Source organism: Oncorhynchus mykiss, chromosome 16 (assembly GCF_013265735.2).
Source record: "Oncorhynchus mykiss isolate Arlee chromosome 16, USDA_OmykA_1.1, whole genome shotgun sequence".
Taxonomy (NCBI): domain Eukaryota; kingdom Metazoa; phylum Chordata; class Actinopteri; order Salmoniformes; family Salmonidae; genus Oncorhynchus; species Oncorhynchus mykiss.
The window spans coordinates 13,825,488-13,886,435 of record NC_048580.1 but is presented as its reverse complement, the minus strand read 5'-3'; the positions used below and the strand labels follow the sequence as shown (position 1 = coordinate 13,886,435).

General features: G+C 42.6%; 1 protein-coding gene across 2 annotated transcripts; it reads right to left on the bottom strand.

Annotated features, from left to right (window-relative positions):
- Positions 1–5,910: 5,910 nt before the first annotated feature.
- On the bottom strand, positions 5,911–38,835 carry LOC110491402 (probable E3 ubiquitin-protein ligase HECTD2). 2 transcript variants are annotated; one of them, XM_021564816.2, is made up of 21 exons: positions 38,313–38,835; positions 37,514–37,631; positions 36,009–36,159; positions 35,831–35,933; positions 33,020–33,109; positions 32,860–32,924; positions 32,654–32,702; positions 30,990–31,099; positions 30,570–30,718; positions 29,881–30,004; positions 29,501–29,597; positions 28,924–29,031; positions 27,019–27,151; positions 26,478–26,566; positions 22,830–22,988; positions 16,673–16,747; positions 16,460–16,547; positions 16,208–16,314; positions 7,852–7,967; positions 7,500–7,643; positions 5,911–7,330 (listed from the first exon to the last, which is right to left on the bottom strand). In XM_021564816.2, exons 1-21 carry the CDS (start codon positions 38,406–38,408, stop codon positions 7,210–7,212), a joined length of 2,292 nt encoding a protein of 763 aa, XP_021420491.1. In that variant the 5' UTR covers positions 38,409–38,835; the 3' UTR covers positions 5,911–7,209. The 2 variants fall into 2 exon arrangements, with proteins under 2 accessions (XP_021420491.1, XP_021420492.1); XM_021564817.2 differs by having other exon boundaries at positions 32,654–32,699.
- Positions 38,836–60,948: the final 22,113 nt, after the last annotated feature.

The window sequence follows — 60,948 nt, the reverse complement described above, 5'->3', positions numbered from 1 at the left end:
AGAGTTTCCTACTGCCTGAGCTATGTTGTTGATGTAAATTGAGAAGAGCGTGGGGCCTAGGATCGAGCCTTGGGGTACTCCTTTGGTGACAAGCAGTGGCTGAGACAGCAGATTGTCTGACTTTATACACTGCACTCTTTGAGAGAGGTAGTTAGCACACCAGGCCAAAGACCCCTCAGAGAGACCAATACTCCTTAGCCGGCCCACAAGAATTGAATGGTCTACCGTATCAAAAGCTTTGGCCAAGTCAATAAAAATATCAGCACAACATTGCTTATAATCAAGGGCAATGGTGATATCATTGAGGACCTTTAAGGTTGCAGTGACACATTCATAACCTGAGCGGAAACAAGATTGTATACCAGAGAGAATACTATAGACATCAAGAAAGCCAATTAGTTGATTATTGACAAGTTTTTCCAACACTTTTTATAAACAGGGCAAAATAGAAATAGGCCTATAACAGTTAGGATAATCTTGATCTCCCCTTTAAATAAAGGACGAACCGTGACTGCCTTCCAAGCAATGGAACCTCCCCAGAGAGGAGAGACAGGTTAAAAAGGTCAGAGATATGCTTGGCTATGATAGGAGCAGCCACCTTAAAGAAGAAAGGGTCTAAGCCATCTGACCCAGATGTTTTTTGGGGGTCAAGTTTAAATCATTCTTAGGGATAGGCCCCCTTTTTCTCCACTTCCTGTCTGAATATGCCCAAAGTAAACTGCCTGTAGCTCAGGTCCTGAAGCCAGGATATGCAAATAATTGGTACCATTGGAAAGAAAACACTTTGAAGTTTGTAGAAATGTTTAAACAATGTAGTAAAATATGACACAATAGATGTGGTAGGAGAAAATCCAAAGAAAAAAACAACCATCCTCTTAGAAATGCAAGAGAAAGTTCACATTGAAAATGTGCTCCCTGGGTGCAATTCCCATGGCTTCCACACGGTGTCAGCAGTCTATGTTCAAGGTTTCAGGCTTGTAACTTCAAAAACGAATAAGATATATCAAGAAGGACACAGTTTTGGAAATTCATGTTTGCCCGAGCCATGAAGTCATTATCCACCTGCTAAAATCGTTTTCATATTGAACATAGTTATTGAATATTATAGTTTTATTACATTTTAGGGTATCTGAGGAGTAAATAGAAACGTATTTTGACTTGTTGAAACAAAGTTTAGGGGTAGATTTTCAGATTCCTTTCTCTGCAAGTTGAACGAGTGGATTACTCAAATCGATGGCGCCAACTAAACTGACTTTTTGCGATATAAAGAAGGATTGTATCTAACAAAACGACACTACATGTTAAAGCTGGGACCCTTTGGATGACAAATCAGAGGAAGATTTTCAAAAAGTAAGTGAATATTTAATCGTTATATGTGAATGTGTGAAACTGTGCCGGTGGAAAAATATTTTGATGTGGGGCACCGTCCTCAAAAAATCGTGTGTCATGTTTTCGCTGTAATAGCTACTGTAAATCGGACAGTGCAGTTAGACTAACAAGAATTTAAGCTTTCAGCCAGTATCAGACACTTCTATGTACCTAAATGTTTAAAATCCATAATATTTATGATTATTTATTTGAATTGCGCGCCCTCCAGTTTCACCTGAAGTTGGGACACCGATCCTTAAGAAGTTTTTAAGGAGCTCCTTTAGCACCTCGGACTCAGCGACCACCTGCAGGGAGAAACTTTGTAGTGAAACAGGGAAAAAGAGGGAGGAGCATCGGGGATACTTGCATTAGAAGGGGTGGAAGATGAGGAAATGTTGGACAGGCAAGGAGGCATGGTTGAGCAAATAAGAATCCTGACTTAATGAAGTGGTGATTAATTAAAGAGCTCAGCCATTTGCTTCTTGTCAGTAACAACCACACTGGTCCTGGAGCCTCAGGCCGAGGGTGACTGACAGTTATTTTGTGTTTCTTCCATTTGAGAATAATCACACCAACTGTTGTCACCTTCTCACCAAGCTGCTTGGCGATGGTCTTGTAGCCCATTCCGGCCTTGTGTAGGTCTACAATCTTGTCCCTGACATCCTTGGAGAGTTTGGAATCTGATTGATTGATTGCTTCTGTGGACAGGTGTCTTTTATACAGGTAACAAACTGAGATTAGGAGCACTCCCTTTAAGAGTGTGCTCCTAATCTCAGCTCGTTACCTGTATAAAATACACCTGGGAGCCAGAAATCTTTCTGATTGAGAGGGGGTCAAATACTTATTTCCCTCATTAAAATGGAAATCAATTTATAACATTTTTTACATGTGTTTTTCTGGATTTTTGTTTTGTTATTCTGTCTCTCACTGTTCAAATAAACCTACCATTAAAATTATAGACTGATCATTTCTTTGTCAGTGGGCAAACATACTAAATCAGCAGGGGATCAAATACTTATTTCCCTCATTAAAATGGAAATCAATTTATAACATTTTTGACATGCGTTTTTCTGGATTTTTTTGTTGTTATTCTGTCTCTCACTGTTCAAGTAAACCTACCATTAAAATTATAGACTGATCATTTCTTTGTCAGTGGGCAAACATACTAAATCAGCAGGGGATCAAATACTTTTTCCCCTCACTGTATATGCTCGGCCTCTAACTGTGCAGCTCTGAGCTGAGGTTAACTCAATCATTTAATGCTGGGACATTGATCGCAAGATATTAGCTCTTTGTCTCTCAGCCTGTTAATATTAGGGTTATGTTGGACACATGTAACTTCTAGTATTCCGAGTGGTGACGCAAGGCTCGCTAGTTTGACTAGAACCATCGGATTCGCTTATGGGTCTATAGCATTCACATGATAATGGAGTCCGATATTCAGTTTAATATTCATTGCATAGTCTTATTACGGGTTTGGGTGTGAGGTACTGTATATAATATAGCCTGTATGATAAATGACACTTCACTACAATGGAATCTGTGAACGCCATGTACAGTGCAAAACAACATTCAGAACCTTTTTTATTTAGATAGTGACACATTAATGCGTGTGCAGTACTAGAGCATTAGATTAAGCAAAATAAACATGTGTCACCAATACTCTGTATAACCTTGACATTGACCCTGAAATGTTTACCTTGCACTACATTTTTAAAAATGTATTTTATTTAACCTTTATGTATCTAGGCAAGTCAGTTAAGGACAAAGTCTTATTTTCCAATGACGCCCTCCCCTAACCCGGTCGACGCTGGGCCAATTTTGCACCGCCATATGGGACTCCCAATCACGGCCGGTTGTGATACAGCCCGGGATCCAACCAGGGTCTGTAGTGACACCTCTTGCACTGCCTTAGACCCCTGTGCCACTCGGGAGGCAATAACCTATGGATGAAAAGTGAAAACATTCATAATTTCCCTCCTATTATGCTGGTCATAGGCTGGGGGAGTGTGACAACACGTTCACAGCCATGTAGTTAAGTCAATAAAATGTAAAAGGGAAGAAGTTGCTATTGTGAAGAACTGGGACATAGCAGGCTATACAGTAGAACTACAGTACAAGACAATAAGGAATGAAAACAGATACTTGTGGATATGACTTAGAGTTATGAATTTGGTTTCATGATAAGTAAATTTTTTGCATGATGTGGAGTGGTTTCAGTGAACTTCGGACATAAGGTTCTTATACTCTTCTCTACCTGAGAGCAATCAGTTAATCTACAATTCGTTGCACTTAGCAATGGTGTAGTGCTGTAGGTTTGCCAACCTGTGCTAGTCTCGGAAATCCCAGACCTGGAACATTGGCACATTGTGGGAGGTAACCCGTCTGTCTAGAGAGACTAAACCTGTGCCAGTAAAAAATGGGTTATGACAGTGGTTCCCAACCTTTTTCGGCTACTATACCACCAACTGAATTTTGCTCTGCCCGGAGTACCCCTGAAGTACCCCCTCATGTGCATTTTACCAGTAAGCCTATGATCTCATGAGTCTTCTCAAGTGGATAGGCCAAATACCTCCAGGGGTCCTAATACCCCTGGTTGGGAACCACTGGGTAATGTGAGCCAAGGAGTCACAGCTGAGGTATTCAGGCAGCTGTCATGAGTGGACATACCTAGGCCCTGTTGTGACCTCGCTTGCAAGTACTGGTACTCAGATGTAGGATCTTAATTAGATCACTCTTTTGTTGCTGAGAATTTTCCTGCACTGCAGGAAATGCAGATGAGCTTCATCAGTTACATAAATTCACCGAAAACACACACTAGCACACAGTTATATTAACAGTATTCCGCTTTTCATGTAGCCTCGTTTTGACCAGATAATAACCTAACCACAGCTCAAGCAACATTATGGACAAAAAGTTTGGAATAATTTTGCTGCGACACTGCAGGTCATATTAAAATCCTATGCCTGTACGTGTTTTCAACCAGTCCACGCTCAGGTACATTGGATTTATATCAATATTACGTTCAGTTCTCAGAGTACAGCAAAGGCACACAAAAATGGGAGCACCTTTTTACTCTGCTTGTCGACACTCTACCGTTCTAAGTCGAGTCCTCTGCTGTAGCAACCCAACCTGTCCAACCCTGTTCATCAATCAGCAGTGGCCTGGCATGCCTCTAAGGCATTCTGAATGCGATAACTGTCTTTTTTCCAGTTGCAATCCAAACTATGAATGTACACATTGTCACTTCGGAAACCGGGCGGTTGGTGATCTGATGAATGGCGGTAACCTTTATAAAGTGTTTTTAACACGCCTCCGATGGCATGTGGTGAGGTGTTATATGGCCTTGATCAGACAAATATGAAGGTGGCCCCTGGCTATTGAGTTCTCTGGTCTACCTTTGGCCTGATTCTTGATCTGGACCAACCTTGAGGTGTGAGACAGAGGAGGGCTGTCAGTCACTCGGGGCCAAACTGGACACACATAGCTGTCTGATTGTAGGAAGGTCAAATAGATTACTGAGAGACTCAACCTTCTGATCAGCCATGTGATGTGATTGCGTCATCTAGAAAAGTCTCTATGGTTTATCATGTGAGTATGGTTGCTGACTGACTGGCTACCTGATAACCTTTATGATAGGAGTCCATTCTCAGCTGGCTACAGTGCAACGTTGTACATAGACTAGAGAAAGACTACAGAGACTGTCTATACATAGATGCTTTTAGAGGTTCCTAGCAGCAGCTGGGTCCAGATTTAAATTTAAACCCAGATTTAAATGGAAGGCTAGTAGTCATTTTATTTTAGCTGGGGGACCCCTCCTGTGATTGGGGGACTGGTCTATATTTTCACAAGCTTGGCTACTGCTTAAAACTTTCCCAATTTAAAGCATTAGCTCATCACGTCAACTATGCTAAAAGGCTTCTCCGGAAGAACATAGTGCACATGTTTAAAATCAGTAACAGGCCACATGATTAGTAGGTTTTCTAGAATGCAGGATAACTTAAACACAGGAGGTTGGTGGCACCTTAATTGGGGAGGATGGGCTCGTGGTAATGTCTGGAGAGGAATCAGTGGAATGGTATCAAATACATTAAACACATGGTTTCCATGTGTTTGATGCCATTCCATGCATTCCATTCCAGCCATTATTGTGAGCCGTCCTCCCCTCAGCAGCCTCCACTGAACTTAACTGTGACTAAATCCCCATGTCCAACATATACATTTAATGATGAGGTGTAAATAGTTATCTATGCAGTATACTTTAAATAACTTCCATTACATCACAGTTGGTGGTATGCATTGCAACTTCACTTCCTCACTGTTGGGGAGAACTATAAACGGTTGACCTGGGCTCATAAATCCAAACAACCGATTGCTCCTGTTAGAGAAGCACAGGCAGACTTTCTTTAGTGTAAGTGTCCATTACCTGAGGAGAAAGAGTGATGAGGGAGGACTCAATGTAAGGCAAGATCGTCTAAGCCTGGTAACCTTTGGTTAATTGGACACCACATGCAACAGGAGCGACACATGCAACAGATCTGTTTCAACAAAGACCTTATTTTTATTTTCAAGATTTTAGAAGAATCATACAGTCCATGAAATGTGGACATCCTGAGCGAGCTAACTACCACACAAGTGTCACCACTTTACAAAAGAGATCCCTTTACAACAGCATTAAATCACATGACATAGTTCCCGATACTGTACATTTCATGAATCCATCTCATCGTTCTAACCTGCAGGTGTGCGAAGTCCACCGAACTCATACTTGCCTTGATATCAATCGTGATCTCATTGGTGTTTTGTAACTATTTCATACCTCTCCATACAATATGCCAACTGTACCAAGAGAAGTAATCTGTACCGAGAGGCATCACCGACAATGTGGGAGGGAGTAAGCAAACAAGGTACACAGTAAGTTCCCACATCAATAATAGTCATATACCAGCACAACTACTGTATTTATTTATCCTTTATTTAACTAGGCAAGTCAGTTAAGAACAAATTCTTATTTACAACGACAGCCTAGGAACGGTGGTTTAATTGCCTTGTTCAGGGGCAGAACGACAGATTGTTACCTTGTCAGCTTGGGGATTCAATCTAGCAACCTTTCGGTTACTGGACCAACACTAACCACTAGGCTACCTGCCGCCCCAACATGATAAACTTTACCGAAGCTTGATTCCCTTTCATGCTCTACATGAAAACATCCAGAAAGGGTCGTCTAAAAACTCTGCTCCCGAACAACATAACAGAAACGTCTTCCAAATTTTTTCAAAACTTCTGAGACCTCTGAAAACAAAATATATTAGTATAAATACCAACAAGATAATATCTGTGTTTATAATTTACCATTAGACTCGGAATGATTTAAACCTTAGGCCTGAAAAGGCCTTTGTCAAAGAGAGGCGGTACAGGAACTCTGTTCAGGAGGAGAGATGGGCTCTGTCACTTTAAGAGCTGACACCACACTACTGGCAGACTGTTTGTCTAACTATTTTATCACAGACCAACCCAGCCCTGTTCTGACCTACATTCAACCTCTTACTTTAATCAACAACTCCATTGCTTAATGGACAGGGCAGAACATTTTCCATGTCCATGTTGATATCCAAAAGGCAAGTTATTTATAGCACAAACGGGGGAGCTTTGAAGGCTATACTTGTAATGTAACTTTTCACGCAATATTCTACAGAAACAGATTGATTAATTAAGTATATTGTTAAGAAATACTGAAGCTGAGAGATTACTGGTAGCATATCTGAACATGTTCAAATATACACACCCTACTGACCACGAACCAAAGATAAATGGCAGTTTAACCATTGTCGTTATCTGAGTTCACTCCAGTCCAAATCCCTCCGCATTTGAAATGGCAATAGTTAACTTCTGCTTCAGTTCTTTTTTGTTTTTGTATGGTGGCAGGCAGATCTGGTTGAAACATGTGTGAGATATAGGCAACCTGGAAGGAAGAAAAGGTCAACGATAAATTCACGTTTGTTCACAGTTGCTGTTCTGTATAAATCAAATGTGACAATAGCAACTGAATAAAGGAGGTCTGCTTTTAGTACATTTCACCATGTTTACAATGAATAAGAAAGAACACAGTGAGGACATCTGCAGTATCTCACCATTCGGTGGAGGTATCAATCTTGGAGATCTTGAAGTTGAGGTCGGCCATTCCTCCCACGGGGACGCGGTCACTTCCTGTTGAGAAGTGGAGCAGCCTTTTCTGGAACTTCAGAGGGAAGCCCAGCACCACGTCCCAGAACGCCCTGACCACGTAGACGGAGCAACACATTAGATTATTTACTTTAAGGTTAGGGTTAGGCACAATCATTAGAACCTACTTTAATTAAATGCACCATCTGGGATATTTCCTGCTGTTCAATGGTCATTTAGAAACTCAGGATTTTGGCTTTAATATCTATAAGACATCAGGCCTTTTACACAATGAATTATATAATGATGGGTTTACAGTACCTGATGGTGGGGTCAGTCTTGCTGTAGCCCTCGTACTGGGCTGCCTTCTGCAGAGAGCTCATGTCCAGGTTGGGACTGCCACACACCAGGATCTCCACCTCCTCGGGCCTCAGTAACTACAACGAGAGGGACATGACACAGAGTCACTATCGCAATAATCTGAAAAACTGTAAAACTGCAGGATATGAAACTACAGGACACAATGGGATTCCAATGAAACTGCAGGACTTCACAAGACAACCAGTGCTAGTACCATAGGAGTTTGTCCATTAAAACCTGCCTACTGCATGACACAAGACAAGGAGTGACTATGTTGGTCTGAATCATGAATCCCTGTTCATTGACCCAATATTGCACTAAAATGTGCACTTAAGCAGAGCAGTGCATGACTATGGTAGTGTCATGCATGGATTGTTGTGTCACACACTGTCTAAAGTATTAATCAGACAAATTATACAAGCATTATCAAGTTGCAAACTCGATACATTTGGCCTCATTTTGCAAACTAAATAGACATAGTTGCATATTTTCTCTGTATTACTCTGTCCTTGACCACTTTTCAGTCCCATACACTCTTCCCAGCTAGCACATTTGGTTCCTTGGAATGTTGTGGGAATGTACGTTTTTGGCTTTCCATTGGTTCTGGGAACGAAGCCATAAGTGTCCTGACCGGTAAAGCTGAGGTTCTGAGAACTTTTACTATGGTTCCCTGGATGTTTTCCTGGGAGGTTTTATTAAAGTAAAGAAATAACATTCTGAGAACATGTTTCAATAAGACTTTTAAAAACACTGCTAGCTAGCATTAACTGTTTTGAACTCTAAGCACAGATAGGTCACATGGAAATTAATTAGCATTAATCATGCAAACACATACATTTAAAAAAGAATTGTGGCATGGTATCTGTGAGATTTGAACCTTCTGTTCACTAATCATGGAATAGTCCACTGCACCACCAGGATGTTGCTAGAATGCCTTGTTTTTTTTTACTCATACAAAGCTATTCATGTTAGTCTATTCAAACAGACCCCATTTTAAAGGAAACAATCACTTATTAAGATCAGGTGTGGCCAATTAGTGGGCGTGGCCAACACACCTGAACACACTTAACATGGGAAGAGGCATTGCTCTGATTTCTTGATATCTCAGATATCAGGTCCTAGTTTTGTGGCACCTGGAATAATGTCCAGTTGTGTGGCCAGGTGCGGCAAAGAAGCACATAGGCAAATTGCAGTTGGTCCAAAACAGAGCAGCACGTATTTCACTTAGATGTACACAGAGGGCAAATATCAATGACATGCACGTAAATCTCTCCTGGCTCAAAGTTGAGGAGAGATTGACTGTATCACTATTGGTCTTTGTGCGAGGTGTTGATGTGTAGAAGATACCGAACTGTCTGTTCAAGCAGTTGGCACACAGTTTTGACACTCATCAGTACCACACGAGACATGCAACCAGAGGTCTCTTCACAGTCCCCAGGTCCAGAACAGAGGCTGGGAAACACACAGTATTAAATAGAGCCATGGCTAAATGAAACTCTCTGCCACCCCAGGTAACTCAAACTAGAAATAAAAACAGATAAAAAAATCCAGATAAAAGAACACCTTACAACACGACGGGGACTGTGATGAGACACGGACCATTTTTATGCATTTTGTATTGTATTATGTATTGTTTTATTCATGTGATACGTGGTTGGGATACGACTGTGATATGTGGTTGTCTCGTCTGTCTATCTTAAGATGAATGCACTAGCTGAAGGTCGCTCTGGATGGGAAATTCTGCTGAATGGCTCAATTTTAATGTAAATGTAGTGCTATGTATATTTATGTATATTATTTATTTTGTTTGTTGTGTTGTTTCCTGTTTCAATCCCAGGAACAGTAGCCGCTGCCTCGAATCCTAATAAATACTAAAAGATAGAGGATAGCGAGAGTTTTGTTGATGCTGAGAATGGAATGTGTATGTTTTAAAATGATATTCTTAAAACTTTCTTTGAATGTTACTAAGGTTTTCTTGTGTTTTTTATGGAAAGTTTTCTTAACGTTCAGAGAACATGAATTAAAATAGAACCTGCAGAAAACATTATGCTGAAGTACTGAAATTCCGACAGAAAAATATTGTTTCTTAATGTTCTCTGAACGTTCTGAGAACATGACTTTAAATAGAACCATGAGGAAACCTGCAGAAAACATAGTACTAAAATTCCCACCGAAGAAACATATGGTTCTCAGAACGTTATGTGCTAGCTGGGTATCCTGCACCATTCCCAGAACATTGTGGCAAGGTTATATGCCAAATAACTATAGGACAACCACGCTCTCACCAAGCGCAAAGAAACATGTGGTTCTCAGAAAGTTGTGTGCTAGCTGGGTTATCACATCATGACTCCACATTATCCAAACACACCAAGACAGCAGTGTCAGGCAGTGCACGCTCTGCAGGACTGCCTCACAGCAGCACAGTTTCACCTTGTTCATGAAGTGCAAACAGAAATGCAACCCGATGACTAGCTAGAGCAAGCCAAGCCAATGGCAAGATCCAGCTGAGGTATAGAGTTACTGAAGAATCTGGGACAGACCAAACTGTGGTCTGCTACACCTTCTTTCCCCTCTCTCCCCCATTTTCCCTCTCTCCCCTCACCCCACTAGACAGCCAGTGAGTTATTGCTGTCACAGCAGTGTTGCATAATTAATGCAAGCGTAGACAACCATTGCGTAACTGTATCAAGGAGCTGGTTTGAAAGCCGATTGCATTCACTGGCGTGGGGCCATATGGCGGCTAAAGCTGACTTTTCCTACATGTACAGTACATGTTTCTGTCCCACTTTCACTGACCAGCATGAAAATACATGTACAATATGAGCCTGTTCATATGAGCATGCACTGCATTTGAAAGCTAAGAGGAAAAATCTAATAGATTGTACTAACAGAACTAAAAATAGAAGCAGTACTGAATATATCTAACTACTGGCAAGTTCTATGTTGGTGCTGGTGCAACAAGACCATATTAAGTAGCAAGTCCTACCAAGATTGAAAGAGGGATTTTTGTTTTAGTCTCAGTGCAAAAACAAAAAGCTCAGGAACATTTGTAATTTGAGACCCCATCAAGTTTAGTCATTGCGACAAATGACTGATTCTGATATTGCGCTGCATTGCATTCTGTTGAAAATTATATTCCTGTTACATTCTGATGGGTTCTGAGTTCTAAATTGAAAATATGAAGTTTCCTTATTCATGTCACTGAGGGAGAGAGGGGAATTTAGACCGTTTACATTCTGTCAGAATATGTTATTTTTGGACATCAGGGATCCTATGGGGAGGAGTGAGGAATTTGGGGCCGAGGTCAGATGAAGTAAGGAAGAACAGATATCACTAAGGTTCTATTAGCAATAGAGATGTATTGGCTGTTCAGATGTGTAGGAGACTCAGCATAGGAGAAAGGGTTAAATACCAGTACTTGTGTGAATATGTTTTTGGTCTTATGCAGCTGTAGGACCAAGCGGGTGAATAAACTTGGTTTGAGCTTTACTAAGCGTCCAGGTTTTTTTATTCGGTTTATTTAGAACCAAACAATGCATATTAGATTCCTATTTTTGTGTTTCTTTTCAATCTCCATTATCCAAAATGGATAGACTCAGCATGCATGCTAAAATTGCTGCACCAGGAAAATAATTGAATGAATGTTTAACTGTGGTTTGTGGTCGGTTCAGCTGTGGCATAAATACCAACTCTGGCATTCAGTGACACGTACAGCAAACAGATCATTGAACAGTCAAATATTTGTTTTTGCAAGTGCAGCAGAGTCCTTGCCCAGACAGATACCAATGACCGCAATAAAACAATGAGGGAAATTTCCATCGCTGTCAGCTCGTCTGAAAGTTCACTACACTACAGTTAATTGCAGTACCCCAGTGTGTTTTAATCATGTCAATTTGAATTGATTCTAATTGATTTATTACTTGGTGTAGTCCAGGGTTACTCAAATACCATTTTGAAAGGTCCAGTCACAGAAATGTCCTAGGTGGAAAAGGTCCGGATTGATATTGTCATTTATCAGTGTAGTAACAAACTCCAAACCCAACACAAGCACTGTCCAAGACACACACTGATTACATTGCTCTTGTTGTTGGAGAGAATGTATTTTAGTTTTAAAGCTTATTTCCTGCAATTCTACACATTTTGCCATGTCTTAATGTGTTCGTATGTTATCTGAGTGACTCAGACATTACAACAAAATTGTATTTTTTGATGGGGACCCGTGGTCCGTACGGGTCTGGATACAGACCGTGGCCTGCCTATCAAAGACGGTTGGTGTGGTCCATCTTTCACTCATTGTTAGTTCCACAATATGCCGTTCGGTTTCTGTCATCAGGTCAGCAAGGAAACAGTTAATTAACTAATGGGAAAGCAATTGATAACGGCCAGAGAGAGCCAGATCTTCCCATGTCAAACCATGCAAATCTAACCATAAAGCTGGCCTGGTTCTGCATGAATACAGAAGCTTTGTGGTCTGTCTGATTTATATTCGTGGAAGGACGTCACTCTCGTCATTTATTGTGGTTCCCACGTACACTTTCTATAGGCCACTCATACGAGCCTCCCCCTTATGGCCCAAAGAGCCCTGGTTACAGGGTGGAGACAGAGCACACAAAAATCCCTGTTAGGAGGCCTATATCAAGAGAGGGGGAGGGGAGCTCTGTGAACACATTTAGCAGGCAGCGAGGAACAGTACACTCACTCACACACCCTCATGCACACACAGCCAAGTCCCAACTCCTCATTGCCTCTCTGTAAAATGCAAATACAAAATGGACCTCACGTTTCTCCCTACGCTGCCTAATCAGGAACTTTCTACATGAGTTGAACACTATTGACACTTCAAACAGGACCAGCTGGCACTGAAATGCAGCACAACAAATGATGTCCTTTCACTTTCAGTGATACACACTAAAAAATAATGGTTCTAAATAATACCAGATAGGGGTTCTTTGGCTTTTAACCCTAGCAGAACCCTTTTTTGAAGGTTCTGTAAAGAAAGCTGTTATAAATAACTATTTCCTAAGGGTCTATAAAGAACCATTAAAAAAGTTATATATAGCACCAAAAAATGGTTATAACCCTTTTATGTCACACCCTGATCTGTTTCACCTGTCTTTGTGATTGTCTCCACCCCCCTCCAGGTGTCACCCATCTTCCCCATTATCCACTGTGTATTTATACCTGTGTTCTCTGGTTGTCTGTTGCTAGTTAATTTTGTTTCGTTAAGCCCACCAGCGGTTTTTCCTCGGTCTCTCTCGATTGTTTCTGTTTTCTAGTTTTTCCGGTTTTGACCTTTTCTGCCTGCCCTGACCCTGCTTGCCGTCCTGTACCTTTGCCCCACCTATTTGGATTACTGACCCTTGCCTGCCCTTGACCTGTCTTTTGTCAGCCCCTGTTGGATTAATAAACTGTTGTTAATTCGACGTTGTCTGCATCTGGGTCTTACCTCAAACGTGATATTTTTGGGGCTATATAGAACCCTTTTTTTATGGTTCTTTAAAGAACCATTATGGACAATGGTTCTACAGTTTGTCACACCAATTAGGATTCATTTATTAATTCATTTTGACATTGAAAGTCTTGACATTTTCTTTTTGTAAAAACATTTCTACCCCTTTTTGTGATATCCAGGACTCGGGAGAGGAGAAGGTCGAGAACCATTGTCACGTCCTGACCATGGAGAGCCCTTGGTTCTCTATGGTATAGTAGGTCAGGGCGTGACTAGGGGGTATTCTATGTGTATTATTTCTATGTTGGCGCTCTTGGTATGGTTCCCAATTAGAGGCAGCTGAGGTTTGTTGTCTCTAATTGGGGATCATACTTAAGGGTTCCCTGTTTCCACCTGCTGTGTGGGATATTGTTTTGAGTTAGTGCATGTTGCACCTCTGATGTCACAGTTCGTTGTTTTTTTGGGGGGGGGGGGAAGTTTCACTTATATAAATATGTGGTACTTTAATCACGCTGCGACTTGGTCTGTCTCTCCACACATCCGTGACAGAATATCCCACCAACAAAGGACCAAGCAGCGTGAACATGAGGTGAGGAAGTTTTGGACTTGGGAGGACATGAGAGGATGCGAGACCCTTCCTTGGCGGCAGACGGAAGGTTATGAGGGAGGATGGCGACGACGCCGGGGTTCACGGCCACAGAAAGCCCAAGGACAACCCCAAGATTTTTGGGGGGGAGGGCACAAGGGGTGGCCGGTTGAGCCAAGGAGAGTGCCAGAGCCCGAATGGCAAACTCTGGAGGAGCGTGTCATCAGACCATGGCCACAGAAGCCCCAATATTTTTTTGGAAGGGGGCACATGGAGCTGGCGGCTGAGCAGAGGGAAGAGCCAGAGACCACCTGGGAGGAGATAGAGAGGTGGTCGGTCGACCCAAGGAGAGTACCAGAGGATGGAGTTGGCTAGGAGTATGCGGCAATGCAGGCGTTAGGAGGAACGTGTCATCAGTCAGGTGAAACCTGGGCCGGCTCCACGTAAATGGCCTCTAGTGTGCCTCCCCAGTACAGTAAGTCCTGTGTCTCCTCCTCGCACTCTCCCTGAAATGCGCCTCCCAGTGCGGTATGTCCTCTGCCTGCTCCTCGCACTCGCCCTGAAGTGCGTGTCACCAGTCCGGTGCCACCTGTGCCGGCTCCACGCACCAGGCCTCCAGTGGGCCTTCCCAGTCCGGTACGTCCTGTACCTGCTCCATGCACTGGGCCTCCAGTGCGCATTCACAGTCCAGAGCTTCCAGCGAGACGGTTCATAGTCCAGAGCTTCTGGAGACGGTTCCCAGTCCAGAGCTTCCGGAGACGGTTCCCAGTCCAGAGCTTCCGGCGACGATTCCCAGTCCAGAGCTTCCGGCAACGGTTCTCAGTCCAGAGCTTCCGGCGGCGATTCCCAGTCCAGAGCTTCCGGCGACGATTCCCAGTCCAGAGCTTCCGGCGACAGTTCACAGTCCAGAGCTTCCGGCGATGTTTCACAGTCTGGAACCTCCTACGACAGTCCACAGTCCGGAACCTCCTGCGACGGTCCACAGCCCGGAACCTCCTGCGACGGTCCACAGTCCAGAACCTCCTGCGACGGTCCACAGTCCGGAACCTCCAGCGACGATCAAAGGTTTGGAGAGTCCAGGCACGGTGGCCAGTCCCGCTCCATGGCAGGAGCCTTCCTCGGCACCGGTGCCCAGTCCAGGCACGGTGCCCAGTCCAGCTCCATGGCAGGAGCCTTCCTCTGCGCCGGTGCCCAGTCCAGGCACGACGCCCAGTCCCGCTCCATGGCAGGAGTCTTCCTCTGCACCGGTGCCCAGTCCAGACACGGTGCCCAGTCCAGCTCCATGGCAGAAGATTTCCTCTGCGCCAGTGCCCAGTCCAGGCATGGAGTCCAGTCCCGCTCCATGGCAGGAGCCTTACTCTGCGCCAGTGCCAAGTCCAGGCACAGCGTCCAACCCAGCTCTATGGCCGGAGCCCTCCTTGGCGCCGATGCCCAGTCCAGGCACGGCGTTCAGCCCGGGACCATGGCCGGATCCGGGGTCTGGGCGGGGGCTACAATCTGCACCGGAGCCGCCACCGACACGAATCACCCCCCTACCCTCCCAAGTTGGTTTCAGGTTCTGTGGCCGGACACCACACCTTTGGGGGGGTACTGTCATGCCCTGACCATGGAGAGCCCTTGGTTCTCTATGGTATAGTAGGTCAGGGTGTGACTAGGGGGTGTTCTAGGTGTATTATTTCTATGTTGGTGCTCTTGGTATGGTTCCCAATTAGAGGCAGCTGAGGTTCGTTGTCTCTAATTGGGGATCATACTTAAGGGTTCCCTGTTTCCAACTGCTGTGTGGGATATTGTTTTGAGTCAGTGCATGTAGCACCTCTGATGTCACGGCTCGTTGTTTGTTTCTTTTTGTTTGGAAGTTTCGCTTAAATAAATATGTGGAACTTTAATCATGCTGCGCCTTGGTGCGTCTCTCCACACATCTGTGACAGCCATGCATTCTCTGAAACATGACCCTGCCAAGCCACACTGCTTCTTGACACACTGCTCACTAAACCCGGACACCAGCAGCACCAATGTGTCAGAGGAAACACTGTACAACTGGAAACCGTGTCAGCGTGCATGCACCCGGCCCGCCACAGGACTTGCTATAGCACAATGGGACAAGGACATCCTGGCCGGCCAAACCCTCCCTGAACCCGGACGACGCTGGGCCAATTGTGCGCCGCCTCATGGGTCTCTCGGTCGCGGCCGGCTGCAACACAGCCTGGGTTCAAACCCAAATCTGTAGTCACTGGGATGCAGTGCCTTAGACCACTGAAGCCCAAAAGTATTGACATTCTTACCATCAAAGCGTCGGAGGCGCACACACTGTGGAAGCCATAGTAGAAGGTAGTAAACTGCCTGTAAATGGACTTGTTCAGCAGGAAATCTACGTACAGCTGGACATACTCTGCAAAGACAAGAATAATCAAACAATCAACTATGAGAGAACAAACAATTGCCACATAGTCTGAAAGGCAGTGTGTACTGTTAGATATCCCAAGCTACTGCAGGACAGTGATCTTTTCTCTGGCATCTGTCTACTCCTCACTTACCCTTCCTGTTCTGGTTGGTGACAGGAATCTTATCTCCTCCCGGTTTCAGATTGTAGGACTTGATCACACCTAGTTCTTCCTGCGACACCTACAATGACATTCATCACATTAGTGGAGCGCTTCCCGTGTGCTGTAACAGTATGTATTATGGTGATGTCAAATATATTATGTTTCGTAAGTGTTATTGTGTGTAAGAATTTGTGTTTTCCCCACCTGAAAAGTAGTACAGAAGTCCTCCTCCACGTTGCCTTCATAGCTGAGAAGTTCTGCCAGCCCATGAGAAAGATCCTGAAACACAAGATCAAATCTATAAGCATGGCTTTTTATATAGATTGCAACCACTCTTTATGAAGCATATATGACTTATTCTTCTTATACATCTGTGAAGAGGGAAAAAAAACATCTTGCCATTTGAAAGTGCCACGGTGGAAACTTCTGCCTCATACAGCACAGAACACTATGTTCATAGAATGTTTTATGGAGGAAAATCTGACTTCATTTCATCATTGATACTTCTAATGACTGACTTGTCTTTTGTGTGACATTGTAAGAACAATCAGCAAGAGCACCATGTAAAGCCTTTACAACTACACAATCTAGAACACATATTGAGGAAACAAAATAACCATTATATGGTGTATGCATGGTACATGATCTGTTGTTGTTGATTTGATTAGGATCCACATTAGTGCCACAAAGAGGAACTTGGGAAAATGACAACTGGTCCAGAACAAGGCAGCACAGTTGGCTCTTAAATGTACACGTAGAGCTAATATTAATCATTTGCATGTCAATCTCTCATGGCTCAAAGTAGAGGAGTGATCGACTTCATCACTACTTGTTTTTGTAAGAAGTTGTGCCATGTTGAATGCACCGAGGTGTCTGTTTAAACCACTAGCACACAGCTCAGACACCCATGCATACCCCACAAGACATGCCACCAGAGGTCTCTTCACAAGTCCAGAACAGACTATGTGAGCCGCACAGTACTATATAAAGCATGACTACATGGAACTATATTCCACAGCAAGTAACATACAGTAGCAGTAGAAACAGATTGGAAAAACAGATAAAAATATATGTTATGGAACAGCGGGGACAGTGAAGAGACACAAACACAGGCACAGACACACGATAACACATGGATTTTGTATTGTAGATATGTGGTAGTAGAGTAGTGGCTGAGGGCACACACTTAATGTGTTGTGAAATCTGTTGTGAATGTATTGTAATGTTTTTAAAATTGTATAACTAACTTAATTTTGCTGGACCCCAGGAGGAGTACATGAGAGTACAGCTAATGGGGATCCATAAAAAACACAAATACAAATCCAAATTAGCCAACGCCAATGGTGACAGGTAGTCTTACTGGGGTCTGACACTTAACGACAATACATCTAGCAATTACACATACATTAGTGGATTTGGCTATTTCAGCCACACCAGTTGCTGACAGGTTTATAAAATCTTTGCACACAGTCATGCAATCTCCATAGACAAACATTGTCAGTAGAATGGCCTGACTGAAGAGCTCGGTGACTTTCAACGTGGCACCGTCATAGGATACCACCTTTCCAACAAGTCAGTTCGTCAAATTTCTGCCCTGCTAGAGCTGCCCTGGTCAACTGTAAGCGCTGTTACTGTGAAGTGGAAACATCTAGGAGCAACAAAGGCTCAGCCACAAAGTGGTAGGCCACACAAGCTAACAGAATGGGTTCGCCGAGTGCTGAAGCGCGTAAAAAGTTTCTGTCTTCGGTTTCAACAGCGAGTTCCAAACTGCCTCTGGAAGCATCGTCAGCACAATAACTTTTCGTCGGAAGCTTCATGAAATGGTTTTCAATGGCCATGCGTAATGCCAAGCGTCGGTGTAAAGCTCGCAACTATTGGACTCGAAAACAAGTTCTCTGGAGTGTTGAATCACGCATCACCATCTAGCAGTCCGACTGACGAATCTGGGTTTGGCGAAAGCCAGGAGAACGATACCTGTCCGAATGCATAGTGCCAACTATAAAGTTTGGTGGAGGAGGAATAATGGTCTGAGGTGGGTTTTCATGGTTCGGGCTAGGCCCTTTAGTTCCAGTGAAGGGAAATCTTAACACTACAGCATACAATGACATTATAGACGATTCTGTGCTTCCAACTTTGTGGCAACAGTTTGGGGAAGGCCCTTTCCTGTTTTAGCATGACAATGCCCGATACACAAAGTGAGGTCAATATAGAAATGGTTTGTCGAGATCGGTGTGGAAGAACTGGACTGGCCTGCACAGCGTCCTGACCTCAACTCCATCCAACACCTTTGGGATGAATTGGAACGCAGACTGCGAGCCAGGCCTAATTGCCCAAGACCAGTGCCCGACCTCACTAATGATCTTGTCGCTGTATGGAAGCAGGTCCCTGTAGCAATGTTCCAACATCTATTGGAAAGCCTTCACAGTGGAGTGTTTGCTGTTATAGCAGAAAAAGGGAGACCAACTCCATATTAATACCCACGATTTTGGAATGAGATGTTCGACGAGCACGTGTCCACATACTTTTGGTCATGTAGTTTACATGTCAGTACATGCACACAAAAGTAGGCGTTGTGCCGTGCGTGAGGTGTTACTTTATTCGTTTTTTTTTAAACCAAGTTTGCTGTTCACTTGTGTTCCATGGCTCTGTATAATACTGTACATTTCCTTGAATTTGTTCTGGACTTTTGGGGAATGTGAAAAGACCCCTGGTGGCATGTCTGGTGGGGTAAGTGTGTGTGTCAGTGCTGTGTTTAAGTTGACTATGCAAACAATTTGGAACATGAATGTGTCTTATAAAAAAAGGCAGATGCAGTTAGTCTTTCCTCAACTCTTAGCCAAGAGAGACTGGCATGCATAGTATTAATATTAGCACTCTGATTACAGTGAAGAGCAAGCTGCAGCTTAACTACCGTAGCTCCTTCTTTGCAGCACCTGATTATATATTTTTTATTTAACTAGGCAAGTCAGATAAGAACAAATTCTTATTTACAATGACAGCCTAGGAACAGTGGGTTAACTGCCTTGTTCAGCGGCAGAACGACAGATTTTTACCTTGTGGGCTCAGGGATTCAATCCAGCAACACTTTTGGTTACTGGCCCAATGCTCTAACCACTAGGCTACCTGCCACCCCATATGACTGGACAATATCAAGATAAGATAAAACTAGAGCCTGCAGGACTTGCTTTGTGGAGTGTGGTGTCTCTTTATCACGGACAGACCTCTCCCCATCTTTACACAACCATTGATCGATATATTTTGACCATGACAGTTTACAATCTAAGGTAACACCAAGTAATTTAGTCTCCTCAACGTGGTCAACAGCCACACCACTCATTACCAGATTCAGCTGAGGTCTAGAACTTAGGGAATGATTTGTACCAAATACAACGACATCACTGTGATTATGCTATTCCGATCCATACCTTAGAACATAGTCACACAAAATACATTTTACAATGCAAACGCAATCATTCGAAGAACAATGACATGTGTTTGACGTCAGTGCTGGTCAGTCTTTTTAAAGAACTTGCGGCAGCTTTTTCACTGTCCTCCTCCAATTTAGGAAAAAGTATTCAACAGAGGCCGTTATGTAAGCTAAGACAAGGCCAACTGCCCAGTAAAAACCAACATCTGGCAAGGCTGTGCAGCGCAATGTTTATTAATTTAACTAGGCAAGTCAGTTAAGAACAAATTCTTATTTCTAATGACGGCCTACCCCGGCCAAACCCTTACGACGCTGGGCCAGTTGTGCACCGCCCAATCTCAGCTGGTTGTGATACAGCCTGGAATCGAACCAGGGTCTGTAGTGACACCGCTAAAACTGAGACGCAGTCATTTAGACCGCTGCGCCACTCGGGAGCCCAATGAGATACGATGCATACTGAATAGAAAGCTACACAATTACACCTAAAGAAGTTTAATACCAGTCTTAGTGACAGTAATGTATTGTGTGCATACAAGTAAACAGTATATGATTAACATAGATTTAGTTTGTTTTGAGTTTGTAGAGATTGCAAGTGGCGATGTGCATACGTTAGGTTTGAGCGCCCTCTGCTGGTGAATATTGGAAAATGTCAGTACTTCAATCACTTTCAATAGCAACTCAAAAATCTACATATTATGTGAAACTACATGATTATATAAGGAAATATTATGTCAACAAAGCATAACATTGATGGCAATTGCAGAACATGTCATGCCACGTCAAGTGTATCTCACCTCCCTAACTACAGCTGGCATCATTCAACCCCCCTGATCAATGAAAAACGCTGCCATCACCAGGACAGCTTCATTAGCAGTGTTAGACTGCTAGGTGTGGCATCTGTGGGTAGGAATCTATCACTGGTGCGTCTGAGGTGATGGTGGGAGTCCAGGCTGGCATCTCTGAGACCTAGCCAAATCACTCTCATCTCACTTTGGCAGCAGCCACACTGTTATGAGACTGGTGGCAGGGTGAGACTGGGACCGTATTGAGTGTGAACATGGTTGACTATCTCACACTCCTGTGGCGCACGGCACAAACACTTTGACACCATGCGTCAACAAATAGCACAATATATGACTCCCTAAACTACAAGCACATTACTGACATTATGATGCCTTTATTCCTTCACATATTGTTCAGCTATAAGTAGGAACAGGGGCAAATTGGAGTTAATTTTAGCACACTCTATATAACTTCTTAGTCTAGCAACCGTACATACAGTTGAAGTCGGAAGTTTACATACACCAAAATACATTTAAACTCAGCTTTTCACAATTCCTGACATTTAATCCTAGTAAAAATTCCCTGTCTTAGGTCAGTTAAGATCACTAATTTATTATAAGAATGTGAAATGTCAGAATAATAGTAGAGAATTATTAAGAATTATTATTATTAATAATTTTATTTCTTTCATCACATTCCCAGTGGGTCAGAAGTTTACATACACTCAATTAGTACTTGGTAGCATTGCCTTTAAATTGTTTAACTTGGGTCAAATATTTTGGGTAGCCTTCAACAAGCTTCCCACAATAAGTTGGGTGAATTTTGGCCCATTCCTCCTGACAGAGCTTGGGTAACTGAGTCAGGTTTGTAGGCCTCCTTGCTCACACATGCCTTTTCAGTTCTGCCCACAAATTATTCCATAGGATTGAGGTCAGGGCTTTGTGATGGCCACTCTCATTGTGTTTACTTACCTACACAAATAGCTAGCTAAAACAAAGTGCTAATAAGATTAAAAAAAAATATTTAAAAGATTTACCAGCAAAACAAATAAAAAGACCTTGACTTTCTTGTCCTTGAGCCATTTTACCACAACTTTGGAAGTATGCTTGGGGTCATTGTCCATTTGGAAGACCCATTTGCGACCAAGCTTTAACTTCCTGACTGATGTCTTGAGATGTTGCTTCAATATATCCACATAATTTTCCTTCCTCACGATGCCATCTATTTTGTGAAGTACATCAGTCCCTCCTGCAGCAAATCACTCCCACAACATGGCGCTGCCACCCCCGTACTTCACGGTTGGGATGGTGTTCTTCGGCTTGCAAGCCTCCCCCTTTTTCCTCCAAACATAACGATGGTCATTATGGCCAAACAGTTCTATTTTTGTTTCATCAGACCAGAGGACATTTCTCCAAAAAGTACAATCTTTGTCCCCATGTGCAGTTGCAAACCATAGTCTGGCTTTTTTATGGCGGTTTTGGAGCAGTGGTTTCTTCCTAGCTGAGTGGCCTTTCAGGTTATGTTGACATAGGACTCGTTTTACTGTGGATATAGATAATTTTGTACCTGTTTCCTCCAGCATCTTCACAAGGTCATTTTCTGTTGTTCTGGGATTGATTTGCACTCTTCGCACCAAAGTACCTTCATCTCTAGGAGACGGAACGCATCTTCTTCCTGAGCGAAGTTCAACTTAGTTCAACTTAGTTTATGTCAACTTCTGACCCACTGGAATTGTGATACTGTGAATTATTAGTGAAATAATCTGTTTATAAACAATTGTTGGAAAAAATACTTGTGTCATGCATGAAGTAGATGTTCTAACCGACTTGCCAAAACTATAGTTAGTTTAGAAGAAATTTGTGTATGTAAACTTCCGACTTCAACTGTACATCCATATTCATATACTGTACAAATCAACACTTTACCCATCAGAGAAAATCTTAATCATTCTAAAATGTCCTCTCATAAGCATCACGTCCATTCATTTGATTGTAGAAATAATTATCCTTAAACAGAGGAGTACTTTGCAAGTATAGAAATGTTTCTTTGACCACTGCAATCAATATTCTTGTACTTGTGATCGTTAGGAGGAGAGTGCAGTGTAATGGGAAAGAATGCTAGTGAGAGTCACAGCTTGTGTTGTGTACATACAGGCATGACCTGCTGCAGGTCGTCCAGGGTGAGGGTCGCCATGCCAACGGGGAGATCGAGGTCACACGGCACCACGGGCGGGGTCAGCAGCTTCTTGTAGACACAGGGTGGGAAGCTGATGTCCAGAGTGATGCTGTTGTAGACGGCCAGTCCCATGAGCTGACACATATCAAGTTGAGGGTGTATCAAAGTCTATGGTAAGGCGGTAATCACAGATCCTTTGCAAAAGAAAGCAATTAACTTCCAACACCAAATGACTCAGGGTTATCATTAAGATAACTCATATACACCACTAGAAGAACAGATTCAAATGTGGTTAGTTATATTCCTTGAATGTAGCATAGCAGTATTGTGCTCCTGAGTTCTTCATACTTCGTAACAATGACAGCATTTTATACTAGCTTCACAGACCCTGCAGCGTGTGGTAATGATCACAATTATCACTCGATTAACACAGTATTTTGCCATGTATATTGGCTAGTAGCAGATCTGAAGAGCGAATTTAAACAGCAGGTGTATTATGCATTTACAATGAAATTGGACGGAGCCTGAACTCCTAAAGTGGTTCCAGCTGCTTCTGGCAGATCTCACTTCATGTGTCGCCCATATGGAACTTCTGTGGGAGAGGCTAAGCTGCAGAGCTCCCTAGCTTACTAAATAGATGAATAGAGTTTGGGGAAATGCTTCAACTTATATTGGCGCAGACTTGGGGAAAATTCCATGGGAACTGAGAGGCGGAGAATGAAAATCAGACTGCTCCAGCCAGACTTGCAGCCCACAAAATATGACAAAACAGAACCTTTCCGTTTTTATCACTATCTCTCTCTCTCTCTCTCTTTATTCTCTGTTGTGACATGGCATTTTTCATCACTCCGCCCTCCCTGTGGTGTTGGTTGCACAGTTTCAGACAGAGACACATAGCCACTTCAGTGTCGGTCAGTGTGCAGTAATTCCAACCCGAGTGGCAGACAGACTGGTGAGGTGGAAGGGGTGTAGGGGTATGTGGGTGGACTAGCTCAGGCTGGCTGAACATGCCTCAGGCAAGGAGGGGACAGCAGACAATGGAGAGAGGTAAGGCCAGGACACGGCCCTGGCTCCTGGCTACTGGCTGCCTCTGTGTCTGCCTCATCACTTGTGATTGTGCAACTTGGCGAGATTCGAGTCAGCCGTACCCAAGGGGAGAGCCACGTGCGCACAAGCTGCGACTCCCAACGCACACTGACTGTCGTCTCTGTAGAACACCCAGAAAGTGCTGAATACATGGTAGTGTCAATCCACCAATAGAGGGCCCTTTGGGTAGTGTTATACTGTAAACCTTTTTAAATATATACAGTAGCAGTCAATGTTTGGACACACCTATTCGCAGGTTTTTCTTTCTTTTTTTACTATTTTCTACATTGTATAATATTAGCGAAGACATCAAAACTATGAAATAATACATATGGAATCATGAGGTAATCAAAAAAGTGTTAAACAAATCCAAATATATTCAACGTAGCCACTCTCTGCCTTGATGACAGCTTTGCACACTCTTGGCATTCTCTCAACCAGCTTCATGAGGTAGTCACCTGGAATGCATTTCAATTAACAGGTGTGCCTTCTTAAAAGTTAATTTGTGGAATTTCAATATCAACTGTTCAGAGGAGACCGCATGAATCAGGCCTTCATGGTCAAATTGCTGCAAAGAAACCACTTATAAAGAACACCAATAAGAAGAAGAGACTTGCTTGGTCCAAGAAACATGACCAATGGACATTAGACTGGTGGAAATCCGTCCTTTGGTCTAATGAGTCTAAATTTGCAATTTTTTGTTCTAACTGCTGTGTTGGTAGCTGAACGGATTGGGTGAAAGGATGATCTCCGCATGTGTGGTTCCCACCGTGAAGCATGGAGGAGGAGGTGTGATGGTGTGGGGGTCCTTTGCTGGTGACACTGTCTATGATTTATTTAGAATTCAAGGCACACTTAACCAGCATGGCTACCACAGCACTCTGCAGCGATACGCCATCCCATCTAGTTTGCGCTTGGTGGGACTGACTATAATTTGTTTTTCAACAGGACAATGACCCAACACATCTCCAGGCTGTGTAAGGGATTTTTGACCAAGAAGGAGAGTGATGGAGTGCTGCATCAGATGACCTTGCCCTCCACAATCCCCCATCCACAACCTAATTATTATTTTTTTAACCTTTATTTAACTAGGCAAGTCAGTTAAGAACAAATTCTTATTTACAACGACAGCCTAGGAACAGTGGATTAACTGCCTTGTTCAGGGGCAGAACAACAGATTTGACCTTGTCAGCTTGGGGATTCAATCTAGCAACCTTCTGGTTACTAGTCCAACACTCTAACCACTAGGCTACCTACCGCCCCAATTGAGATGGTTTGGGATGAGTTGGACCGCAGAGTGAAAAAAAAGCAGCTAACAAGTGCTCAGCATAGTGGGAACCCCTTCAAGACTGTTGAAAAAGCATTCCTCATGAAGCTGGTTGAGAGAATGCCAAGAGTGTGCAAAGCTGTCATCAAGGCAAAAGGTGGCTACTTTGAAGAATTTGTTTCACACTTTTTTGGTAACTACATGATTCCATGTGTTATTTCAAAGTTTTGATGTCTTCACTATTATTCTACAATATTAGAAAATAGTCAAAATAAAGAAAAACCCTTGAATGAGTAGGTGTGTCCAAACTTTTGACTGGTACTGTATTTCATCTAATTTTAAAAGTAGACTCAGCGATATGACGTAGATGCAGAAAGTAAACAGCATAGTCGGTCAATTTCCGCAACAACTAAGAGTGTGGAAACGTGGCTACCACACTGTGAACAGCGTGAAGTGAACAGATACTGTGTGTGAGAGCGAAGTCATGCATCTCACTCATCTCAATATTTGCTGTGTTTCCCGTGGCACCTTTAGCATTCTGTCATAAAGAGAACATGGTCACAACAAACGTATTTTCCCATCTACATAGATTCAACTAATAAAAATGACTATAAAAAGTGACAATTAAAGTAACAGGGTTGACAAGGTCATCTTAAATCAACCAGTGGGAATGGAAGCTTGTTGTGTACAACAGCGAGGGGCAATTGAATGAAACAACTAATTGATTTGAATGAAAACAAACTACTATTAAAATGTTAACATTATTTAATTTAGTTAGAGTGTAGGTGTATATGATCTAGCTGTTACATTTAGTTTTTGATCTAAATAAACACTATGTCACAAGGATATAAAAGACACGCACTCTATTCATGGAACGACCCGGTAACTTAACACATTCATATTCTGCATGCTTTAGTTACTCTATTAGATTACATCAGATTGCAATGTGCCAAATAGAAAAGCCCTGCAGAGTCTCCTCAGTTTAGAAGATGACAAACTGAAGAATTACCACAAAATTATAGTTCTAAAACTAAAGCTATCATCTGCAAAGCAGCAATTAACCTGGCATAGGGAGAGTGGAGAACCTCGGAGTATCTATGGTAAATGTGCAAAGATTCCCATGAGTTCTTCCTCACTACGTGACCTGACTAAAACTCCAGGCGCCAGTTACAGAGTACAACATGAGGACTCCAGCTGTACGTTGAGAATCTGTTTACAGTTCGCGAAGGGCTACACGGTACCGTAAATCACGGTATGGTACAAAAGGATACGACTCCGACCAATCGGAACTCGGAGAAGTTGTCACACTTCCAGCTGCTGAACCAGTGACAGTGGGAATCATTGAAGAACGTAAACATGCCTGCAGAGAGGAGACACAAATACACTCTGCTTAAACACAACTCCACCCAGACATGACATAGACATAGAACACAGGTCTCCGGTCAAAGAGAGATAACAAATGTTCTGAATAGAGTACGTGGGAATTTCGTTTTTTGGACTGCTTAGGTCCCAGACCAAATGGGAGATACTGTAAATATAATGGTCATCTATTGCAGTGCTACATATCTGTCCCAGAACATGAAGATCATACATTTGAGATTTTTTCTTAATTAACAGGTCAGCATTCTTAGTCTGGGCATTGGTTGAGACTGCAGGATGAAGAATAAAAAGCCAGGGCTAAAGGAGAAATACATCTCCTGAACGTATACTGTTATCTATAGAGAAAATAGCATTGTTGCAAACAAAACAGTTGTAACATCTGTATCTATATGGCAACACATACACCTGATCTGTTTGTCCCATACGTCTCACCGTAGTCTGTGTGAAAGATCTGTCGGATGAGAAGGAGAAACCACTCCTTGGTCAGACCACCCATGTCTAAACCAGCCTCCCCCACAAACGACACTTTCAGCTTCTTCTTCAAGTCTGCTCGATTTCTAGTCAGCTAAATGCAGGAGAACAAGTTAAGCTGTGGCCAACTTTCTTGAACTTATCAGAACAAGGCATGCCGCATGTCTGAACTTATACAGTTGAAGTTTAAACTTGTTTTTCAACCACTCCACAAATGTCTTGTTAACAAACTAAAGTTTTGGCAAGTCAGTTAGGACATCTACTGTGTGCATGACACAAGTACATTTTCCAAAAATTGTTTACAGACAGATTATTTCACCTATAATTCACTATATCACAATTCCAGTGGGTCAGAAGTTTACATACACTGTACTTATACTTATTTTCCACCATAATTTGCAAATAAATTTATAAAAAATCCTACAATGTGATTTTCTGGATTTTTTTTTCTCATTTTGTCTGTCATAGTTTAAGTGTACCTTATGATGAAAATTACAGGCCTCTCTCATCTTTTTAAGTGGGAGAACTTGCACAATTGGTGGCTGACTAAATACTTTTTTGCCCCACTGTATAAACACCATGGGACCACGCAGCTGTCATACCGCTCAGGAAGGAGAGACATTCTGTCTCCTGGAGATGAACGTACTTTGGTGCGAAAAGTGCAAATCAATCCCAGAACAACAGAAAAGGACCTTGTGAAGATGCTAGAGGAAACAGGTACAAAAGTATCTATATCCACAGTAAAACGAGTCCTATATCGACATAACCTGAAAGGCCACTCAGCATGGAAGAAGCCACTGCTCCAAAACCGCCATAAAAAAAAGTCAGACTACGGTTTGCAACTGCACATGGTGACAAAGATCGTACTTTTTGGAGAAATGTCCTCTGGTCTGATTAAACAAAAATAGAACTGTTTGGCCATAATGGGCATCGTTATGTTTGGATAGAAAAGGGGGAGGCTTGCAAGCCGAAGAACACCAACCCAACCGTGAAGCATGGGGGTGGCAGCGTCATGTTGTGGGGGTGATTTGCTGCAGGAGGGACTGATGCACTTCACAAAATAGATGGCATCATGAGGAGGAAAATTATGTGGATATATTGAAGCAACATCTCAAGACATCAGTCAGGAAGTTAAAGCTTGGTCGCAAATGGGTCTTCCAAATGGACAGTGACTCCAAGCATACTTCCAAAGTTGTGGCAAAATGGCTTAAGGACAACAATGTCAAGGTATTGGAGTGGCCATCACAAAGACCTGACCTTAACCCTATAGAAAATGTGTGGGCAGAACTGAAAAAGTGTGTGAGCAAGGAGGCCTACAAACCTGACTCAGTTACACCAGCTCTGTCAGGAGGAATTGGCCAAAATTCACCCAACTTATTGTGGGAAGCTTGTTGAAGGCTACCTGAAACATTTGACCCAAGTTAAACAATTTAAAGGCAATGCTACCAAATACTAATTGAGTGTATGTAAACTTCTGACCCACTGGGAATGTGATGAAAGAAATAAAAGCTGAAATAAATAATTCTCTCTCCTATTATTCTGACATTTCACATTCTTAAAATAAGTTGTGATCCTAACTGACCTAAGAGAGGGAATTTTTACTAGGATTAAATGTCAGGAATTGTGAAAAACTGAGTTTAAATGTATTTGGCTAAGGTATTTGTAAACTTCCGACTTCAACTGTACATACCTTGGATGTTTCAGTTTTGAAATGCACTGAATGGAAAGCAGTGAAATATTTGAATTTACATGAAATGAATTGGCTCTTACATTATTGCATAACAGAAATAGTAATCAAGCCTCTCTTCCAGGGCGGTCTTCTTAAATAACGTTTTTGTATGTCTGTTAGATGGGAAATGGTATTACCTCATCCATTGAGTCACTGACCAGCTGCAGCCGTCGGACTTTGATGTTGAGAAAGAGCAAGCTCATGTCCACTCGCTGTCTGCGAGACACTTTGTCCACCAGGCTTTGCTGAAATAAATAACAAGAGCCACTCCTTATGTTGTTACCACAGTACATTATGTTTAAATTGGACCACTGCTGTCTGAGAGGGAGAGCGTATGTTTTCAGTCTGATTCAGTGAGATATACACTGTAAATGTTCTAAACTTGTTGTTCTTGGTTTTTCCTGACTACAAGATGGACCGGGAAAAACTTGAGGACCTATACAGTATACACTCCAACATACATAAATTATTTTTTTCTAAAGATTAAACATATATATATATATATATATATATATATACAAAATAATATATACAAAATTATATATATATATGCATTCTCTGTACATTAACACTAGAAAGTCAATATGCCAATATGAAGAATGGTAATAGTTAGTCTGAGAATGTGATGCATTGTCTGTGCTTTGACAGTGCAATACAATGACACTGTCATAGATGGATGACAAGGACCCATGTGGGCAGTGACCTCTGTCTCACCCTGGCCATGCTGATCATCTGCTGTTCAGAGTCCTTCTGGATAACGGCCTTCTTCACCACCGTGGACAGAATGAAGGCGAACTGGCAGAATGTAAACCTGCCAACGGGGAGGAACAGGGAGGAACGGGAATATTTGGTTTCATCAGGGATGGTGTGATTTTGGTGTATGATACTAATTGAAGATAGCTGCTGGATATATTTGATGTTGCAATCTGATATCATAAACAAATAATATGTTGTGCTAATGCTGAAAGCTGACACAAGAGGGAGCTCCATTTATTTACAGGGAAATACAGGAACCAAAACAGCAAGGGCTGTGAGGAGAATTGAAGAGCACTGGTCAACATAAGCTTTGCTCTGACAATATTGTCCTGTCACACCTGGTAGAGTTTCCCTGAGTCTGCCATATTCGATAGTCTTCCATGAAGTCAGTGTGGTCCAGTGTGGGGTTGTAGAAGTCAACAAAGGGCAGGATAGGAGTGCTAGAAATGATATTGGCTGCATCTACAATGGAGAAAAAAGAGAAACAGTATTGAGTTCTCTTGGAGACTGATTTATTCTCATGAACTTTGACACTTCTTCTGACCCTCAAACAACGTCTACCCCAGACACATATGGGTAGACAACCAGACAAATATGGTTAGGAAAACCAGACAAATATGGGGAGATAACCAGACAAATATGGGTAGATAACCAGACAAATATGGGTAGATAACCAGACAAATATGGGTAGGAAAACCAGACAAATATGGGTAGATAACCAGACAAATATGGGTAGATAACCAGACAAATATGGTAAGGAAAACCAGACAAATATGGGTAGATAACCAAACAAATATGGTAAGGAAAACCAGACAAATATGGGTAGATAACTAGACAAATATGGGCAGGAGAACCAAACAAATTTGGACAAGAGAATTCAATCTCTGTAGAAAGTGAAGTTTAATCCATTACAAGGGATAGACCGACCCCCCTTTTCCCTAAATCTCCACACCACTTCACTAACATCCCCCTGCCCTGACCATTGCCCCATCTCTGTGGGGGTGGAGATAGAATACGTCCTACTCACTGAGGAGGGAGAGGACCTTGGTGGCGGAGGGGATCCACCAGGAGCACTTGGCCATGGGGGGCAGCTCCTCAGCCTTGACTGGGAACAGACGGGTGGAGATGAAGAGGTGCAGCCGCTCCACCAGCTGTTTGAACCGCTTCTGGGACAACCTGGGTTAGATAATCATCATCGAGGCATTCTCACCATGACAAGGAATACATTTTAACTTTCAAAACAGATTGTCTTTGCTTGAAAGCTATGACTGCTCAATTCCTACCAACTCCTACTAAAACAATTTGAAAAACGTCATTTATTTAACTTTCCTGCATAAAGAATAACAACATGGTTTCTTTCTGAGGACTGTGTTTACTTTGTGGATAACAGCTACAGCCTGGAAAAGCATGGGACTGCATAAGACAGAGGAACAATTCCGACTCTTACTTCTTAAACCAGTGCATCAGGAAATAGTGGTCTGCTTCCGCCAGCGCGGCTATTTGCCTCAGTAAGTGTGCATAGATGACATATGTGGCTGGGCTGGTGCACTGAGGGTTCTGCAACAAAGAGAAGCTTTTTCAGCAGTGGCACTGCACTTCAAAAAGGAAATAAAGCTTTACAACAGAAGAAGTCTGGCTTCTAATAAAGACTGGCATTACAGAGGAAACCAGACTTCAAACATGACCTCATCCGTTCCCTCGGCAGAGAGAGAGCGAGAGAGCGGGAAGAGAGAGAGTGCGAGAGAGAAGAAAGAGAAAGGAGAATAATACCACTGGTATTATAAGGGTCTGACTGACATCAACCAAGCGAATCAGACACATTTACCAAGGCTTCTTCCCACATGGCACCATATTGCTTATATAGTGCACAACTTGATCAGAGGTGCTATGGGCCCTGGACAAATGTAGTACACTACTCTATGGGCCCTGGACAAATGTAGTACACTACTCTATGGGCCCTGGTCAAAAGTATTGCACTACTCTATGGGCCCTGGTCAAAAGTATTGCACTACTCTATGGGCCCTGGTCAAAAGTATTGCACTACTCTATGGGCCCTGGTCAAATGTAGTACACTACTCTATGGGCCCTGGTCAAAAGTATTGCACTACTCTATGGGCCCTGGTCAAAAGTATTGCACTACTCTATGGGCCCTGGTCAAATGTAGTGCACTACTCTATGGGCCCTGGTCAAATGTAGTGCACTACTCTATGGGCCCTGGTCAAATGTAGTACACTACTCTATGGGCCCTGGTCAAATGTAGTGCACTACTCTATGGGCCCTGGTCAAATGTAGTGCACAATTTAGGAAATAGGGTGTTAATTGTGATACAAACCCTACAATTAATTAATTAATGAATACTTGTCTTGTCCCTTTCAATTTCACAGGATCTGTCAGAGAGCCTATCAACAGCCCAACGACAAATCACACTAAATGTAGATGAGAGAACTGGAGAGACTCAATGACCACAAAAAGTTGCTGGCAAGAAAGGGATGGAAGACTTACTTTTTAATTTACGGTCCTATAAACCCCATAAAACGTCTGAAACAATAATTAAACCATGAATGGGATAGAGACAAGAGTCTCCAACCAAAGTCTCAATTTTTAGCAGACAGAAATCATCCCAGTTCAACTCAGCCATTTCCCAGTCTGCCTACCGAGTCTCTCCCAGGCTGTTTGTGTCCATATTTGGCCGGTGCCAAGCCTACCTCTAGTCTGTTGGTCATGTGTAAAGTAAACACTCTACTCTCCTTATATCCAGAGCCTGACTGAGACTGACTGCTTGGGCTATGACTGGAGTCAATGGGCACATCAAGAGTTTCCTGTGTTTGCCTTTAGACTGAGGGCTGAGGGGGGCATGTGGTGAGGGAGCGCATCAAGAGTTTCCTGTGTTTGCCTTTAGACTGGGGGCTGGGGGGGTATGCGTATATTTGAATGCAGAAACGGCCTCACTTCTAATGAGGAAATTGCTGTTATTACTGTTACATAATGAAAGGAGTTTGTTATTTATAGCGTGGAATTAAGTATCAGCGGTCAAAAGAGCACATCAGTCAAATCTGTGTGTCATTTGTACCAGTAGTGTGTACATATACAGCACGTGATGCATGACGTTACCTGAACTAGAATGAAATACGCTCTCAGGTCATCCTTCGTCCGTCGACTGCTAAACAAAGCAGACAATATGAAGTTCATTTCTCATCCAGTATGTAACATTTGCATCAATATTCAAGTCACAAAGTATAGAGCTTTACTATGTAGAGAGGAATCCTTCGGTTTGAGTGGCAAATAAAAGAGCACTAGACTATAAGAATGCCACATACCCCTTCCATTCTCTCAACAAGCTGTTAATGATCCCCTTCAGCACTGCTCTCTGGGCATCAGGAGGCTGTTGGATCAATGTTAGATCAAAGTTAGTGAGAGGTTTTCATTTCAACAACCTAATATAAACATGGCTATTCATTGCTCAATCATTCTACATACCGTGAGCGATAATGCGTCATAGACAGCATTGATGAATTTGGTATTGATTCCTGAGTCTTCAATCGTGTTGAACGGAGGGTTTGCATCTTTCTGGAAAGAGAAATTAAGAGCACATTTAGATTAGGACTAACAAGTAGGTTAGTTTAGTCTACAGTCGTGGCCAAAAGCTTTGGGAATGACACAAATATTAATTTTCACAAAGTCTGCTGCCTCGGTGTCTTTAGATATTTTTGTCAGATGTTACTATGGAATACTGAAGTATAATTACAAGCATTTCATAAGTGTCAAAAGCTTTTATTGACAATTACATGAAGTTGATGCAAAGAGTCAATATTTGCAGTGTTGACCCTTCTTTTTCAAGACCTCTGCAATCTGCCCTGGCATGCTGTCAATTAACTTCTGGGCCACATCCTGACTGATGGCAGCCCATTCTTGCATAATCAATGCTTGGTGTTTGTCAGAATTTGTGGGTTTTTGTTTGTCCACCTGCCTCTTGAGGATTGACCACAAGTTCTCAATTGGATTAAGATCTGGAGAATTTCCTAGCCATGGACCCAAAATGTCGATGTTCTGTTCCCCGAGCCACTTAGTTATCATTTTGCCTTATGGTAAGGTGCTCCGTCATGCTGGAAAAGGAATTGTTCGTCACCAAACTGTTCCTGGATGGCTGGAAGAAGTTGCTCTCAGAGGATGTGTTGGTACCATTCTTTACTCATGGCTGTGTTCTTAGGCAAAATTATGAGTGAACCCACTCGCTTGGCTGAGAAGCAACCCCACACATGAATGGTCTCAGGATGCTTTACTGTTGGCATGACACATGACTGATGGTAGCGCTTACCTTGTCGTCTCCGGACAAGCTTTTTTCAAGGATGCCCCAAACAATCGGAAAGGGGATTCATCAGATCAAATTACTTTACCCCAGTCCTCAGCAGTCCAATCCCTGTACCTTTTGCAGAATATCAGTCTGTCCCTGTTGTTTTTCCTGGAAAGAAGTGGCTTCTTTGCTGCCCTTCTTGACAGCAGGCCATCCTTCAAAAGTATTTGCCTCACTGTATGTGCAGATGCACTCACACCTGCCTGCTGCCATTCCTGAGCAAGCTCTGTACTGGTGGTGCCCCGATCCCGCAGCTGAATCAACTTTAGGAGACGGTTCTGGTACTTGCTGGACTTTCTTGGGTGCCCTGAAGCCTTCTTCACAACAATTGAACCGCTCTCCTTGAAGTTCTTGATGATCTGATAAATGGTTGATTTAGGTGCAATCTTACTGGCAGCAATAACCTTGCCTGTGAAGTCCTTTTTGTGCAAAGCAATGATGACGGCACGTGTTTCCTTGCAGGTAACCATGGTTGACAGAGGAAGAACAATGATTCCAAGCACCACCCTCCTTTTGAAGCTTCCAGTCTGTTATTCGAACTCAATCAGCATGACAGAGTAATCTCCAGCCTTGTCCCCGTCAACCCTTACACCTGTGTTGACGAGTTAATCACTGACATGATGTCAGCTGGTCCTTTGGTGGCAGGGCTGAAATGCAGTGGAAATATTTTTGGGGGATTCAGTTCATTTGCATGGCAAAGCGGAACTTTGCAATTAATTGCAATTCATCTGATCACTCTTCATAACATTCTGGAGTATATTTTAATTGCCATCATTCAAACTGAGGCAGCAGACTGTGAAAATTAATATTTGTGTCATTCTCAAAACTTTTGGCCACGGTTGTACACTTATTAGTGACTCGCTCAGTTCAAGTCTGGATCCCTTTGGGGGAAGGCTAATATTCTATATTATACACTAGGTGGTTTGAGCCATGAATGCTGATTGGCTGTCAGCTGTGGTATATCAGACCGTATACCACGGGTATGACAAAATATTTATTTTTACTGTTCTGATTACGTTGGTAACCAGTTTAAGCAATAAGGCACCTCGGGGGGTTGTGGTATATTGCCAATATACCACAGCTAAAGGCTGTATCCAGGTACATGTTGCATCATACCTAAGAACAGCCCTTAGCCATGGTATATTGGCCATATACCACACCCCCTCTGGCCTTATTGCTTAATTATAAACTGGGTGGTTCGAACCCAGAATGCTGATTGGCTAACAGCCGTGGTATATCAAACCGTATGACAAAACATTTATTTTTACTGCTCTAATTATGTTGGTAACCAGTTTATAATAGCAATAAGGCACTTCGGGGGTTTGTGATATAAGGCCAATATACCACGGGCTGTATCCAGGCACTCTGTTTTACGTTGTAAATAAGAACTTAGTCATGGTATATTGGTCATATACAACACCCCCTTGGGCCTTATTGCTTAATTATACTTTGTTATGACATAATTATCCTAGAACCTCTAGGAAGCAATGCAAACCGACCATGACACATGCTAAACATTTACCCAACTGTTGCGTATATGATCATACGTTCTCTTATAGGTCCTGCTCTTATGAATAACCCTCTCTATGGATACCAGGCACAGGTGCTTTTTTCCCCGACTCTCTAAATGACTTCATTCATTTACAGACTCAAAAACAACTCTCCAAATTCCCCTTTACCTGGCTCCCAGAAATACTTTATTCACCGACTTTTAATACCAAAACAATGATCACCTTTTATTTGCGTTGATCAGTCACATTACAAATTTAGCACATTTGCTTTAGCAATTTTACCATCACACTTATCTATACAAATGAATTGACATAGTAGTGCAATAAGTCATTATAAATCATGCTGTATAAATAGCACTGGCTTGACTGACAATACAAATACGAAACCTCAGAATTGAACATGGCACAGACATGGGGATTACCCACCTTAAAGGCAGCATTCAGTTCTAAAAAGGAGCCGAACGTGGTCAAGTAGAAATCGTGGACGTGTTTCCAATCGCCTGAGACTGTTGCCCTCTCAATGTCCTCCCTAGTAAACATTAGACAAATATTAAAAGCAATTTCTGAATGATAATAATGTGTGTGTGTGTGTGTGTGTACTTACTGAAACTCTTTGACAGTCTTGGTGCGGAGGGGCATGACTGGGTCAGTGGCAAAGCGAGCCCTAACCTCAGGAGGCAGATTGTCAACAGTGATGCGATGTTGATGTTGATGCTTCAGTCTGACATTAGGACAGATGGGGGGAAGCTCTCTACCTGCAGGCGGAGTAACAACACACATATATATATTTTTTTTAAACACACAAACACTATCACCCAAATGTATCATCCCTGAAAATACTATTATATATTAAAGATGCAATATGAAACTTTGTGGGTGACCCGACCGAATTCACATAGAAATGTGAGTTATAGACTCCCGAGTGCCGCAGCGGTCTAAGGCACTGCACCGCTTGAGGCATCACTACAGATCCGGGTTCGATCCTGGGCTGTGTCGCAGACCGGGAGACCCATGAGACAACGCACAATTGGCCCAGCGTCGTCCGGGTTAGGGGAGGGTTTGGCTGGCAAGTCCTTGTCCCATCGCGCTCTAGCGACTCCTGTGACGGGCCGGGCGCATGCACCCTGACACGGTCTCCAGTTGTACGGCGTTTCCTCCGACACATTGGTACAGCTGGCTTCCAGATTAAGCGAGCAGTGTGTCAAGAAGCATTGTGGCTCTCAACCTTTGCCTCTATGATTCTCTACTGTATACTTGCTTGTTTTGTTGCAAATTATAGTTTAACAATCTCAATGAACCGTATATAACAAGATGAAACCTGCATAAATGTTTTTTTTCTTCTCATATCACAACAATGAGCAGCGTAGGGCAATGAACTCTCCATATTTTCAAGTATAAGTGACAGCAATATATTAACAGATTTTGAAAACTTCCGTCGCCAGCCCACACAACGGTCGTGTTCATTACACCCAGAACAAGTTCACCCTATAAAGGAACAGCAGTTCTGAATGGGCCTTTGTCTATCTCATCTGCATCAAGCATTGATGCTCAAGTCTCCTCTAACATCTTTGATCTCAAGAATAGGAAGCCACGACAACACATCTGCCTGGAGCATCGCTCATTAATTCAAAACAGCCTGTATGGGTCGCTTTGAAATTGAAACTAGCCTTTCTTTTGGGAGCACTGTGTGAAAGTGATTTCCTTTTAAGCCTCTTAGAGTGTTATTATTAAGTCTCAAAGTGTTCCCTGTACCTGAAGGTAACAATATCAAACGTGTGTTAGGTAGCCATATTGATAGCACATGATAGATAATACTTGAGTAAATGCTTCTTGCCGGCACTTTGATATTGGTTCACTATGGCTGCATTTACACAGGCAGCCCAATTCTGATCTTTTTTTTCACTATTTTATGTTTTGCCCAATCGGCTCAGATCTTTTCACATCAGGTATTTTTCAGAGCAATTAATGAAACAAATAATTGCGTTGCCTGTGTAATTGGGCTGCCTGTGAGCTTCAGAAATCTCAGTTCACAAAAGACTGTTGCTTACTATTCAAGTTGACTCTTGAATGAGGTAATGTGAACATTAGCGTTACCATGACGGACCATACCATGCCGTATGCCGGGAAGGATAAACTGGGAGGAGATGCTGTGGCTACCATCCTCCTTTCTGTGGTTTGAGATGAAGTTGAGAGACGGATATGGCAGCTTTGGTCCACGATCAAGTCCCTGTGATAAAAATCACAATTCATTTGACAGACATCATTGTCTGCGTTTAGACAGGCGGCCCAATTTGGATCTTTTTTCCACAAATTGGTCTTTTGACAAATCACATAACATCTTTTCACATCAGATATTTTTCAGAGCTGATCTGAATGGTCAAAGGACCAATCAGTTAATAAAATAACAGAATAGGCTGCCTGTCTAAACACTGCCATGAGTCTTGGATGTCCAAAAAATTGACATCAGGTCCAGAAATTTTAATAACAGTATCGATTAGAACTTTAACAGTATATAATACTATTCATTCACAGCAAGTACTGTAGCACATTGGCCACCAAAATAAAAGTCTAATACATAAACAAAATGTACAGTATAATGTTTGGGCTTTGTTACAGTGATAATGTGGTATATTACTCACAAAGCTGCTATGCTGTTTTATAACATAAATGGGTTAGGAAGAGCTGGCCAAAAGGTCCCACCCTTAGTTTTAACATCAACACATTTCCAAAAGGATAAACCCCGAGGTCATTGAAATGGTTAAGTTATCATTATGCAATGAAATAAATTGACATTTTATGACTTCATTGTTACATTGATCCCACATGAAAACGGTTACTTTATTTCTTAATTGGACATGAAAACACATTTAAAGAATATGAAAAATATTTAAAAACATTTCATACTAACAGAGCTGGAATGACTGGAAATTGGAGGGAGTCTATCTCTCTCCCTTTCCGCCTGATGCAGTGGTGTGTGGTTTTCTCTCGTAATGTTGAGTAGCATTTCTTCATCAGTTGAAAAGTATCGTTTAGGTCGCAGTCACATTACTCTTTTCTTAACTAGAACAAGTTAAAAGAACTCAAAAGACCCTCATACGCGGTACGCGCAGTAACAAAACATCAAATAATTTGAAACTAACTTTAAAAGAACATTCAGGACCTGAAACGCTCTCTCGTCTTCATTGTAAGCAGGTGAGCTCGCGCGCAGAGACCCGAGTCTGATGCTGTGGTCAAAGTGAACAGACACGAGCGTCCGCATTCGATAGGTAAATGTCGCCGAAGTCTAGTTTAGGTGCTACACTTAGGTAAGCATAAGTTAATTATTTTCCACCTAACATGATGTATCGTCTATATTTGCAGTGCAGCTGTACACATGCGCCATGTTGTCTAAGAGGAGGTTCATAGTTACGAGCTTGGATACCATGGATGTCCTTACGTAAGTGTGCGGTGTTGCTGTGACTGATTTACTTCGCCCAGGCAGGGTCTGTTTAGACTTCGAGGAAACGGCTCGAGAAATTAATTTATCACCAGGTACTGCTAGACTTCATTTGAGATGTTTTTCTGTAGGCCTATTCAATGAATCCAAGTGATAAGGTATCCTACTACCCTGCCCTACTTATAGACAACACGATTTTATAACTGTGTTATTACACATGATGACTTGACCTTGCATCACCTTGCTTTTACCTTTTCTAATAAATACAGTACTGCAAAGTTGATTGTGAAGATACAGACACTTTCAGCAGCAGTAGGCAACTGGTAAGTTCCACTGGTGAGATCAGAGGAGCCTTCTCCACCCTTTTACCACAACCTTATCATTAAGGCCATCACAAACTTCAGATGAGCGCCAGTCACATCATGAACATGTACCAAGCCTTAAATAATCTGGCAGATGAGTAGTGAGGAGGATAATGACAGCCTCTTCATCACTGTAGCGTGGGATTATTGCTGCTGATGCAAGCAAATTGCTGTTATGTTATGGAACATCTCACTGACGTGAGGGATCCTCACAACTTCATCACTGGGCACTAAATCAGAGTCGTACAGTATATGCTATAGCCATTCCCCCATCCACATGTTCAAGCCCACATGTTAGAGATGATTGAGTGTTTGTTTTTTAGCATGTTGGCATTTATTGAGATGACTCATGTACTGGATGGAGAAAACTATGTAGAGTGGTCACTAGCCGGCACAGCCACAAAGTAAAAAAAAAAAGAAGTTTTAAACCTAACCTTAACCCTAAACTTAACCACACTGCTAACTCTAATACCTAACACTAAGTTAATACCAAAAAGCACATTTGAGTTTTTATGATTTTTTACAATATAGACAATTTTGACTTTGCAGCTGGTCCATCTCCGCAGAAACCGCTCAACTCTGCCTCCAGGGCAAGATTCATGATGTCAACCTGCGTTTTCCTACACAGCCAGAGTGGGGCAGAGCCTGAACATAGCCACTAGACTAGACTACTGATTAGCACCACACTGTGGTGAAGAGCATGGACGCTGGACAAAGCAAGATTACATTACTGATGCATATTGTACTAGATTCTCCACAGGCCAATTTGATTTACTATATGAGTATTATGGGTTATTATTCTGTTTTCTCTTCAGGATGCTGAATGACAAAATAGTTGAAGACACAACAATTTGTTTTATAATTTCTAATTAAGATAGTTGATCAGTCAAATAACATATTACACAAATGTACAGAATACAATTGCACTGTAGGGCCACATGCCACGCTTGTGATGGTGCGAGTGTCTGACTCCACCAGTAGGTGGTGGAAGCGAGCTATTTAAAACGGTTTCACGCCTACTCAAATAAAATAAAATAAAATTGTAATCATCACATGCGCCACATACAACAGGTGTAGGTAGAGCTTACTGTGAAATGCTTACTTACAAGCCCTTAACCAACAATGCAGTTCAAGAAATTGAGTTAATACAATATTTACTAAATAAACTAAAGTTAAAAATCTAATAAAAAAAGTAACAAGAAAATGACATAACAGTTACCAGGCTAAATACAGAGGGTACCAGTACCCTCGTATGATGCATTTAGCACCATACTGTACGATGCTGCGTTTTTCACCATATGATGTATTTTGAAAGTGACTTATCTTGAAAACTTGATTGTTGACATGCAAAACATTTTGGGACAACAATGACTAATGAAAAAAAATACCAAAATAAAAACAATTTGGTGGCGTTTTCCTTCAAATCCATTGAACCTGTTCTATAATGAAGACAAGATCAGCAAAACCTTCACATCTATGTTGAACAAAAATACAAACGCAACATGTAAAGTGTTGGTCCCATGTTTCATGAGCTGAAATAAAAGATCACAGAAGTTTTCTATAAGCACAAAAAGCTTATTTCGCTCAAATTTTGTGCACACATTTGTTTACATCTCTGTTAGTGAGCATTTCTCATTTCCCAAGATAATGCATCCACCTGACAGGTGTGGCATATCAAGAAGCTGATTAAATGGCATGATCGTTACACAGGTCCGCCTTGTGATGGGGACAATACAATGTGCAGTTCTGTCACACAACACAATGCCACAGATGTCTAAAGTTTTGAGGGAGCATGCAATCTGCATTCTGACTGCAGGAATGTCCACCAGAGCTGTTGCAAGATAATTTCATGTAAATTTCTCTACCATAAGCCGCCGCCAACATTGTTTGCGAGAATACGGCAGTACATCCAATCGGCCTTACAACCGCAGACCACATGTAACCACGCCAGCCCAGGACCTCCACATCTGGTTTCTTTCGGACAGCTGATGAAACTGAGGAGTACTCCTGTCAGTAATAAAGATATTTTATGGGGAAAAACTCATTCTGATTAGCTGGGTCTGACTCCCCAAGTGGATGGGCCTATGCCCTCCCAGGCCCAGCCATGGCTGTGTCCCTGCCCAGTCATGTGAAATCCATAGATTAGGGCCTAATTTATTTATTTCCATTTAATGATTTCCTTACATGAGCATGTTGCGTTATATTTTTGTTCAGTGTAGTTTCTCCTTTTACTGTATTTGGTTTAATGGATGGCTTTGCATGTAGACCCGACTCCTCCAGATGTGCCTTCTCATTCAAAGGGTGCCAAAGGCAGCGAAATGCAATCGTTGTCCAGCCAAGAGATTAATCACTCTCAGTTGACCCCCCTACTAAAATACAGCATGGAAAACCTGGCTGTTCTTCCGTAATATTACACATTAAAGTGCAAGACCAGGTTTCCATCTGTGAAATGTATTAGAATAATCTAGGAAATCTATGATGTCACTCAGTCATTACAAACAAAGTAGTCAATGTTTGTTTACTGGGTAAAATACATAACCTCACATTATACATCTCCTAATTGTTGTCAAATAATTTGTTTTGAATAACTGTTATATATATTATATCTAATATTTTAAGCATATAATGGTGTCTCCTATTTTTCAAACAAACCTACGCTGTAAAACTGGAAAAGTTCTGGCTAGTCAAACATTTTGAGGAAACCTAAATAAAAAAAAACGTTAAGTAACTTAACTAGCTAAAGTGAGCAGTACTACCTTCATATGTACTAAAGTGAGCAGTACTACCCCTACATACATGTACAAATGACCTCATCTAACCTATGCGTCTGCACATTGACTCAGTACCAGTACCTCCTGTATATAGCCTTGTCATTTTCTTGTGTTATTGTTTATAACATTTGTTACTTTATTTAGTAAATATTTTATAAAAACTCTATATTGTTGGTTAAGGACTTGTAAGTAAGTATTTAAATGGTAATTCAACAACCATGTCTCTGTCACTAACAAGTACAGTCATGGGTGGTAAAAATTCAATCAAAAAGGCAAGGTACACTGGGAAATTATAGGAGGTGTGGCTTAGTGGTCGTGTTAAATATAAGTATACCTTACTAAAAAAAATTGCATTTGTATTACTCATATGCATTGTTGGTAATACAAATGCAATTTTTTTTAGTAAGGTATACTTATATTTAACACGACCACTAAGCCACGCCTCCTATAATTTCCCAGTGTACTTTTCCTTTTTGATTGAATTGTCACCACCCATGACTGTACTTGTTAGTGACAGAGATATGGTTGTTGAATTGGTTCATTAGCACTGATATGGTTTTCACCAAGTGAGTTCTTAGGCAAATATTATTATTATTAATATAGAAATAACCGTTACATGTATCATAAGGCCTTGTAATATGGCCTGAAACTCATAGTTTACAGGCAACATCAGGCCTGTGGGTAAGATTGCAGATTCCACAAACTTTCTCAAATTTTTACCAGTAATTGTAAAAAAAAAGCTATTTTTCAACTTCAGCTGTAAATCACATTATGCTGGCTTGCAAAATTGCAATTTCTATTGGAATATAGCCAGCGTTAGCCACGCCCTGACCTTAGTTATCTTTGTTTTCTTTATTATTTTGGTTAGGTCAGGGTGTGACGAGGGTGGTTTGTGTAGTTGTTCCCGGAGGCTTTGTATGTCTAGGTTTTTTTGTATATCTAGGTTTTTTGTATATCTAGGTGTTTATATGTCTATGGTTGCCTGGATTGTTTCCCAATCAGAGGCAGCTGTTTATCGTTGTCTCTGATTGGGGACCATATTTAGGTAGCCATAATCCTTGGGAGTTTTGTGGGTTATTGTCTATGTGTAGTTGCATATTCAGCACTCGTGTTTATAGCGTCACGTTAGTTTGTTTAGTGTTCTTCGGGTAAATAAAGAAGAATGTATTCTTGTCACGCTGCGCCTTGGTCTCCTCGTTATGACGAACGTGACAGCGTTAGGCTAACCACCCATTGAAATTTGTATTCACCCGCAACCTGCATTCATAATGAAAAAAGAACAGTGCAAGGAAACTAAACTGGAACAACCATTTCATTAACAAAAATGCACAAATTCAATGATTGGTTATAATAAAATATGAATCTTTGTGTAGCATAATATTTGATCAATCAATCACTCAATGTACATGCAAAAACACAGATATGTAAAATAACTTCCCAAATAATCTACCTGCAGTAGATAGAGCATTCTGAGGAAAAAGTTCATTTGTTACCATACTGTATCTTTAAAAAAAATGTGTTGGTATGACTTCTCATTTAGTTTGGAGTCAGTATTACATACAGATTTGAAGTATGAATTACTTTTCATTGACTTTGAGTACAATTTACTAGAATTATTTGAGTTAAAAAGGACTTGGGAGTTTACAGTGTACACCAAGGCTTGAATGACTCATGCAGAATGACTCATATCCGTAATGAAAAGATGATGTCATATCACTGCATGTTCCTCGTAAAGACGTGAATCACACGAGATGTTCCCGCATGCCTCGACTGATACCTAAATTAGGTTCAGGCAGCTACTGTAAAGTTTAAACTGTACAGAGTTCTCTATGTGTGCACCCACCCCCGTTCCACCCTCCCCGATACACATTACCGCCCACCTGTCAGAGAGACATTTCCAACCGTAACATGACCGTGTGTCTACATGGCCAAGACCCTGGGTGCTCTCTGACACTGCAGCTCTGGCTCCAGGGGAACATGGCTCGGATGACACTGTCACCTTTTCGCAGTGGGATACAAATCCCTTTGGAATGAATCTCCGTGTGTCGCCATGACTTAAACCTATCTGTAAGGTCCTAACACGGTGGGCTACTTCACGGTTTGATATGTTTATGGCTTCAGATTACCACGTTTTAAAACCTTGGCTCTTCTCGTCAGTAAGACCCTAAAACTGGATCATTCCATTTTAATGAACAAGACAGGCTTTATTGGTGCTTTCCACAAAGACATCTGAGAGGTGGGGACTGGAGGGCCATGTTAGGTAACATACTTTTGTTTAGAGCCTGTTTTGATGGGGCTAAATACACTTGCCACCATTGATTTGACTCTGTCAACATGTCCTGCTTTTTTACAAGGCAGAGCGAGGCCTCAATGTTCTTGGCAGAGCTGGAATTCTAATGGAGTCCTAGCAGCAGCGTTGACGAGGTTGGCTTTTGTGAGAGACTGACTATTCAGTCAATATGGGAAAGAGGCTTGCGACTCATCTCAAGCCATTCCGAGGCTGATCATCTAAAGCCTTTTCAATATGTGTTGCCTAAACCTTACGAGGTGTACAGAAAATATGACAACTCAAATTAGTGACAACATCAATGCGGTTGAATGGTTTTACATGACCTCTTTCGTGAGTCGTTGAGTTGGCCTGAGACTGGACTGAAATCCACATCGGATGAGGAATGTGCCATCACTGCACAAAAGTTTAAACAATTTCCAGGACAAAGAAAATAGAGTTGTCCCCACTGAGGCATGTTCAAATTTCAACATAGCTTTTGTTCTTCAAGTTCCAAATAAGCATTTTCAAGCCTTCTCTCTCACTCCCACCAAGCCCCTCTAAAGCTTATAAAAACCTTAACCAGTCCCAAAATGGGGAACTGAAAGCTGAAGCTGTAGTCTCATAGCAACAGGAAATCTGGTTATTGCATATTATAATTTCTAGTTTTATAAATCTGTAGTTTGAATAGTGTTTATGGAAGTCTTGAAGGCCTAATTGAATAGTGTTTACTGTAACTAGGGTAAGGAGTTTTACAAAAGTGTGATCAGAGCAGGAAAAACTCTGGGTCATAGTTTTAAACCCAGAGGGTTTCCTATAGGGTTAGGACCTGACCTGTTGTTTCATATTACTTTACAGTGCCTTCGGAAAGTATTCACACCCCTTAACACATTTTGTTGTGTTACAGCCTGAGTTTAACATTGATTCAATAGAGATTCTGTGTCACTGGCCTACACACAATACCCCAAAATGTCAAAGTGGAATTATGTTTTTCTAAAGTTGTACAAATTAATTAAAAATGAAAAGTTGAAATGTCTAGAGTCAATAAGTATTCAACCCCTTTGTTATGGCAAGAATGGACTCACTATGTGTGCAGTAATAATGAATATATTTGTTAATGAATACCGAATCTCTGTACCCCACAAATACAATTATTTGTAAGGTCCCTCAGTTGAGCAGTGCATTTTAAACAAATATTCAACCACAAAGACCAAAGAGGTTTTCCAATGCCTCACAAAGAAAGGCACCTATAGATGTGTAAAATGTATTTTAAAAAAGCAGACATTGAATATCCCTTTGAGCATGGTGAGGTTATTAATTACACTTTAGATAGTATATCAATACACCCAGTCACTACAGAGATACAAGCGTCTTCCTAACTCAGTTGCTGGAGAGGAAGGAAACCGCTCAGGCATTTCACCATGAGGCCAATGGTGACTTTAAAACAGTTGCTGTTTAATCGCTGTGATAGGAGAAAACTGAATATGGAGCAACAACATTGTCGTTACTCCACAATACTAACCTAATTGACAGAGTGAAAAGAAGGAAGTTTGAAACTGAAAAATATTCCAATACAGCAAAAAATGTGGCAAAGCAATTCGTTTTTTGTCCCAAATACAAAGTGTTGTGTTTGGGGCAAATCCAATAGAAAACATTACTGAGTACCACTCTCCATATTTTCAAGCATAGTGGTGGTTGCATCATGTTATGGGTGTGCTTGTTATCGATAAGCTAAGCACGGGCAAAACCCTAGAGGAAAACCTGGTTCAGTCTGCTTTCCAACAGACACTGGGAGATTAATTCTCCTTTCAGCAGGACAATAACCTAAAACACAAGGCCAAATCGACACAGAACTTGCTTACCAAGAAGACAGTGAATGTTCCTGAGTGGCCGAGTTACAGTTTTGACTTAAATCTACTTGGCAAGACCTGAAAATGGTTGTCTAACAACCAATTTGACAGAGCTTGAATTTTTTTTAAAGAATAATGGGAAAATGTTGCACAATCCAGGTGTGGAAAGCTCTCAGAGACTTACCCAGAAAGACTCACAGCATTAATTAATTCCAAAGGTGCTTCTACAAAGTATTGACTTAGGGGTGTGAATACTTATGCAAATTCAATATTTCTGTATTTCAATAAATGTGCACACCTTTCTTAAAACATTTTTTCACTTTGTCATTTTAGGGTATTATGTGTAGATGACAAATACATATATTTAATTAATTTTGAATTCAGGCTGTAACACAACTAAATGTGGATTAAGTCAAGGGGTGTGACTACTTTCTGAAGGCACTTTAGATACTGTAAAACAGTACATTAGCTGGACATGGTGACATATCAAGTTCCACTCTGATAGGTTAGCTGTCTATGATTAGTTATTATAGGGATACCAGAAAGTCATTGAAAGGGATAACTTCTTCAGCTTGGTTTGATTACCTTTCTGTTCTGCCTCCTGTCCACACTCACATCCTTGATGCTTAGCAACGGTCGTGGAACACCACATGATGTATGAATCATTGTCATCATCTCCAAGAGGTGTGTGGTAATATCTCACCCTGTACCTGACAGCACTGTGCTTCCACATATTTGTCTGTCTGTTTGTTTGTTTTTTACTCAGTGCTGTACTCTCTGTAGTTTCCCTAACAGAGCTACCACTCTAACTATTGGACTTTGTTACATTTGATCAATATGTTCTAGCTTTAGCCAGCCAGCCTGCACTACTGTATCCATTACTTAAAGCTAGAAAACCTGGGAATTTTGGACATCGAGTCACAGTGTCACTCACGCACCATCCGTGTTAATAATGGGAAGGACCTTGTCAGCTTCATAGGCTAGCATCCTCTCTGGTGGCGGTCATATCTGGGAACTACTGAACCTGTGCATGGCTCACAACTGACCCAAATCACCTTGTCCAACGGTGCACCTGTTTCGCCACATCTAGTGTCACATACCGTTAACATGACACAATAGTTACAGTGTCACTCACGCGCCATCAGTGTTAAGGACTTTGTTAGCCTCACAGGCTAGCATCCCGTCTGGTGGCGGTCATGCCTTTGGCGTGTTTTACCAGGTCTGCCAGACATAGGCTGCAGTGTAGTTGGTCCAACCCATCTTTGTTAGGCTACATTTTGAGAGCTTCATTTTGGGAGCTATTCCCAAACAGTGAGCGTTGTCATGGCTGAACGTGTACGGCTTTCAAAGAAATTACATTCTGTGACCGAGCGGTGCTGACTGAACGCAAATTTTATACCTCCCGACTGCGATGCCCTCATGGTTTCGTAATGAGATCTATTCGTCAGAATTTGCTCTTAAGACTTTGCTGATTTATCATTGCAATAGTACGGTGAGACTGCATGTACGTGCATTAGCACCGGATTCTTAGACTAATGCTAACATTTGGGAGGAGTGATGCCCTACAGCCTTAACTACAAGGCTATCCGATTATCAGTTATTTTACGTAATCAATGACTTGTTGATTTTGACACACTCCCTGACATGTGGATGGCTTGCTTTCAAAGCCTTTTACTATGTCTGACTTAGGATGGGAAAACCTCACATACATGTATACTCTTATGGAGAACAAATATAACCTAATCTTAGTATAATGCCTATTTAATGTTGAGTACAGACACACACAAAATCCCTCAGCACTGCATTTTTGACAGAATGTTTGTTTATCTTTGTTGCAACATAAAGAGCCCTTTGAAGGACTTCCCCAGTCAGCCCAGTTGTTGCTCGACTTGTGTGTGTGTGTGTGTGTGTGTGAGTGTGTTTGTGTTTGAATGATCATAGGAAGAGAGAAAGAGAGAGAAAGAGAGTGTGTGTGAATGTGTGTATGTGCGTGGGAGACCTTCCCAGGCACCTTTTGACTGGTACTGTGTGTGTGTCTGTGTGTGTGTGTGTGTGTGTGTGTGTGTGCATGTGTGTGCGTGTGTGTGTGTGTGTGTGTGTGTGTGTGTGTGTGTGTGTGTGTGTGTGTGTGTGTGTGTGAATTATCATAGGAAGAGAGAAAGAGAGTGTGTGAGTGTGTGTGAATATGTGTATATGCATGGGAGACCTTCCCAGGCACCTTTTGACTGGTACTGTGTGTGTGTGTGTGTGCGTGTGCGTCTGTGCGTGTATGTGTGTGTGTGTGTGTGTGTGAGAGAGCCCAGGCACAAAGCTTTTATTTTACTTGGCTGGCTCTCACACTGCTGAGAGCAGCTGAAAGGGAGGCAGAACAGAAGTCTTTGGCCAGTGGTATGGCCCGGACCCAATGCCTTCATTTATGCCCTTTCCGTTTTTCTACCTTGTTCTTGAACAAAGGCTGATTGTGACAAAGTTTCGCAGACTGGCCTCTATCCTGTTAGTGACACTAGTATGAAGACTGAAAAAGTCATAAGAACCTTTTTTTTAATCCTATAATGGATTTTTACTATGACTTCCAAGCAATATTACAGCCCAGCGCATCAAAGTGAAGGACAAATGATGACCCCTGCATTATGTTTGAAAAAGTCAGTACTGTGTGGGGATAGATGGGGACTGCATTGCATTTCCCCGACGTCAATCAATCAGTGCTAGATTGAGCTACATAAGCTACATCATGATCTACAACAGACAGTCAAGATTTATCACCTCTCATACCCTGGAAGCAGTGGCGGATTTAGGTATGGGCGACATGGGCAGCCTCCCAGGGCGGCATCTTGCCGGGGTCGGCACGGGGCGCCCGCACCAAAAATGTTGGAATGGTAACATTTGCGCGATCGGTTTTCTAACGCTCATTTGCACGTCACGTCAATGATATCATGTCACCGTGTGGGAATGTGGGTCAATTAACCTTGTCGGACTGGGCACCCTGATTCTAGTTTGTGAGCTAGGCAGGCTACTGCCTGGGAAGGTCTCCCACTCAGAAGTACGAGATGGGGAGAGGGGCGGGGGTAGGTTGACCTCAGAACTCCCCACTGGAAGGGGAGAGGGGGAATCTATCAAATAGCGCACCTCTAACTTTGTACAGTACTAATGCAATTAATAAAATCAGTCACGCTATGAAATGCTACCAAATAAACCACACTTCATTCATAATACTGTGAATAAATAAACTCAGCAAAAAAAGAAATGTCCTTCAAAGATAATTTGTAAAAATACACAGATCTTCATTGTAAAGGGTTTAAACACTGTTTCCCATGCTTGTTCAATGAACCATAAACAATTAATGAACATGCACTTGTGGAACGGTCGTTAAGACACTAACAGCTTACAGACAGTAGGCAATTAAGGTCACAGTTATGAAAACTCAGGACACTAAAGAGGCCTTTCTACTGACTCTGAAAAACACCAAAACAAAGATGCCCAGGGTCCCTGCTCATCTGCGTGAACGTGCCTTAGACATGCTGCAAGTAGGCATGAGGACTGCAGATGTGGCCTGGGAAATAAATTGCAATGTCCATACTGTGAGATGCCTAAGACAGCGCTACAGGGAGACAGGATGGACAGCTGATCATCCTCGCAGTGGCAGACCACATGTAGCAACACCTGTACAGGATCGGAAACATCACACCTGCAGGATAGGTACAGGATGGCAACAACAACTGCCCGAGGTACACAAGGAACGCACAATCCATCCATCAGTGCTCAGACTGTCCGCAATAGGCTGAGAGAGGCTGGACTGAGGGCTTGTAGGCAGGTCCTCACCAGATATCACCAGGAAACAATGCACAAATGGGAACAACCCCACCGTCGCTGGACCAGACAGGGCTGGCAAAAAGTGCTCTTCACTGACAAGTCACGGTTTTGTCTCACCAGGGGTGATGGTTGGATTCGCGTTTATCGTCGAAGGAATGACCGTTACACTGATGCCTGTACTCTGGAGCGGGATCGATTTGGAGGTGTAGGGTCCGTCATGGTTTGGGGTGGTGTGTCACAGCATCATCGGACTGAGCTTGTTGTCATTGTTGGCAATCTCAATGCTGTGCGTTACAGGGAAGACATCCTCCTCCCTCATGTGGTACCCTTCCTGCAGGCTCATCTTGACATGACCCTCCAGCATGACAATGCCACCAGCCATACTGCTCATTCTGTGCATGATTTCCTGCAAGACAGGAATGTCAGTGTTCTGCCATGGCTAGCAAAGAGCCCGGATCTCAATCCCATTGAGCACGTCTGGGACCTGTTGGACCGGAGGGTGAGGGCTAGAGCCATTCCCCCCAGAAATGTCTGGGAACTTGCAGGTGCATTGGTGGACGAGTGGGGTAACATCTCACAGCAAGAACTGGCAAATCTGATGCAGTCCATGAGGAGGAGATGCACTGCAGTACTTAATGCAGCTGGTAGCCACACCAGATACTGACTGTTACTTTTGATTTTAACTCCCCCTTTGTTCAGGGACACATTATTCAATTTCTGTTTGTCACATGTCTGTGGAACATGTCAGTTTATGTCTCAGTTGTTGAATCTTGTTATGGTCATACAAATATTTACACATGTTAAGTTTGCTTTAAATAAACGCAGTTGACAGTGAGAGGACGTTTCTTGTTTTGCTGAGTTTAAAACCAGTCTGCACACCACCAAGGTGAATTGGTTTAGTCTTGACTCTTGGTTGACAGTGTTGGGGGATGGGTAATGTACTGATGCTCCAGTGCCAAATCAACACAAATGGATAAGAAAAGGTCTAAGCCATCAGATGTCAAATTTAGTGAAAAAAGAAAAGAAGAGGGGGAGAAATGGGCAAAGATAAAGGAATGCAGCTATGTCATCTCTTTATGAGTATCATCTATCTGCATGTAATGATGTAGGCTAGTACAAGACTTATGTTTGTTAGCCTATGTTGCTTGCTATGCTATTACACATAGGGCGACACTATTCAGTTTTCTGTCCAACTAGCTTACATAACGTTGAATATAATTTCACACAGTTTCATCATGATAATGTGTGTAGCCTGCAGCAAAACGATTACAACCTAACTAGCACATTATTGATTTGGTTAACTTTCATTGAGGTGACATAAAGGTTTTCTGTGATTGTATTGACTAGGTCCTGAACTCAGTAAAGGGAATTTCCAATGCTGTAGGCTAACTTAAAAGACTTATGCTGATATTTTGTACATTTTGTGATATATTGAGTCTTTTGGGGTGTCTTATGCCTATAATTAACCAAGGAGGTTGTGGGGTTAATTTGGTTCCTATTCTGAAAGTTTTATACATTGTGCATAATGACATGTATATTTAATTGTGCAACAAATGTATTTAGGGTGTCAGACTCATATACTGTATTTCAATGCAAATTCAGGGGCACTTCTGAAATATTTTGGAGCACCCTCTGGCACTGGCCAGGATGAGGAGCCATCTACCTCCTCAGCCACACAGGCCTCTTCAGAAATGTTGTCTGAGCCTGAGGATGAGGATGAAGACCCATTTGCTCCCACTTCTCACCAGCAGGATTCTTCAGGCGTTTGTGTACATGTGCACATTTGTGTGGGTACACACACGTGTTTATGCGTGCATCCCTGCATAACATAAACAAAATAAATAATTTCCCTTTAGTAAAGTTTTAAGTTTCTATATTGTAGATAACAATGATGATTTTATTATTACTGGGTATGTATGTGGGAGGTTCCACCACTATAAATGCTATGAATAACGTATGCAAACGAATGCTCTCCATTAGAAATGCCTGTAGCAGCATCCCCACCAAATCCTGCTGCTGAGGATGAACCACTGTCTACAGACCCTGCTGACTGGCTTTTAGTTCTGACTGACAGAATTCGGACACAAATAGTTTGCAGAGGACCTAGTGAGGTACCACCTAAATTTGTTTTCCCAAGGAATGAGAGTGATGGAAGCAGTTGCCACCACCAGTATTTCAGGATGACCTTGGTGAGTGGTGAATCAATCCCTTGAAGTTTAATTATTTTTCCCGCGTTATTTGTAACTTATTTTGAACACAATGTTTCTGCAGCCGTATCTTACAGCAAAAAAAGAGCTTCTGAATATCAGGGCAGCGATCACTCACCTTGGATTAGACAAAGATTTTTTTCTTCAATAAACAAGACGTACAAGACATTCTCCAAACACCCAGCAGGGTCGACATCCACGTTATTTGTAAGAGGAAGTGACGCAGGTACAGAGGACAAAGAGCCGGATGCCTGGTCAGGACCCGAAAAAGGCGAGTGGGAAAGCTGCCGTTACCATCAATACTACTCGCCAACGTGCAATCATTAGTCAATAAACTAGACGAGGTACAATCATGAATATCCTACCAACGGGACATCAAAAACTAATATCCTATGTTTCACAAAATCGTGGCTGAATGATGACATGGATATACACGCTGCACCGGCAAGATGGGGGGGAGGGGAGTCTGTGCATATTTGTAAAAAACAGCTGGTGCACGAAATCTAAGGAAGTCTCTAGATTTTGCTCGCCTGAAGTAGAGTATATTGTGATAAATTGCAGGCCACGCCACTTGCCTAGAGCGTTTTCAGCTATACTTTTCGTGGATGTTTATTTACCACCACAGACAGATGCTGGCACTAAGCCCGCACTCAGTCACCTGTATTAGGAAATAAGCAAACAGGAAACCACTCACCCAGAGGCGGCGCTCCTAGTGGCTGGAGACTTTAATGCAGGGAAACTTAAATCAGTTCTACCAAATTTCCATCAACATGTTAACTGTGCAACCAGAGGGAAAAAAATTATAGATCACCTGTACTCCACACACAGAGACGCGTACAAAGCTTTCCCTCGCCCTCCACTTGGTAAATCCGACCACATCTCTATCTTCCTGATTCCTGCCTACAAGCAAAAATTAAAGCAGGAAGCACCAGTGACTCGGTCTATAAAAAAGTGGTAAGATGAAGCAGATGCTAAACTACAGGACTGTTTTGCTATCACAGACTGGAACATGTTCCGGGATTCTTCCGATGGCATTGAGGAGTACACCACAACAGTCACTGGCTTTATCAATAAGTGCATCGAGGACGTCGTCCCCACAGTGACTGTACGTACATACCCCAACCAGAAGCCATGGATTACAGGCAACATTCGCACTGAGCTAAAGGCTAGAGCTGCCGCTTTCAAGGTGCCGGACTCTAACCCGGACGCTTACAAGAAATCCTGCTATGGCCTGCGACGAACCATCAAACAGGAAAAGCGTAATTACAGGGCTAAGATTAAATCATACTACACCGGCTCTGACGCTCGTCTTATTTGGCAGGGCTTGCAAACTATTACAGACTACAAAGGGAAGCACAGCCGCGAGCTGCCCAGTGACACGAGCCTACCAGATGAGCTAAATCACTTCTATGCTCGCTTCGAGGCAAGCAACACTGAGGCATGCATGAGACCATCAGCTGTTCCAGGCGAGTGTGGGATCATGTTCTCCGTAGCCGACATGAGTAAGACCTTTAAACAGGTCAACGTACACAAGGCTGTGGGGCCAGACGGATTACCAGGACGTGTGCTCCGGGCATGTGTGCACCAACTGGCAGCTGTCTTCACTGACATTTTCAACATGTCTCTGATTAAGTATGTAATACCAACATGTTTCAAGCAGACCACCATAGTCCCTGTGCCCAAGAACACAAAGGCAACCTGCGTAAATGACTACAGACCCGTAGCACTCACGTCTGTAGCTATGACGTGCTTTGAAAGGTTGGTAATGGCACACATCAACACCATTATCCCAGAAACCCTAGACCCACTCCAATTTGCATACCGCCCAAACAGGTCCACAGATGAGGGAATCTCTATTGCGCTTCACACTGCCCTTTCCCAACTGGACAAAAGGAACACTTACAGTGGGGCAAAAAAGTATTTAGTCAGCCACCAATTGTGCAAGTTCTCCCAGTTAAAATATGAGAGAGGCCTGTCATTTTCATCATAGGTACACTTCAACTATGACAGAGAAAATGAGAAAGAAAAATCCAGAAAATCACATTGTAGGATTTTAATGAATTTATTTGCAAATTATGGTGGAAAATAAGTATTTGGTCACCTACAAACAAGCAAGATTTCTGCCTCTCACAGACCTGTAACTTCTTCTTTAAGGGGCTCCTCTGTCCTCCACTCATTACCTGTATTAATGGCACCTGTTTGAACTTGTTATCAGTATAAAATACACCTGTCCACAACCTCAAAAAGTCACACTCCAAACTCCACTATGGCCAAGACCAAAGAGCTGTCAAAGGACACCAGAAACAAAAGTGTAGACCTGCACCAGGCTGGGAAGACTGAATCTGCAATAGGTAAGCAGCTTGGTTTGAAGAAATCAACTGTGGGAGCAATTATTAGGAAATGGAAGACATACAAGACCACTGATAATCTCCCTTGATCTGGGGCTCCACGCAAGATCTCACCACATGGGTTCAAAATGATCACAAGAACGGTGAGCAAAAATCCCAGAACCACACGGGGGGACCTAGTGAATGACCTGCAGAGAGCTGGGACCAAAGTAACAAAGCCTACCATCAGTAACACACTACGCCGCCAGGGACTCAAATCCTGCAGTGCCAGACGTGTCCCCCTGCTTAAGCCAGTACATGTCCAGGCCCGTCTGAAGTTTGCTAGAGAGCATTTGGATGATCCAGAAGAAGATTGGGAGAATGTCATATGGTCAGATGAAACCAAAATATAACTTTTTGGTAAAAACTCAACTCATCGTGTTTGGAGGACAAAGAATGCTGAGTTGCATCCAAAGAACACCATACCTACTGTGAAGCATGGAGGTGGAAACATCATGCTTTGGGGCTGGTTTTCTGCAAAGGGACCAGGACGAGTGATCCGTGTAAAGGAAAGAATGAATGGGGTCATGTATCGTGAGATTTTGAGTGAAAACCTCCTTCCATCAGCAAGGGCATTGAAGATGAAACGTGGCTGGGTCTTTCAGCATGACAATGATCCCAAACACAGGCGGGCAACGAAGGAGTGGCTTCGTAAGAAGCATTTCAAAGGCCTGGAGTGGCCTAGCCAGTCTCCAGATCTCAACCCCATAGAAAATCTTTGGAGGGAGTTGAAAGTCCGTGTTGCCCAGCAACAGCCCCAAAACATCACTTCTCTAGAGGAGATCTGTATGGAGGAATGGGCCAAAATACCAGCAACAGTGTGAAAACCTTGTGAAGACTTACAGAAAATGTTTGACCTCTGTCATTGCCAACAAAGGGTATATAACAAAGTATTGAGATAAACTTTTGTTATTGACCAAATACTTATTTTCCACCATAATTTGCAAATAAATGAATTAAAAAACCTACAAAGTGATTTTCTGGATTTTTTTTCTCATTTTGTCTGTCATAGTTGAAGTGTACCTATGATGAAAATTACAGGCCTCTCTAATCTTTTTAAGTGGGAGAACTTGCACAATTGGTGGCTGACTAAATACTTTTTTGCCCCACTGTACGTGAGAATGCTATTCATTGACTACAGCTCAGCGTTCAACACCATAGTACCCTCAAAGCTCATCACTAAGCTAAGGATCCTGGGACTAAACACCTCCCTCTGCAACTGGATCTTGGACTTCCTGACGGGCCGCCCCCAGGTGGTGAGGCTAGGTAGCAACACATCTGCCATGCTGATCCTCAACACTTGAGCTCCCCAGGGGTGCGTGCTCAGTCCCCTCCTGTACTCCCTGTTCACCCACGACTGCATGGCCAGGCACGACTCCAACACCATCATTAAGTTTGCAGACGACACAACAATGACGAGACAGCCTATAGGGAGGAAGTCAGAGACCTGGCCGGGTGGTGCCAGAATAACAACCTATCCCTCAACATAAATCTAAGGAGATTATTGTGGATTACAGGAAAAGGAGGACCGAGCACGCCCCCATCCTCATCGACGGGGCTGTAGTGGAGCAGGTTGAGAGCTTCAAGTTCCTTGGTGTCCACATCAACAACAAACTAGAATGGTCCAAACACACCAAGACAGTCGTGAAGAGGGCACGACAAAGCCTATTCCCCCTCAGGAAACTAAAAAGATTAGGCATGTGTCGTGAGATCCTCAAATGGTTCTACAGCTGCAACATCAAGAGCATCCTGACTGGTTGCATCACTGCCTAGTACAGCAACTGCCCGGTCTCTGACCGCAAGGCACTCCAGAGGGTAGTGCATACGAACCAGTACATCACTGGGGCTAAGCTGCCTGCCATCCAGGACATCTACACCAGGCGGTGTCAGAAGAAGGCCCTACAAATTGTCAAAGACCCCAGCCACCCCAGTCATAGACTGTTCTCTCTACTACCGCTTTGCAAGCGGTACCGGAGTGCCAAGTCTGGGACAAAAAGGCTTCACAACAGTTTTTACCCCATAAGACTCCTGAACAGGTAATCAAATGGCTATCCGAACTATTTGCATTGTGCGCCTCCCCCCAACCCATCTATTTATGCTGATGCTACTTTCTGTTTATCATATATGCATGGCATTCATGTACATACTACCTCAATTGGGCCGACCAACCAGCGCTCCCGCACAGTGGCTAACCGGGCTATATGCATTGTGTCCCATCCACCTCCCGCCAATCCCTCTTTTACTCTACTGCTACTCTCTGTTCATCATATCTGCATAGTCACTTTAACCATATCTACATGTACATACTACCTCAATCAGCCTAACTAACCGGTGTCTGTATGTAGCCTCGCTACTTTTATAGACTCACTACTGTATATAGCCTGTCTTTTCTTTTTGTTGTTGTTTTATTTCTTTACTTACCTATTGTTCACTTAATACCTTTTTTTGCACTATTGGTTAGACCCTGTAAGTTAGCATTTCATTGTAAGGTAACCTGTTGTATTCGGTGCACATGACAAATAAACTTTGATTTGATTTGGTGGATTCTGAAAGAAACAACAGCCTCTTCTGCTTCTGCTGCAAACTGTTTTCTAAGAAGAAAATGTATTTAGCAAACCCAGGACTGACAGACTGGAAACATGCACGTTCTTTTCTAAGAAGAACATGTATTTAGCAAACCCAGGACTGACAGACTGGAAACATGCACGTTCTTTTCTAAGAAGAACATGTATTTAGCAAACCCAGGACTGACAGACTGGAAACATGCACGTTCTTTTCTAAGAAGAACATGTATTTAGCAAACCCAGGACTGACAGACTGGAAACATGCACGTTCTTTTCTAAGAAGAAAATGTATTTAGCAAACCCAGGACTGACAGACTGGAAACATGCAAACTCTTTTCTAAGAAGAAAATGTATTTAGCAAACCCAGGACTGACAGACTGGAAACATGCAAACTCTTTTCTAAGAAGAAAATGTATTTAGCAAACCCAGGACTGACAGACTGGAAACATGCAAACTCTTTTCTAAGAAGAAAATGTATTTAGCAAACCCAGGACTGACAGACTGGAAACATGCAAACTCTTTTCTAAGAAGAAAATGTATTTAGCAAACCCAGGACTGACAGACTGGAAACATGCAAACTCTTTTCTAAGAAGAAAATGTATTTAGCAAACCCAGGACTGACAGACTGGAAACATGCAAACTCTTTTCTAAGAAGAAAATGTATTTAGCAAACCCAGGACTGACATCACACCTCCAGCTACCTGGGCCACCAAATACAGAATGAACTCATTGATTTGTTGAGCAGCAAGGTCATTTTAATAATGGTGAGTGACATCAAACTGGCAAAATTCTTCTCTATCATTCTAGATTTTATGGGGTTATTTGAGGCAGAAGAGTCTACGGGCCAACATTTGGCATCACTGATTCTCAAAAATTATTTTGAGGACTGCAGAGGACAGTCTTATGATAATGGGGCCAACATGAGAGGCAAGAGACACTGAGGTATCAGGCAGCAGCAGTGAGAGAGACACTGAGGTATCAGGCAGCAGCAGTGAGAGAGACACTGAGGTATCAGGCAGCAGCGGTGAGAGAGGCACTGAGGTATCAGGCAGCAGCGGTGAGAGAGACACTGAGGTATCAGGCAGCAGCAGTGAGAGAGACACTGAGGTATCAGGCAGCAGCAGTGAGAGAGACACTGAGGTATCAGGCAGCAGCAGTGAGAGAGGCACTGAGGTATCAGGCAGCAGCGGTGAGAGAGACACTGAGGTATCAGGCAGCAGCAGTCAGAGAGACACTGAGGTATCAGGCAGCAGCGGTGAGAGAGACACTGAGGTATCAGGCAGCAGCGGTGAGAGAGGCACTGATTGAGGTGAGGGATCAAACCAAAAGACCCTGTGATAAAGATTGAGGCCCAGTCCTTGTCAGAGGAGGTGGGATCATACCGCTTCAGCATCTGTACAGTGGTGTAGTATGACATCTTGAGCCAGATCCAACATGTGAGCAAGCTGATGCAGTCTCCCAGTATGCATGTGGAAGTTGCAGTCAGTCTTCTCAGAAAGACAGAGAGGTCTCAGCAACTACAGGGCAACAGGGCACAAACATCAGCCAAGGATATTTACGAGGGTATGAATGTAGAGGCCGTTCTACAACAAAAAAGTCTGAAGTCCACAAAGCGGCACTTTCATACAGATCATTTGATGAGCCTTTAAGTGATGCCCTGAAGAAGCTGGAGGTGACATTTTTCAATGTTGTTGTTGAGCCCGTCAGGACAGATTTTCCACTTTGGAAAATGTGGGAGAGAAGTTTGGAGTTCAAGAACACTGTGAGGCACTTAGTATGACATTGCACTATAAAGAACACTCAGATCTGGATGGCAGAGAGCTTGCACAGGAACAGAAGAACTTGCCTGACTTGTCGTCGAAGACCCTGCTTGAGCTGCTGATATTTATACACAAAAGGGAGCTCCGAGAAATGTATCCCAAATTTGTGGACTGCTCTCAGAAATGTGTCTTACTCTTCCAGTGACTGTAGATGAAGCAGAGAGGAGCTTTTCAAAGCTAATCAGGTTCTCTTCTTTATAAGTGTGTTATTCTTTCAGCGAGACTTAAATCTGTCTGCAGGCTATGAATGTGTGATTGATCTGGCAGTAGTCAACACAGTTCATGTTTCAGCTGAATACTGTATAAAAATCTGTTAAAGGGAAATCTCAAAATCTCCAGCACCACCCCAACATCAACACACGTGAAAATGTTTCATGTCGGTGCGTTGTTTGTGTTTCGTGTTTATTTATTAAAACACTCACTCCCTGTACTTGCTTCCTGACTCTCAGTGTACATCGTTACAGTAACTCCCCACCTAAGGAAAGCATCAGGGAGTGTTTTTTGTTTTTTTGTGTCACTTTAAATGAGGTCGGGTCCGGGAGCCGCTACAGGCTCTCATGCCTCAGCCGGATCGCCAGGCTCTCCTGCCTCAGCCGGCTCATCGGGCTTTCATGCCTCAGCCGGATCGCCAGGCTCCCCTGCCTCAGCCAGCTCGTCGGGCTTTCATGCCTCTGCCGGATCGCCAGGCTCCCCTGCATCGGGGAGGGGGTACTGTCACGTATACTCCCTCTCTGGCCTCTAGGTCATCAGGCTGTTAATTATCCCGCACACCTGTCACCATCGTCAAGCGCCTCATGACACTCACCTGGACTCCATCACCTCCTTGATTATCTTCCCTATATCTGTCACCCTCCTTGGTTCTTTCCTCGGGTGTTGTTGACTCTGCTTCATGCCGGTGCATTGTTTGTGTTTGGTGTTTGTTTTGTTTATACAGTTGAAGTCGGAAGTTTACGTACACTTAGGTTGGAGTCATTAAAACTTGTTTTTCAACCACTCCACAAATTTTTGACAAGTCGGTTAGGACATCTACTTTGTGCATGACAAAAGTAATTTGTCCCCAAATTGTTGACAGACAGATTATTTCACTTATAATTCACTGTATCACAATTCCAGTGAGTCAGAAGTTCACATACACTAAGTTGACTGTGCCTTTAAACAGCTTGCAAAATTCCAGAAAATTATGTCATGGCTTTCGTAGGCTAATTGACATCATTTGAGTCAATTGGAGGTGTACCTGTGGATGCAATTTACAAATGCCTGAAGGTACCACGTTCATCTGTACAAACAATAGTAAGCAAGTATAAACACCATGGGACCACGCAGCCGTCATACCGCTCAGGAAGGAGACACATTCTGTCTCCTAGAGATGAAAGTACTTTTGTGCGAAAAGTGCAAATCAATCCCAGAACAACAGCAAAGGACCTTGTGAAGATGCTGGAGGAAACAGGTACAAAAGTATCTATATCCACAGTAAAACGAGTCTTATATCAACATAACCTGAAAGGCCGCTCAGCAGTGAAGAAGCCACTGCTCCAAAAGCCAGACTACTTTTTGCAACTGCACATGGTGACAAAGATTGTACTTTTTGGAGAAATGTCCTCTGGTCAAGCCACACAAATGAAACTATTTGGCCATAATGACCATTGTTGTGTTTGGAGGAAAAAGCAGAAGAACACCATCCCAACCGTGAAGCACAGGGGTGGCAGCATCATGTTGTGGGGGTGCTTTGCTGAACGAGGGACTGGTGCACTTCACAAAATAGATGGCATCATGAGGGTGAGAAATTATGGAAGATCACGTGACCGTCCCTCTGCTCTCGTGCTCTCGTGGATCCCGAGTTGGGAAGTACCGGCCACCGCTGGAGCTGGTGCCCTCCTTGACCGCAATAGAGACAGAGCCCTAGCTGTCTCCATATGCGTCGCTCTGCCGCGGGCAGGCGTGTGACCCCTACCTCCATGGGTTCAGGCTCTGATCCAAAGTGTTCACTGAGGGAGGGAGAGAAGCGATGAGAGTGCCGACGCTCCCGAAGAAGGTTATCCAGATGGAGTGCGTCCAAGGAGAGGTTGTCGTC

Excerpts from the sequence above, each read along its gene's own strand:
- LOC110491402 (XM_021564816.2), bottom strand. The coding sequence starts at position 38,408 with ATGCTACTCAACATTACGAGAGAAAACCACACACCACTGCATCAGGCG. Across the intron at positions 29,598-29,880 it reads ACTCAGGGAAACTCTACCAG|GTTTACATTCTGCCAGTTCG; the intron begins GTGTGACAGGAC and ends CCCCGTTGGCAG. Across the intron at positions 16,315-16,459 it reads CACCAACCAGAACAGGAAGG|AGTATGTCCAGCTGTACGTA; the intron begins GTAAGTGAGGAG and ends TTGTCTTTGCAG.